This window comes from Ranitomeya variabilis, chromosome 4 (genome assembly GCF_051348905.1).
Source record: "Ranitomeya variabilis isolate aRanVar5 chromosome 4, aRanVar5.hap1, whole genome shotgun sequence".
NCBI lineage: Eukaryota > Metazoa > Chordata > Amphibia > Anura > Dendrobatidae > Ranitomeya > Ranitomeya variabilis.
In genome coordinates, this window is record NC_135235.1 from 524,787,080 (window position 1) to 524,859,168 (window position 72,089).

The 72,089-nt window shown below is 44.6% G+C and overlaps 1 protein-coding gene across 1 annotated transcript; it reads right to left on the bottom strand.

Moving 5' to 3' along the window:
• Positions 1-12,486: 12,486 nt before the first annotated feature.
• Positions 12,487-40,036, bottom strand: GPR179 (G protein-coupled receptor 179). Its single transcript, XM_077252275.1, has 11 exons — positions 38,547-40,036; positions 29,765-29,873; positions 27,874-27,958; positions 27,524-27,717; positions 23,173-23,241; positions 22,976-23,085; positions 22,653-22,891; positions 15,978-16,116; positions 15,595-15,700; positions 15,372-15,515; positions 12,487-15,169 (listed from the first exon to the last, which is right to left on the bottom strand). The coding sequence occupies exons 1-11, from the start codon at positions 39,515-39,517 to the stop codon at positions 12,782-12,784; spliced, it is 4,554 nt and encodes a 1,517-aa protein (XP_077108390.1). The 5' UTR covers positions 39,518-40,036; the 3' UTR covers positions 12,487-12,781.
• Between the last annotated feature and the right edge of the window lie 32,053 nt (positions 40,037-72,089).

Sequence of the window (72,089 nt, forward strand, 5' to 3'; positions counted from 1 at the left end):
CGCAGTGAGACACCTTGACCTACGTACCTCACCCTCTCTGGTGGGCCGAGATCTATCATCCGGTGATCTCGGCAGTACTCATTCCAGGAGTACAATTCTGGCGGCAGTTTCTCCTTAGCCGCTAGGGTCTCGACTCAAGTGAGTGGGAAATTCATCCGGGAGTCTTCCAACATATCTGCCTTCACTGAAGCACTCCAGATGTAGATTGGATGGCGTCCAGCCTGAACGCCAATGTACTCGAGTTCATGGTCCGGCCTCGAGACCCAATAGCCATTGCTGCTCATGCTCTGGTTCTTCTGTGATACCAGCTCTATCACGCCTCTTCCTCTAGTTCCGAGGGTCTTTAGGAAACAGGAAGGCCCCAGTGATCCTGGGACATCTGCGTTGTCCAGGTCAAATCAGATGAGTCTCCGGAGCTGGCCGCTCTGTTCCTTTAGATCTTTTTTCCTTATTACCATCAAGGCAAGGTTGTCCTCAGCCCGTCCCCGTCCCTTGTTTCCAAGGGGGTATCGTACTTCTACTGTTACGAGGGCATCATTCTTCCCTCTTCTCTTTCGGCTCCAGTCCACAAAACGGAATGGGTGCTCCATTCCCTGGACAATGTGAGTGCCCTGAGTTAGTACGTGTCGGGGACGGCGTCCTTCGAGAGGATGGACACCTCATTTGGGCTTCCTGGCGTTTTTCTCTGGAAGGGCTTAGCCGTGTCTTCGGCCATGGTAGTCTGGTGGATTCTTTACACTTCCAGAAGTCCCGTGTTAGACGTCAGCCTATTTTCACTCCACTCGATCAATCGAGGTTCCTTGGGTTCTAGACACCAGGCGTCGGCAAAGCGCGTCTGTCAACTTTGCGGGTTCCTCCAGTCCGCATGCACCCTTGAAGCACCATAATTCCCAGGCTTCCGCAGACGTGAGTCTGGGCAGGCGGACTCCGCAGGCCGCGGTGGCGCACTTGTAAGTACCGTTACATAAGGTCTGATCGGATGTTGTTCCCACCCAGGGACTGCTTTGGGACGTCCCACTGTCTGTGTCCCCCAATGAGGCGAAGGAGAAATAGGGATTTTTGTGTGGAGTGCGGTGTTTTGCCACCTGACTTTTCAGGGTCGTTGGTCGGCGCAGTAGTCTTCTCTGCCGATCAACGTCCTCGAGATTTGGGCCATCTTTGTCTCTTTTCGTCACTGGGAAAGGATTCTCAGGGGTCTACCTATCCGAATCTAGATGGACAATGCCACGGCGGTGGCATATGTCAACCACCAGGGGGGTACTCGGAGCTCCTTGGCCAAGGTATCTAAGATCCTCCTCTGGGCAGAGGCAACGGTTCCAGTGATATCCGCGGTGCATATCCCCGGCATGAACAATTGGGCCGCCGACTTTCTCAGCCGCGAGGGTCTTGCAGCAGGGGAATGGTCCTTGCATCAGGAGGTCTTCCATCAGATTTGTCTTCGATGGGGGACTCCAAACGTGGACCTCACGGCGTCCCGAATGAACAGAAAGGTTCCTTGGTTTGTCTCCAGGTCTTGCGACCCTCTCGCAGTGGGCGTCGACGCTCTTGCCATTCCTTGGTCGCAGTTTGTGCTCCACTATCTGTTTCCATTCTGATTGCCCCTGATTGGCCCAGGAGATCTTGGTTTGCGGAGATCGTCAATCTTCTCGCGGACGCCCCCTGGCGCCTTCCAAACAGACCCGATCTGCTGTCTCAGGGTCCGATCTGCCACCCGAATTCTCGGTTGCTCAGTTTAACGGTGTGGCTGTTGAGACCGCTGTTCTAAGAGCGTCCGGCCTTTCGTACCGGATGATTCACACTATGATACAGGCTAGGAAGCCTTCGTCTTCCAGGATCTAATATCGTACCTGGAAGGCTTACTTCTGTTGGTGCGAGTCCAACCGCGTTTCCCCTATGTCCTTTTCCCTGCCTTCCATTTTGGCCTTCCTTCAGGCAGGACTGGATTCAGGCCTTGCTCTTAGTTCCCTAAAAGGGCCAGGTTTTCAGAAGACATTATCTTCTCGACCACAGGTCAAGACCTTTCTTCAAGGAGTAGCCCACGCTGTCCCTCCGTACAGGTCCCCTGTGGATTCATGGGATTTAAAACTTGTGCTGGACGTTCTGAGGAGTTCCCCCTTTAAGCCTCTCAGGGAGGTTTCCCTGTCGGTTCTATCTTGGAAGGTGGCTTTTCTTGTGGCCATCACTTCGATCCGCCGCGTTTCCGAGTTAGCGGCCCTTTCTTGCCGACCTCTGTTCTTGGTTATCCACCAGGACAAGGTGGTCCTCAGGCTTCCACCTTCCTTTCTTCCTAAGGTGGTTTCCACCTTCCACCTCAACGAGGACATTGTTATACCTTCCTTTTGTCCAGCTCCAATTCATCCTCTGGAGCGATCATTGAACGAGCTGGACCTCGTCAGGGCAGTGAGGATCTACCTGGCTAGAACGGCCGCTTTCCGGAAGACGGATTCTCTTTTCATCATTCCTGATGGCGCGCTTAGAGGCCTGCCGGCTTCCAAGGCGACTATTGGTCGCTGGATCAGATCGGCAATTTTGGAGGCTCACTGGGTCAAGAACAGAGTGCCCCCTCCTGGGATAAAGGCTCACTCTACCCGGGCAGTCGGCGCTTCCTGGGCGGTGTGAAGAAACCAGATTGTATCTTAATTTCCCAGACAACCATGTTTTTGCAAAACCAAAAGAACTGGCCTTTTATCTGTATATTGGCTTGTGAATTCAAGTGTTTATGTCTGGTGGGTCAAGAAGACAGACTTGCCAACTGATATACTATCTAACATACTGTGTAAGTCTGTAATAATGACTATACATAGTGTGTTAAGCTTTGTTTATTGATGTGTGCTTATATGCTAATAGTGCTACTTAATCCCACCACCATTTTTTACCTTATCTTGATGTTGGACTGAAAGACCCTGGGTAATTCTAAAAATAGCTTACATGCCTTGGGTATAAAAAGACTCAGAGATCACATCCTGGGAGACTGATGTCACACAGAGCTACCAGCCAGACATTCTGCAAACCACCCAACAGACAAGAGAAAGGACTGCAGCCAATTCATCATGACACCATCACGAGGGACACTGATCTATGATTCTATAGGAAACAACCTAGGGGTTTTCGGATCCGGTTGGAAGGACACAATCTGATCCAGTGACCATCTCTGAACCATGGATATGTTTGGAGATAGCCAGGTTTGGGACCCACTGGTCGCCTGGTTCCATGGAGATGGTCAGATAAGCCAGGTGACTCTCGTGTCAACTGGCTTTGGACCTTGTATGGACTCTATGGACAGTTCTTGGTCATCTCCCTATGCTTGTCATTACCTCTTCTCTGTGCGTGCATCCACAGATGGAATAGCGACCCTGGGAGCTCTGACATCATGTCATACTGGAAATACGTGGAGACGCAGTGATCTTTTATATGCGCCCATGTGACCCTGGGAGCTCTGACATCATGTCATACTGAAAAACCCTGTTTGGGAAAGAAGAACAGACAAATCGCGGCGCCCTAAGTGTGAGTCCTGGGAAGCGCTGCCATTCATGGACTGGATGTGCTTTTCTTGAATCATGTCATACTGGAAATACATGGAGACGCAGTGATCTTTTATATGTGCCCATGTGACCAAGCAATTCCAGCCATGGGGGGATTGTTCTGTTTGCTATTGTGTGCTGTGGTTCAATAAAGTATTGCCACACTGTTTTACCTTAACCCTGTGTTGTCTGTGTAGTGTATTGCCCACTGGGAGATAGAGCGGGCGTTCAATGATGTGAGCCGTGGTCCATGCAGTCTTGCTAAAGACAGCCAGGACAGCGGACGAGAGCACCCACTGACCCCGTTTCTCCACAGGCGGTACACCATAGGGCTTCCACCCTACAGCTTTGCAAAGCGGCAACCTGGTCTTCCATCCACAGGTTCGCCAAATTTTACAAGGTCCATACCTACGCTTCGGCGGACGCCAGCCTAGGAAGAAGGATCTTGCAGGCGGCAGTGGTGAGTCCTCTGACCTGATGGAAGTCTGTTTTTCCCACCCCAGGGACTGCTTTGGGACGTCCCATGGTTCCTGTGCCCCCCAATGAGAGGCGATAGAGAAAACAGGATTTTTGGTTGCTTACCGTAAAATCTGTTTCTCGGAGCCTTCATTGGGGGACACAGCACCCTCCCATATTATTCAGTTTCTGTTGTTCTGTGTTTTATGACTGTTCTCATGTTTACAATTCTCATGTTTGTGGTTATGTTTCAACCTTATTGTTTTGTCTCCTACTGCTTTCTCACTAACTGAAGTGCATAATGCCAGTCGGTGGGGTGTATACTGCAGAGGAGGAGCTAACTTTTTTTGTGCATAGTGTCAGCCTCCTAGTGGCAGCAGCATACACCCATGGTTCCTGTGTCCCCCAATGAAGGCTCCGAGACACAGATTTTACGGTAAGCAACCAAAAATCCTGTTTTCCGTGTTGGTTCTACCATTACTCCTCAGCAGCACGCCCGCTGTCTTGGGGTCATATTTGACTTAAGTCTTTCCTTCACTCCCTACATCTCATCACTTTTTCGCACATGTCACCTTCACCTCAAGGACATCTTTAGAATTTGAAGGGCATAAAAATTAAAAGTTTGAAATTTCCATTTTTCCCATAAATAAACATCGGTGTCCATTGTGGTGCTAGAGTATTCAGACAGAAGGCCCAATGATAAATGTTAGGAAAATACACACGAGAGGAGAGCCGGGTGATACGAATATTCTCCCGCCGTCACCAATCTGTGAGGTGCTTACACAGTCACATCTATCTTGCTCCCCCCTTACCCTCAGGTCAGTCAGGGCACTGCACCTAGGATAAGAAGTTGCCGGAGAGGCTGCCCTGTCACGTACTGGTTATCGGGGCACTCTGCAGTTAGGGCGGCATATATATCGCCAGTGCCAGGCCGAGAATATATATATATATATATATATATATATATCAACCTACGATCCATCACTGCCAGGATCCCCCAATAACACCAAAACGGTATGCTGCCACCAGTTGCTCGTTAGATATAAGCCCGGTCCTTAAACAAGCTTATATTCGGTCAGAAACCAACCCCAGATAGCATATAAGTACTAGCCGAACTCATTGTAGTGGGAAATCAGGTTTCGAGATAAAAGAGCAGCCCAAACTTAATTGATGTTTTAATTGAAAAACTAGATACTACAAATATATACAGAGTAATATACAGATATTACAGCCAGAAGTGCAGATAAAAGTAGGGTCAGGTTGGGGATAGCAGTTAGCTGTATGTGTCACGTTACCGTTTCTTATCACTTGTTGATGAAGGGAAGTTTTCGTATCCACAGGCACCTTCTTAGTTTCTGGTCTGTCTCCACACGTGACATGATGTGATTTCCATGGTGGAACAAAGACAAAGGCTAAAGTTGTGTAGCTGGCTTTTAACCCCTAGCTCGCCCCTCCCATATTCGCCACCGCCCCTTTGGGTTGGACTAAATTCTCCTCCCGTGATCTCCTAGCTGAAATACTTCCCAATAACTAGGATGGGTCATAACTTCCTAGGAGGAGGTTCAAACGGGACAACTGACGTCTCAACGGGTTCTTTGGGGCTTGACCGATAAGGAGAGTCCAAACTTGGGTCGGCTAAGTGGTTCTGGAGAGCCAGTCTCAATAGCTCGGTATCTGGGACAGCTAGAGAAATATGAGATGCAGGGGTGCATGCCGAGTGCTCCCAGGGTTCTGGTGGTATGTTGGCCCTCATCCTGAGATGCACAGTACTCATAATTCATCTCTAGATGTTGGTGATGCTCTGTCTAGAGCTTTCCCTTGATGTGGGCCGCCTTGTACAAAAGACAGCAGGGGGTCCCAGCTCCGCTCCTCTTTGCCTTCATTAACGTGGCCTCTAATTCTCTGGCCATATGGTAAAGTTCTGTTCTTTTGGGAATTGTGTACTTATCCCAAGGGTGGGGGTCCCCTTCAGGAGTGGAGGAAGATCTCTGGACAATATACTGATCCTGAATTAATAAATCCAAAATGGAGTCTCCCTCGTCCCTCACACCTCCCTGCTTTAGAAGGCGCTAGGAGGTTTCACATTCCTGTGCTTTCCGCGCACCCTTCCGCAACCTCCCCTTGCCGGGACAACCCGTCAGCATTCCCATGGTCACGCCCCCTTTTGTGGAGAATGGTGAAGGGGTACTGCTGAAGTGCAAGGCTCAGTGTAGCAACCTCCTATTCGTCCCGGAGACCGTGTGTAACCAGATGAAGGGGTCGTAGTCCATCTCCATGGTGAAGTTGCTCCGGTATAAGTAGGGCTGCAGGGCCCATACAATTGTCAAGCATTCCTTTTTCATCGTGGAGTAGGCCACCTCCCTTGGCAATAGCTGCCTGCTCAGGTACAAGATGGTATGTTCCTGGCCCTCTGAGTTAACCTGACTGAGCACAGCACTGAGGCCAAAGTCACTGGCGTCAGTCTGTACTACAAACGGCCGTTCAAAGTCAGCAGCTTGTAATACTGGGAAGCTAGAGAGAGCGTTTTTGAGTGCCTGAAAAGCTGTCTCACAGGGGACTGTCCAGTCAACTGCGACGGGTAGCTCTTTTTGGTGAGGTCCATCAGGGGCTTTGCCAGGGTACTATAGTGTGCGACAAATCTTTTGTAGTACCCTGCAGTCCCCAAGAAGGACATCACCTGCTTCTTGGTCCTGGGGGTGGGCGAGGATGTAATGGCATCCACTTTCCCAGGCTCTGGCTTCAGAACCCCTCCCCACCTACCCGGCAACACAGGTAGAGGAATTCGCTCATGCCTAGCTGGCATTTTTTCGGCTTGATGGTCAAACCTGCCCATTGGACCCGCCCAAGCACTTGCGCCAGATGCTCCAGGTGATCATCCAGGCTGCCAGCCGCGTACTCTTCAAGTCCCTTGAGCAGTGTGTTGACCATCTGCTGAAAAGTGGCAGGGGCATTCTTCATGCTGAACGGCATCACAGTGGACTCGTACAGTCCAAAAGGGGTAATAAAGGCAGAGCATTCCCATGCCTCACGGATCAGGGGAATCTGCCAATATCCCCGGCTCAGATCCATGATGGTTAGATACTTAGCCCCGACCAACTGTTCGAGCAGGTCATCGATGCGTGGTATGAGGAATGCATCAGTGACCGTCACAGCGTTGAGCCCCCTGTAGTCCACGCATAACCAGGTTGTTCGATCCTTTTTGGGGATGAGGATAACGGGCAAAGCCCACGCGCTGCTGGACACCTGGGTGACCCCCAGCTACAGCATTTAATCAATCTCTTGGCTCATGTGCTGCTGCACCTCGAGAGAGACCTGATATGCTGAATGCCGGATAGGCGGGTGATTCCCGGTGTTCACATCATGGACAGCTGTCTCAGTCCTTCCGGGCAGGCTACTGAACAGCCCCCAGAAGGGGTGTAGGGTGACGCCCAGGGGGGACCATTGGTCCTCTGAGAGCTGGTTGCCAACCTTCACATCCTCAATGGATCGACTCGCCTTGGCCTGGGTGAGCAGATCCAGGAGCGTTTCTGCCTCTCCTTCCTCGGGAAGGTTGCACACGGGGAGGCCGCAGGCCTCCCATTCATGATGGGCCTTCATCATGTTCCTCCTTCCACAGGCGTGGTCCAGGGTGACCAGGTACATGACAGCATTGAGCTGCTAGTGCATGAGGTATGGGCCCTCCCAGGCTGCCTGAAGCTTGTTCTGTGGTACAGGGACCAGTACACACACTTTGTGACCCACCTGGTAGGTCCTCTCACAAGCATTCTGGTCAGTCTGGGCTTGGGCCATATTGTCATGCACCATCTGCATCAAGGCAATCATCTTGTCCCGGAAGCACACGACATACTCTCTATGACCGACACTCCAGGGGTGGCCAAGCCCCCTTCCCATGCCTCTTTCACCAGAGCCAGGGGCCCCCGCACACGTCGCCCATACAGGAGATCAAAGGGGGAGAACCCCGTTGAGAACTGTGGAACCACCTGGTAGGCAAATAACAGGTGTGGGAGGTATCACTCCCAATTTATCCTGTGGGAGTTGACCAACATCTTAAATAACTGCTTCAAGGTGCCATTGAACCACTCGCACAGGCAATTAGTCTGTGGGTGGTACGGGCTGGCCTCCACATGTTGCACATGTATTTGCTTACAGAGGGACTCCATCAGCTGTGATATGACATGGGTCCCTCGGTCGGTGAGCATTTCCTGGGGTAACCCCACTTGGGCGAAAATCTCCAGTAAGGCGGTAGCCACTTTGTTGGCCCGAATGGATGACAAAGCTTTCAGGTACCGAGTGGCATAATCTTCTACCGTCAGTATGAAGAATTTTCCAGAGCAGCTGGGAATTTACAGCAGTCCAATGAAATCCACAGATACCCTCTTGAAAGACTCTTCAATGATGGGCAGAGTTACCAGTGGGGCTTCGGGATGCGGCCCCGCATTCCCCAGCCTCTGACAGGGGTCACATGAACGGCAATAGGCAGCCAGATCGGCTCCCATTTTAGACCAGTAGAAATGCTGGGCTAGCCTGGCCTTGGTTTTAGCAATCCCTAGGGGCCCTGCACTTCCCGCTGCAGCCCTCCTCCAACTCTGAGCCTCCCCCGCAGCTCCATGCCCCCTGTCTCTCCCACTGGAGGACAATAGACCCAGCACACTGGCTGGTCACAGCTGCCTTCCCTGTGCATATAGTGTCAGTGTATGGGAAAGTTTCAGATTTCGCTTCCCGCTCCACAGTAGGAGGCACATTCAATATATCAACATCAATGGCATTAGCAGTGGACATTTCAAGACAGTCTATGAAAGCCGAACTTGGGCGTTCAGTGGCCACATACTGGGACACTAGCCGCCCAAATCGGTCCCAAGCAAAACGTTGGTGGGAATATTTGCTGATACCCCCACCTCCCACATTCCCTTCCTGGCGCCCCAGTCCAAATACACCTTGGCAATGGGTAGCGCCGGTTCGTTGCCTCCAATTCCAGAGAGAGGTTTTTCCGGGTACCAAATCCCGGGGAGACACCACCTCAGGCCGTATAAGGGTTAACTCAGCGCTGGTGTCCCGCAGTCCCATGACCGCTGCGTGGCCGATGGTGACGGGTTGGTAATTGTCAAGGGACCTATCGCCTCCCCCTCCCACACACAAAACAGTGGACGCTTTCTGGGATGGGGATGGGGCCTTACGGTGCTGGGGACACATGGCCTTGAAGTGTCCTGGTTGGCTGCAGTGACATCGGCAGGGTTCCACCCCTGACCTGGAGAGGGGAGCAGAGGGGTGCTCCCCCTGCATTCTAGGGACTGGGGAAACCGGGGCAGGATTGGACTTACCCCCTCTCCAGGTGCTGCTGGCAGCCCTCTTGGCCTCAGGTGCCCTATTGTTGGCGTAGGGCAACACGGTGGCTCAGTGGTTAGCACTGTTGCTTTGCAGCGCTGGAGTCCTCTGTTCAAATTCCACCAAGGACAATATCTGCAGGGAGTATGTATGTTCTCCCCGTGTTTGTGTGAGTTTTGTCCGGGTACTCAAGTTTCCTCCCACATTCCAGAGACATACTGATAGGGAACTTAGATTGTGAGCCCCATTAGGAACAGCGATGATAGTGTGTGCAATCTGTAAAGCTCTGTGGAATATGTTAGCGCTATATAAAAATAAAGATTATTATTAGTATTTATCTGACAAGGCAGCTGTAGCAGAGGACCCCTTTGGTTTCAGGTCACGGAGGAACTGCTGGAGGTCCTCAGGGCAGTTCCACAGGAATTGTTCTGTGACAAACAGCTCCTGAATCTAATGGCGGGTGGTGAGCTCCAGACCCCTGGTCCAGTGCTCGGCAGCTCTCATAAGGGCCCACACGTGGTTGGCACAGGTTTCCTTTGGGCCCATCAGCAGGCTCCAGAACTTCCTGCGGTAAGACTCCGGGGTGAGGTTGAACTGATGGATCAGGGCCCGTTTGATGCTGTCGTAGTCCTGCTCCTCTCCAGGAGGTAAGTCCGCCAGGATGTCCAGGTACTTACCCCTCACACGGGGGTCAGTTTACCAAATGGTTGCAATGAAACAAAGAGTGAAAAATGTAAAGGGGTCTGAATACTTTCCGTTCCCTACTGTATATCTTTTCACTATCAAATGCAATAGGTGCATATACATGATATCTGCAACATTATTGTGGGCACCATATATCGATATACAAATTGGGCATTTCATTTTGGGAATAATTTTTCTCTCTACTTCCCCTTGTGTACACCACGAGTTTTGAATAACACATATAACACATGGAATTATGTTCATGTATATGTATTATAGGTATGATTAGGTACCATTATTGGTGTCTCTAGATACTATTGCTGTTTATCTTATCAGAGGAATTAATTCCTAACATCTGTTTGTGTGTACTGTTGTGCATATAATAGGCATATTATTACATGGGGTTGTGAACTCCTTTCCCCCCAAGCCTGTTTTCACCTGGCCAAATTTTACAACTCTGAACAGTGTCACTTTATGTGGCAATAACTCTGGAACACTTCAATGAATCCCATGGTTTCTGAGATTGTTTTTTCGTGACGTATTGTACTTCATGATAGTGATAAAATTTCTTCGATATGACCACTTTGTAGTGTCTACAATAACGTCTCTAGATACTGCAACAATTTATTGCGCTAATTATAATGCCCTCTTACTGCCGTAGATGTCAGTGTGGTATCACCAATGACTAGCATGGATGCGCTGGTAAGCAATAATTACGCTGGGAGGCTCTGTCCTCTTTCTGTGCTGCGTACGCGCACTGTTAAGTTTGGGCAAGGCAATTTCGCTTTGCCCTACACTACAGGTACCTTCCGCCTTTGGCGGCCTGCTTCTCCTTGCCTACCATGTAGTGCACATGCAGGCCATCCATTCTTGAAACGTGAATGCTGCTCTAATAAGGGTTACACGTCATGATTCCTTCCGGGCCACCTGGAACCAACCACATAGTTCACCACAGGTATGTACTTTGCTCATTAAAATATCCATATATAGGCTTGATGTGTAATCGATAGACCACATTCCCTTGACGAAGTTGTGCGTGTCTCAGCGATACGCGTGGGATCCTTCCTGCACTCCCCCATGACCTTTTACAGCACTCCTAGGCTTTGTCATAATACATGCCAGTAGGTATACTCTGACACCCTTCCACCTTATGTATTGACATAATCTTTCTATTGCCGTGCTTGGTCACATCTCTCTCTTTCCATCCAGATACTTGGGCCATAGCTCTGTTTTTCAGCCACAATAGTTATTGCCCCTCATCAGTGGAGAACAGTCTGCTTAGCTGAGTGTGATGCCCTTGAGGCAACATGCGGAATGTACTGGTTTTCTTTAAAGAGCCAGCTGGGTATGGAGTCTAAGGGACAAAATGATGCAGTAATCAATCCCTCCCCAACATTGTGTCATGGATATGACACTCAGCCAGACAGGCACTGCTCTGCACTGATGAAGGGAACACACCCTGAAGCAGGCTTTCTGTACAGAAGTTTCTGGCTTAACTTGTATCACTGGCCAGTTGAAAGGATCAATAAAGAGTCAGACATTGACTTATAGGGTAGATAACTCTCCTCGATGGTACTTGGGATATAGTTTCTTTTGTACTGTGAGAGCTAATTTGCATAACAAAGATATAAAAAACTAATAAACATTGATTGAAGATAAAGCTGACTACCATACATCTTATATAGCTGTTAGCTAAACTATCCACCCTGACTCCCCCATAAATGTGAACGTTTTCCTCATCCTTATATTACTATGTTATGAGAGGGAGAAATCTGCTTCCAGACACCCTATTTCACAAAGAAAATAAGGATCGGGATTTTGTATTCTATCTGCCTGATCCTTTCTCTCTGTGACATATATGGATAGAGTTGGGAAGCCCCATAAATATCAGGGGTTTGGCTATTACTCGTGAGTTTCACTTACTTAAATCTAACCTACAGTATATGGGGGGGGGGGTTATGACTGCTTTCTATTATGACCAGATCTATGAGGCATTGCGCAAAGAAAAACTGATATTCTTCCTAATGAAATGTTCTGATAATTGATAATTCAAATAATTGTTAAGAGAAGTGCAAGGGGTTCACTGGGAAAGATGCTTCAAAGACTGGTAAGAAGGGAACTGAAAATTACAGACAAATAGGTAGCGATACTGGAAACCGCAGGTAGGTAGCAAGGTTACTGGAGACAGCAGACAAGTAATTCAGGGACTGGACACCTCAGACAAGCAGGAGACGTCCTGATGACTGTGGACTTGAACTGTACACTGAAAACTAAGAGAGTTACTACAAGTCTTAAAACAACACCGAGACACAGGTGTGTCTCTAAGGAGCCTTTAAATAGGCTTTGGAAATATAACGCATTGATCACGCTGGGCTATTGCAAAGCCCAACGGCCCAAATGGACAGGGGCATATGCGTAGCAGTAATAACTACAATTAACGTGTGAAATTTTTTTACAAATTTTTGTCCTTCAAATACTATACGTACAAACTAGGAGGCCAGAGAAGAAAAGAAATCCTTTTTATTTGTATATTTGGGCACAGACAAAGGATCCAATTACACCATAACTTTGTCAATTTCAAAATTGCTGAATTATTTTTTTAATGTATCTTGAAATGAAAAGTTTATATTAACATTCTCCATTGTTTCGATACTCACACATACACTTCTGAGGAAATCTGACACACTGAATTCTGCTTAATCTCTCTTGTCTGTAAAATCTACCACTCACACAATTTGTTCCTATTGTAGCTTTGTAAGTGTATATCAGAGCAGGAATAGTGCACCCTCTCTTAATTTTTACTGAAAGTCCCATGGACATATATCAGCTTTCCTGTCTGGGATCTCTGTTTCATTTACTTCATTGGGTTCCTCTTGCACCTCCCAGGGACATATGTTTACCAGCTTATTTGACTTTTCAATGTCTCCAGCCTTGGCATTTGGTATATTTGTATCTAGTGTGTTGTTTCCATTGCTCTCATTCTCATCAGAACACCTGATACTTTTTTCCATCAGAGAGTAATGATAGCGCCTATCATGCTTTACACTACTTTCAGAGGCATAGAGATCACCAATACGGCTTTCACTTTTGCTTATGATTTTGGTCAGTGGTCGAGGATCTTCACTGGACAAACTGCTCAAGGAATCCTGTTTACTTTGTGCTTTCACTAGCTGACTTTTAGAAGGTCTGCTAGTCGGGGCTGACTCCCATGTAGATATTTCATCCATTCCCTTTGAAGAGGGTTCCCAACTGTGACTTTGGGATTGACTCATAGTTGCAGGAGTTTCCTCAGAATCTAGGCTTTCCCAAGGACATATCTCACCTCTTCTAGCTTCCAAGTCTAAACTATCTGAGGTTTTTGATGGAACAGGACACCCATCAAATGTCTTGCTCTGTGATTGACTAAGTACACCAGGAGAACCTCCTGATTCTTCACTCTCCCAAGGACAGACTGCATCTCTTTGCTTGCCAAGTACCTCAAGCTTCATAGCCAGTCTGCTACTACTCAACCCTCCCATTTCCAATACATCATCATTTGCTTCCCATGGACATATGTCTTTTCTTTCTTGACATGACTGCTTACCTTCACAAGGACTGGTTCCCATTCTCTTGGTTTTCTCTTCATTTTCCCATATATTTTCATTATGACTCTTTTTTCCTTCTGTTGAAGGGCTGTGGAAAGATAGGTTGCTACCTGACTGACTAAGTGGACCTCCTGCACCTTCACTGTCTGTGCTCTCCCAAGGACATATTTCACTTCTTCTACTTTCCACACTATTGGATTTTTGTGGCGCATCTCTAGGACCCTCCATACTTTCCCATGGGCAAACTGCCTCTCTCAACTGGCTCATTCTTTCTAACCTGCTTGCTGTAAGGGTATGTTTGGAGGCTTTTGTGGTAGAGCATTTCCCATCTTGTTCCATCTTATCATGACTATTTTTATCTGGCTGTGAGGAGGATAATACTGGCTTTTTATTTTCTGCCATGTTGAATACTGGTGGGTTTGGTTTCTTGTCCACTGTATAGCTGGATTCTGTTTCCCAAGGACAAACCTCTTCAAGCACCTGTTTATTTGTTTTTACAGCTCCCTCCACAGGTTGCTTCATCCTTTCCTTGTTTTCTTTTACCACAGCTGTTCCTTTAAATGCTCTGACTGCAAGAACCAAACTTTTTAGAGTACTTTTGTACTGTGGTTTTGTGTTATCAACTAATTCAGGCTTCTTCACCACCGTACCTGTTGTCTCTAACCCCTTCCCTTCATGTTGAACTGTTCCAGGTCTAATGGTTACAGAAGAGCATCCATTCTCATTTTGCTTCCAACATCGATTACTCTCTTCTAGGCTTTTTGATTCTTCATTACTACCCAAACTCTGGTGCTTCCCTCCCACCTCACCCTTATTTACAAGTGAAACATGTTGGTTTCCTGATGAAGGAGTGCTGTCCAAACTGCTGCATTTTCCTGGTGCATAAGTGACATGCTTCTGCGACCGATTTTCAGACTGCATTGGGAGCTCTTGAACTTCCCATGGACATACTTCTGCTTTGTCAAAGCTGCCACCCAATAACGGGTTTCGGCTTCCTTCCATTGCTCTCTCTGAGGGGATATCTGTTAGTGGTCCCTTTCCTCTAGCACTACCCATCATGCTATGGGATTTCTGTAGAGTCCCAGGTTGTACACTCAATGGCTTTTTATCAGCTAGTAGATTGTGGGCACTAAGAGACTTACAAACCAATGGTGCTTGACGAAGAGAATCACCGCGTGAACGTAATGATACATTTCGAGCAAGATTTCGTCTCATGACAGAGTCTCGTAAGGAGGCATCTCTAGATGAGCTCTCAAGTCGTGGAGAAGTAGCTCCTGTATCCTTGGATTCTTGCATGTGGTCGTATGTGCTATGTGACTTTCTTAAGGAAAGAACTCTCTGCCTCAAAGACTCCTCACGCAGTTTAACACTACTACTGTCCTGTTGCCTCCGCCTTTGTCCACCAGTCGAACCTGGAGATCCTTCACGTTCGTCACGTCCACTTTGCTTTGAAACAGAATCTGGCATTTCAGTGATGCGACGAATAATGGACCGACCAAGACCCCTTCGAGAGCTGCGCTTCTTTTGCAGGTGTGGATTGTTTAGAGTCATTTTTTTTGTTTTATGGACTTCCAACTGAGCATAAAGTTTTTTTAGTTCATCCTGCAGACAGGAATATAAAAGGTAACTATTAGCATGGAGCTGTTCTTGAGAAATACATTTGTTTTCTTTTTTTGTGCATTTCAGGTGTGCTTTATGAGATATCATTGCATAATCCCGAGTCCCATATTAGAATATTATGCACATACCTATAGATCCAAATTTGTATTCTAGCTCCTGACATTCACAGATATTCAAGACTCACTCTGATGTCATCAGGGTCCAGGCTGTGCTCACTCCATGCTGATGTGATGCTACTATTCAGGTTGGATCTAGATCGTCTCAAGTCTAATTCATCTTCATACACCTCAGCAATCTCTTCTCTTGGAGGCCCTCCTGCATGTAAGAACTAACACAGCCGCTTACATTGGGATCTGGAGAAAGAATATCTTTTATATAAATGGATGAACACAAATATTATAAATTACCTTGGGTACAAACATCAAGGTGAGTGTCATTGTGACTGTTCCATGTGTGTGAATGAAGAAGAGAAGTAGTGTCCAATCCGGATGAAGTGATGGGACCATAACAAACCTAGAGTAAAGAAGATAGTGTAGCAGACTGTCAAGGGACTGTGAAGTTTGCATTGCATATCATGCAACAAGAAATAATTTGAGTTGGATGGCGCTAATCACTGAGTGCATAATAATATCAGTTTATATTTTGCCAAGAAACAATGCTTCCTGGATCTACACTCAAAACTAACTGAGGCCAAGAGTAATGTTCCAAACCTGATGTGTGAACCAAGAAGTGAAAGTTGGAAAACAACAATATGGTTCATTTCATCATACCTTGGTACTTTTTACCTTACCTGAGAATATGGAATGCAGTTGATATAAGCATCTCATTGTGTATCGCCAATCCCATATAACGTGGTTCATGGAAAGCAGAGGGCACTGTACGAGCTCCGTAACACAAGTAACTGCCCCAAAAGAGGAAGAGCAACTCAGCTGTGGAGGGAGATCAGTGTTATGCGGAGCACTTTATATCACTTCACACTTTTTTTTGTCAATCATACACTATATGGACAAAAGTAACATCCCCCTAATTATTGTATAAAGGTGGTTCAGTTACATCAAATGCAAAGGGGTGCACAAAATCAAGCACAAAGATATGCAATTTCCATGGACGTTGGTATCATTTCAGTCATATAGAGAAACTGAGTGACTTTCAACATGTCACGATTGTGAAACTTCTGATGTGCTACATCTGCCTTAGTAGAAGTAAATGCTGCTATTGTGAAATGGAAGACTCTAGGAGTAAAAACTTCTCAGTCATGGGATGGCATTGAGTAATTCAACCTGCAAGTGATATTGGCACAAGATCTGTGTCTCAAGATCTTCATGGAATGAGTGTCCATTGTGAAGCAGCTGCAAGTAAACCTGAGATCACCTTGGCCATTGGCTCAATCAGTCTTTAAAGCATTAGAAATGTGTTGTCTGTAGTGGTAAATCATGTTAATACGTGGCTCTCTAAAGTATGAATAGGGGTTTGGTGGATGCCAACAGAAGGTTTCCTACCAGAATGCTTACTGCCTACTGTAAAGTTTGGTGGAGATAAAGTATATAGTATGGGGCTATTTTGATAGTTTGGTCTGTGCCTTTCATTTTCATTAAAGGGTTTGATTGTTAGGCGTCTAAATCCAGTAGCATGTAAAAGTTTGGGCACTAGTGATGAACGAATGTGCTTGGATAAGGTGTTATCCAAGCATGCTTGTGTGCTAACCGAGTGACTTCGGCGTGCTCAAAAAATATGTTCGAGTCCCCGCGGCTGCATGTCTCGCAGCTGTTCGATAGCCGCAACACATGCAGGGATTGCCTGTTTGTTAGGCAATATCTGCATGTGTTGTGGTTGTTGAATAGCCACGAAACATGAACGCGCGGGGACTCGAACATATTTTTTTCGAGCATGCCGAAGACACTCGGTTAGCAAACTAGCATCCTTACTCATCACTACTGAACACCCCTGGTCAAAATTATTGTTATTGTGAACAGTTAAGCAAATTGAAGATTAAATGATCTCTAATAGGGCTAAAGTTAAAGATGACACATTTCCTTTGTATTTTAGGCAAAACAAAAAAATATTGTCATCTTTTACACTGTAAAAATTACAAAAAGGAAAATGGTCCCATGCAAAAGTTTGGCTACCTTTAGAGATTTGTGTGCTCAGATAACTTTGACCAAGGTTTAAGACCTTATTTAGCCTGTTAGGGTTATGGCTTGTTCACTATCATCTTTAAGAAAGGCCAGCTTTATTAAAACCCAGCCTCCTCTAACCTTGTGCCAAAAAACAGCAGCCTTGGGTTATTGTAAGCAGCTACCTTATCACTCTGAAAATATAAATGGTGGAGGCCCACAAAGCAGAAGGCTATAAGATAGCAAAACATTTTCAAGTTACTTTTTACTCTGTTCGAAATGCAATTAAGAATTGGCAGTTAACAGGAACAGTTGTGGTCAAGATAAGGTCTGGAAGACCAAGCAAAATTTGTGAGATCTGCTCATAGGATTGCTATAGAGCAGTGTTCCCTAACTCCCGTCCTCAAGAGCCACCAACAGGTCATGTTTTCAGGATTTCCTTAGTATTGCACAGGTGATTGAATGCTTGCCTGTCCAGGTGATGCAATTAACACCTGTGCAATACTAAGGAAATCCTGAAAACATGACCTGTTGGTGGCTCTTGAGGACTGGAGTTGGGGAACACTGCTATAGAGCAAATCGGAACCCCTGCTTGAGTGCAAAATACCTTCAGAATGATTTAGCAGACTCTGAAGTTGAGGTACATTGTTCTACTGTTCCGAAACACCTGCACAAATATGACTTTCAAGGAAGAGTCATCAGAGGAAAACCTCTCCTGTGTCCTCGCCATAAAATTCAGCATCATAAGTATACAAAAATAACATCTAAGCAACCTTGATGCATTTTGGAAACAAGTCATGTGGACTGATGAGGTTAAAATAGAACTATTTGGCCACAATGATCAAAGGTATGTGTGGAGAAAAAAAGGCACAGAATTCCAGGAAAAGAACATCTTGCCAACCAAGTGACTTTTAGCATTGACCCGTAGAATCACAACCCAGTTGCGAAACAGCTGTCGTCCACTCTCCGTTCCCCCCGCACACCTCCCCCATTTACCTGTATGCCGTAAAAAATGTCCTGGAGCATGCATTAAAGAGCTTTCATTTCAAGGATTTGGTGAGTGCTGCCTTTCGTTCTTGTCTACTACTGCACTATTAACTTAAGTCTTGGCATATGCACAACCACAACAAATCCTGCAGAAGTTGCTTAATATTGTTGACAGAGATAAAAATTAAAGCGTGGAAAGACTGGTGCCTAAAAACTTCCAGTTTTCATTTCTGTTTGTCAATCATGCTTTGGTGTTGTGTTGCAGCCAAGGGCACAGGGAACATTTCATGAGTAGAGTAAAGAATGGACTAAATGAAATTTCAACAAACTCTTGATGCAAACATAACACCTCTGGGAAAAAAAGCTGAAGTTGAACAGACGATGGCTTCTACAAATGGATAATGATCCTAGACACAGGTCAAAATCCACAATAAGCTATCTCAAAAGAAGCAAGTTGAAGGTTTTAGGCTATGTGTTCACAAGTTGTGCTTTTGCTACATTGTTTATGCAAATTTTAAGCTGAGTCTTAGGCCATGTGCACACGTTCAGGATTTTTAGCGTTTTTTTTTGCATTTTTTTCGCTATAAAAACGTGATAAAAACGCGAAAAAAACGCTAACATATGCCTCCTATTTACAGGGTATTCCGCATTTTTTGTGCAAATGTTGCGATTTTTTCCGCGAAAAAATCGCATCGCGGAAAAAAAAGCAACATGTTCATTAAAAATGCGGAATTGCGGGGATTCTGCACACCTAGGAGTCCATTGATCTGCTTACTTCCCGCACGGGGCTGTGCACACCATGCGGGAAGTAAGCAGATTATGTGCGGTTGGTACCCAGGGTGGAGGAGAGGAGACTCTCCTCCACGCACTGGGCACCATATAATTGGTAAAAAAAAAAGAATTAAAATAAAAAATAGTCCTATACTCACCCTCGATGTCTTCCCGCCTCACCGCTGCATGCTGCCACTTCGGTTTCTATAGCTGCTGTGCGGTGAAGGACCTGCCGATGACGTCACTGTCTTGTGATTGGTCGTGAGCGGTCATGTGACCGCTCACGTGACCGCTCACATGACCGCGACGTCATGGAAGGTCCTGCGCGCACACACCAGCTATAGGAAGAGGAACGGACGCCGCTGATGAGATGTCTGGGTGAGTATAACCATTTTTTTTATTTTTTTTATTATTTTTAAACATTCTATCTTTTACTATAGATGCTGCATAAGCTGCATCTATAGTAAAAAGTTGGTCACACTTGTCAAACAGTATGTTTGACAAGTGTGACCAACCTGTCAGTCAGTTTTCCAAGTGATGCTACAGATCGCTTGGAAAACTTTAGCATTCTGCAAGCTAATTACGCTTGCAGAATGCTAAAAAAAACGCGAAAAAACCGGAAAAAAAACGCAAAAAAAAAAATGCGGATTTCTTGCAGAAAATTTCCGGTTTTCTTCAGGAAATTTCTGCAAGAAATCCGGACGTGTGCACATACCCTTACAGTATCAGCAAAGTTTGAGATTTCAGACATCTCATGCACACATTGTTTTTCTTCCTGACTAATTTTGAAAACTTCTGCCTTTTTGAAAACTGCAGCATCACTTTAAGGCTTCTTTCACACTAGCGTCGGGCTCGGCCCGTCGCAGTACGTCGGGCTGAGGTCCCCGACGCTAGCGCTGTCTCCGCCGCACAACGGGGGCAGCGGATGCATTTTTCCAGCGCATCCGCTGCCCCATTGTGAGGTGCGGGGAGGTGGGGGCAGTAACGTTTTTTGGTCCCGACGGTCCGCCACAGCACGGTGCAACCATCGCACGACGGTTGCGACGTGTGGCAATGCGTCGCAAATGCGTCGCTAATGTTAGTCAATGCTGAAAAAAACGCATCCTGCAAGCACTTTTGCAGGATGCGTTTTTTCGGCAAAACGACGCATTTGCGACGTATTGCAGTTAATGCTAGTGTGAAAGTAGCCTAAGGCTATGTGCACACGTTGCGGATTCGGCTTAGGAATTTCTGGTGCGGATTCTGTCTCTCCTGGCAGAAAACGCACCTGCGGTTTTTGTGCGGTTCCACAGCGTTTTTTTGTGTGTTTTTGCTGCGGTTTTCTTGCGGATTTGCTGCGGTTTTTACCCCTGCGGTTTTCTATAATGGAGTGGGTACAAAAACACTGCAGATTCTCAAAAAAGAATTGACATGCTATTTTTTTAAAACCGCAGCGTTTCCGCAACGGATTTTCCACAAAGTGTGCACAGCTTTTTTTTTTTTTCCATTGGTTTACATTGTACTGTAAATCAATTGCGGATCTGCAGCGTTTCTGCACCTCAAAAAACGCTGCGGATCTGCAGCAAATCCGCAACGTGTGCACAGACCCTAAGCGTTTTTGCTGTATTTTTCATGCATAGAAAGCAATCACAGGAATCGGGTTTTGCTGCGTTTTTAGTGAAAAAAAGCATGTACAGCAGTATGTGAAACCCACTTATTTTTGTCATTTTCCCAAGTTTAACCTCTTCACGACATGCGCCGTACTAGTATGGTGCATGTCGTGTCTCCCCCTTTGATGTAGGCTCCGGCGGTGAGCCCACATCAAACGCTGACTGCGGCATTTAATTAGCGCTTCCGGCCATTGGGCCGGAAATGCTGACCCCCGTCATGTGATCGGGGGTCAGCGATGTGTCAGCAGGACAACCATAGCAATGCAGGAATTCAGCTACATAGGAGCATGGCAAAAGTAAAAAAAAAATGTTTTAAAAAATATTTAAAAAAAAAAATAAAAGTTTAAATTACCCCCCTTTTACCCCAAAATAAAATAATTTAAAAAAAATCAAACCTACACATATTTGGTATCGCCGTGTTCAGAATCGCCCGATCTATCAATAAAAAAAGGATTAACCTGATCGCTAAACGGTGTAGCAAGAAAAAAATTCAAAACGCCAGAATTACGTTTTTTTGTTCGCTGCGACATTGCAATAAAATGCAATAACGAGCGATCAAAAGAACATATCTGCACAAAAGTGGTATCATTAAAAACGTCAGCTCGGCACGCAAAAAAATAACCCCTCACCCGACCTGAGATCACGAAAAATGGAGACGCTACGGGTATCGGAAAATTGCACAATTTTTTTTTTTTTTTAGCAAAGTTTGGAATTTTTTTTACCACTTAGATAAAAAATAACCTAGACATGTTTGGTGTCTATGAACTCGTAATGACGTAGAATCACAATGGCAGGTTAGTTTTAGCATTTAGTGAACCTAGCAAAAAAGCCAAACAAAAACAAGTGTGGGATTGCACTTTTTTTGCAATTTAACCACACTTGGAATTTGTTTCCCATTTTCTAGTACAAGACATGGTAAAACTAATGGTGTCGTACAAAAGTACAACTCGTCCCGCAAAAAAAAGCCCTCACATGACCATAGTGACGGAAAAATAAAAAAGTTATGGCTCTGGGAAGGAGGGGAGCGAAAAACTAAGACGCAAAAACGAAAAAGGGCTGCGTCTTGAATGGGTTAAACCATAATGTCTTAGTCTCCTCACATTAGCATGGCAGTTGGGATTAGTACAGTTTAATTAAATTAGTGATGTGTGCAATTTAAACATTGGCCGACAAAAGTGTAAAATTGAACAATGCATGTGGCCGACCAAAGTGGGAACTAAACAGTGTTTTATGGTTTCACACATGTCTTGCAATGGTGTCCTGTGTTCATGCTTCTGTGATGGAAGAAAAGCTGACCTCTAGGATCCTGAAAAACACAGCAAAAGCTTTTTGTAAGCAGTTTTGTTACTGCCAAGAGAGCAGGTTTTGACTGCAGAAAGAAATGCAGCAAAAATGCAACGTGTGAACGCCTTACAATGGCCCTCACAGTCGCCTGATAGTCACATCATTGAAAATCTGTGAGTAGACCCCAAAATAGCAGTGCATGTAAAACAACCCAGCAATCTCACAGAACTGAAAGAATTTTCCAAGGAAGAATGGATGAAATCCCTCAATCAAGAATTGTAAGACTCTTGGCTGGCTACAAAAAGCGTTTACAAGCTGTGACACTTTCAAAAGGAGTTCTACTAGGTACTAACCATGTGGGGTGCCCAAACATTTCCATAGGCCCATTTTCCTTTTTGTAAATTTAAAATGTAAAAGATGAAAATATAACTTTTTTTTGCCTACACTACAAAGGAAATGTGTTATCTTTAACTTTAGCCCTTTTAGAGATCATTTCATCTTCAACTTGCTTAACTGTTCACATAAAAGTAATTATGACCAGTGGTGCCCAAACTTTTACATGCCACTGTATCTCTTGGCCACATTGTGTAATCTGTTAAAAGTTGATGTCTCTCTTATTGCAATATAAAATTAAAATCTGACACAACATAGAGGACTTACCCAAAGACATCATGTAGTCCCAGCGATCGTAATCACATGTGTAAAAGATTAGCCCTTCTTGTGTTTGTGTTCGGATGACCACTGGAACTCCTCTTTGTAAATTCTCCAGCGTCCCTACAGTCCATCCCACGAGGAACCAGACACAAACCGCCAAGATGATACATAACATACGTAATAATCGCACACTAGTCATGTACGGCACACGCTGGGCAGTCCTCGATAGGAAAACTTTCATAACCCTAGTGTAAGGTATTATACATTACAAAATATTAGCTCATGAAACCGTACATGTCTAACTAGACCAATAACATCTACAGTCTTACCTGTACAATTTAAGAACAATCGTCCCATAGACAATACAGAAACCAAGCAGACGTACCCAGCGAAGAGCCATGCAACGGAACACACCGGGTTTAAAATACACAATAAATACCTGCAATCCAAAAGTGGTTTTAGTAAAAAGAAAACAAGAGCACTGTCTCGTCTTATTATTTGTGTTGAATACATTTTTGTAACTCACTGGAAAGTAGAGCAGCAGTGACCCAAAAAGTATCGTCTCTAAGAGGAGAAGACCTGAGGCTCGAATTCTCTATATGGGAAGAGACAAGGTGCAGGTGTTATTACTCAGGAAGAAGATGTCTTATGACATACATGAGCAACCTTTTGGCAATCCAGATGTTCCTAACAATATTCTACATATGATGGTCCATACATCAAAATCAAAACATTTTCAGTATTATAATCAAAATGTAGATGTCCACACTGCCTATGGTAAGGGTATGCAATGAAAATCTTTCATCCAGGTTTAATACTTAAACAGCATTGTAATATCTATCAACATGATTAGGACTAAGCATGCTAAGCAACCACTAGAGATCATGGAGGACCAGTCAGCAGTCCTAATGTTTGTATTTAATGTAACACAGGAAAAGTAAAAAAAAAAACAGCAATTTTTACCTTCAAGCGAACATCTCAGCAGGATTTTTCTCAGTAAACTACAGACATTGTCATGTTGCTGCTGTTATACTGATTAAAATGATACCTGTGGTGAAGAAATCTGTCTTGTGGTTCTTGTGTAATCAGTGTTAGAAGTTTTCAGTTAATGATATGCCCGCGCTCTGGTGCAGGACTGTTGGCAAAGTCTTATCTTCCTGCTCTAAGCCAGAAAGACCTGCCCTCAGGCCACCCTGAAGCACAGTCTGTCTCTATGGTGAGGAACCTGCTTGCGCTTTGGTGTGGCCTGTGGGCAGGTCTTTCCTTGGATTCTCTTGCATAGAGCAGGAAGATGAGACATGTTCCTGACTCGCTACTTCTTCTCTTCTATACTTAGGAAGCAAAGACATTGAGCCCGATTCATCAGAGTTGAACCTACATTTTGTGACTTTCTGAGTTTTCACGCCAGTTTTTCCCAGCTTTACCAAAATGTGCAGAGCTGGCACAGGATGCCATAGCTCATCTAATTTATGACAAGCGGTGGTTTTCTGTACACCAGAAATCTCACTCCAGTCCCTGATTCGAGTGGAAGTAATGGAATGGTGCACGGAGGCGCACACCACTTGTCAGACTCTCCAGATTAATGAAGAGGCATGCATTTCTTCATGAATCAGTAGCATCTGACTACAGCACGTCTTGTCATCAAGATTTTTGTGAATAGCATCAGTATTGATGACTTAGGCCCATTGAGCATGTACCAGCTCAAAAGAGAAGATAGAAGAGACTGACATTTTTCATGCTAGTCTTGATAATGGGAAATGGTGGAGCCAGACGCTCCGAATTCATGAAGATGTGCACACCTCTTTAAGAATCTGGAGCATCTGGCAAGTGGCATGCACCAGAAATCTTACTCTAGTCAGGTACTGGAGTGAGATTTATTGTGTAAGGAACACCACAGCTCATCATGAATTAGACAAGCCCCTGTCCTGACCCAGATCGGCCCCTTTTGTCAGAGCTAAGAGAAACTCTGAGTTGCCCCTAAATTTTATGACTTTTCAAAGATTTTTCTCCAGAATTCTGGCATGGCAGGTTTGATAAAACAGGGCCCGATGCGTCAGGAGGAGGCCAATCGCACCCAGGGTATGATTACAATGTGTATAGCCAGACTGAAAAGGTTTCTTTGCTAATTCTGAGGATTGTATTAAAACTTTATTCTTCCGATAGCTATTGACTCAGGTCAGGTATTGGGGACACTATTAGGAAGCTAGATTCACGTTCCGAATTGGATCGGGGCTGGTTTCTGAGGCTTCAGACAAGACCCCTTCAGCCCTTTCTTGCCCTGTGACATAATAGTATATTGCAGTTAGCACAGGCCTCCATACTATGGCAGTGACAGTGGGCAGAGGAATTGCACCTGTACCTTTACTTGTGGGTGCCAGCTGCATTATACAACTTACAGCCTACTCAAATGGTAGGGATCGCAGATAACTCCAACTCTAGCTTTTTAACCCCTTCCATAATGTGCTCAATTCTGACCATGACATCTAAGTTTTCAGACTGCTACATTAAAGGAAAAAAAAGTCATGCCTGTGTCATTAAGTATTAAACTGGGTTGCAAAATTAAAGGGAACCTATCAGGTTCCCTGACCGTTACCAACCACTACTATAGCAGTACTGGGGAAATTCTTTACTCCAATAAGGCGCTGCAATCTTTGAACAATTATCCATTTGACTTTTACTGCTGTTTTACATATGCAAATAAGGCAGAGCCTGAATAATGGTCCAACCATAACACATATTGAATACAGGCTTTAAGTCATGCCCAGGGAAGTGTGATTAGAACTCCATGGCAGGACTAGTCAGTGGGAACAGTGGATGCCCTGCCGCACTAGTCCTGACTCATCTGCATATTCAAAGCTGGAGAATAAAAATTCTGCCAATATTGCAGCGCTAGTATGCACCCTGAAATATCTTATTGGGATAAAGAAATCTCCACCGATCCCACTATAGTAGCAGTAGGGGACCATGAGGGCTCCTGACACATTCCCTTTAAGGCTATGTTCACATCGTGTTTTACCCTCACGTCCGTGGCTCCATTGGACTTATGTCTGGGACCCTGGAAAATGGGATTCTGTTGAATGCGTTGATGGAGCCATTGACTTTATTGATGCAGACAGAATCACTGTGTTCTCTGTCACCTTCATTTCCGTCCATCACTGCCTATTTGAGGCGGCTCCAAGACTCAGTCAACTACGTCTTGGAGCCTGCCTCATATAGGTGGATACGGCCAAAAATGATGTCCAACAGAGCACAAAGTGACTCTGGAGCGCCCCCAAGGCCAGCGGGGTACTCAGTACCGGGTCCTTCGGTTCACAGGGGGATGTCACGGTGGCTGACCCGATCCGTGGCCCTGGGACATCCGTGTAAAAGGGAAAGATCTTTAAAGGGGAAATGTTCGTGACGCCACCTGTGGTATTCGGTCAGGGTGACCGACACTGCTTTAAGGGGTCCGCTGGGGTGATGTTATGGCAGCTAGATAGTATACCTTCCCACAGGTGAAGTGTATCCCCAGGGCTTCACAGTGAGTAGATGGTGGATGGTGAGTGGCGCAGTGAAGAGCGAGGACACAAGGTTGCAGTCTCTTTACCTTTACTGAAGACTTCAGCATCCACAGTCCAGAGCACCAGATCACAGGGCAGACAGAGTCCGGCCGGTTTGGAGGCAAGTCCAGAGTTCCCTTGTCCAGGTAGAAATGAGTAGCCTTCCTCTAGCGCTGTGGTGTTGTAGTCCCTTACTGCTAAGCTTCTCATAAGGTCCTCACAGATGTTGTAGATGTTATGTCTCTCTCTCTCTGTCCCCCAGATGGATAGGACAAACCCATATGACCGGTGGCTTGAGGCGTTTTACAGGGACTCTATTATGCCCCAGCCTCTAAGGGGTGCCACCTTGCCTCCTGGGTGTAGGGCGGGCAGGTAACGTGAAATTAGCTGTCCTGCCGGTCTCTGGAGCAAGGCATAAAGGATCGTTGCTCCCTCAGTGTTCTGGCTACCGGGATCCTGTGCCTCAGAAGGAGGCAGCCTGTGTAGGGCTGATCCCCTCCTGGAATCCACTCCTTTGCTATGACTTCTTTCACCCTCTCTGCAATACAGTTCTCCTTCAGTGTCTCTTTCTAGAAGCTGCAGCTCTCAGGGCATGCACAGCTCCATGTCCTTCTTCCTCGATCTTTGACAGGATCCTACCCCTGCCAGGGACCAACTACCTAAGCGAAGCTCAGCCAGCAACTAACTAAGTTCCTCCCCAGGCAACCAGTTTTACCTAAGTATGAGAAGTGCCCTAATAAATAGGAGCAGAGCTCCCCCTGGTGGCCTGGAGTGCGAAATGTGTTGCATGTTTGTGATACCTGGATTCAGTTGTCCTTCTTTGCCTCCAAACGTAATATCACTCTCCCCTAGAGGAAAGTGACATTACTGCAACGACCAGGACCCTGGGGCGCTGCAAGTCCGTCTGCACCATTACAGACAATAGCTCCATCAGTGCATACAAAACAATGCTGTGTTCCAGGGTGCCAGACGTAAATCCGACGGAGCCACGGACGTGAGTGTAAAACAAAATGTGAACCCAGCCCAAGGTGTTAAATGGATATATAAAACCATTTTTGAATGGTTTATTAAAGGGAACCTGTCAGCTGATTCATAGGCAGTTCGCTGTAGGGTTTCAGAGAAAAGCATAATTGAAAGTGCGGTCACTGGCGATGTGACTAGTCCATAAGGCAGGTCCCTAGACTAGACTGACAGATCTCTCCCTATGTGTGAGGCCACATTTTCAACTCTGAAACAACGCAGCAAGCTAGTCTTTGGTTCATGCTGCCTGTGGTTCGGGTAGGATGAATCAGCTATCAGTTTCCCTTTAAAATAGCAAAACTTAGTGCTTATACTCACTTTGCTCTCTCGGAAATTGTAGGACACCAGCATACTAAAGAAGACCCCCAACATCCCAGCACCTTGCAATGACAACACGGTAACACGCAAAGCCCAATCTTCTTTCACTCTGCAAGGTGTGCTATCTACACAAGTGGCGCAGCCTTTACTACACGGTAGGCAGGATGTGGCCCCGAAGTAAGAGTTGTCTGGACCTGCAGGGTAGATACATGTTTTTTTAAATACATAAATAATTAAATATTATATATATATATCACAAAAAACACAAACACTATATTAGCAGATAGCTATAATTCTATACTGACGACTGCACATCCATGTCATAAATATTTGCACACAGTTTACGTTACCCTCAGGCTGCCTCCTGTAATAGCCAGGCTGACACACGCATCGATACCTGCCCAAGATGGAGCCGTCTCTTTCGTCCGAAACGCACTAAGGGAGGACATACACAGTTCAGAACAAGCAAGCTATATAAGATTGTTCATCCCATACTAGCGATATTAGTAATCAATTAATTAACAGCCATGAAGAAATCATATCTTGCTATGTGGGGCCTATTATACTATATAAAAGGCTATGTGGGGGCCGCTATACTGTTTGGAGCATTATCTGGGGATCCCTATACTGTTTGGTTGGCTATATGGGCGGCTGTTCTACTGTTTGGAGGCCTATGTGGGGGGCCATGATATTGTTTGGAGAGCTATGTGTGAGCCATTATATTTTTTGGAGGGCTATATGGGGGCGATTATACTGCTTGGATGGCTATGTGGGGGCCATTATACTGTTTGGAGTGCTACATGGGTGGCCATTATACTGTTTGGAGGGTTATATGGGGGACCATTGTACTATATGTGAGTAATTGTACATTGTGGAGGTTTGAGTGGTGTCCATCATACTTTGTGGAGAGTTGGGCCATTATGCTGTTTGGAGGGCTTTCTGGGGGCCATTATACTGTGTGGAGTGCTACATAGGGGACATTATACTGTTTGGAGGGTTATGTGGGGGGCATTATACTATATGTGAGCAATTATACAATGTGGAGGTTTGTGTGGTGTCCATCATACTTTGCGGAGAGTTTGGCCATTATGCTGTTTGGAGGGCTTCGTGGGGGCTATTATACTGTGTGGAGTGCCACATAGAGAGACGTTATACTGTTTGGAGGGTTATGTGGGGGAGCAATATAGTATATGCGATCAATTATACATTGTGAAGGTTCGTGTGGTGTCCATCACACTTTGTGGAGAGTTGGGCCATTATGCTGTTTGGAGGGCTTTATGGGGTCTATAATACTGTGTGGAGTGCTACATAGAGAGACATTATACTGTGGAGGGTTATGTGGGGGGCTATTGTACTATATGCGAGCAATTATACAGTGTGAAGGTTCGTGTGGTGTCCATCATACTTTGTGGACAGTTGGGCCATTATGCTGTTTGGAGGGCTGTGTTTGGAGCATTGTGAGGGGGCCATCATATTGTGTGGAGGACTGTGCTAGGGTCACAGTTGGGGCATCATATTGTGTTGGTGTCACCATATTTTGCCAGGGAGGGAGTGAGGGCTACAGTAGGGTCAGTGGAAGGTACTGTGAAGTAAATCACTGTGGGGGTATCATACTGTGTTTGGAGGCCACTTTTTTGGGAATTATACATTATGGGGTCATTGAAAGGGGAATCTAGGGGCTTCAATAGGAGGAAACTTTGTTTATTACTTTGTAAGGGCTGCAAAATTAAGAGATATGCTATGCTCGTCTGCAAACCAGACAAATATCATTATTATGATTTTTTTTTTGGTAGAGGGTCCAAAGTAGAACTTCTACTATGGGGCCTCATGATTTCTATGTACAACTCTGACAGGAGTCACACATTATATAAGAAAGCAGTAATAATGTCTAATCCTGTTCAATCCCGATAACAATGCAATAGCAAAATCGATAGATTTACCAAACTATTTAAAGAAATGTTAACTGAAATACTAAAATATCAAGAAAAGGCCTAGTGAACTCTCTCTACAAATTTTCATATAACACATAAAGTGTAAGGGACAGATTTATTGAAGTCGTTGTACAGAAATACAAACCCAAGGCTGCTTTCTGAAAAAAAAAGGAACCTGAAATGCTACATTCAGCCTGTGGACAAATGTAGGAAAAAAGAGGATTTTTAATCCTGTAAAACTCTATGACTCTATCAACATTTCCACCTGTCTCCAAGTAATTTATATCTCCATGGCGGTAGACATTATTACCTGTGTACTGTTCTCATCACAATTGTGAGTGTTGGCAAACCAGCCTGAGCCTTGGGAGCACTGGTCTATCCCCAGACTCAGCAATCGCACATCTACATGTAATGTTCCCCTGAAAGGAACAAAGGGAGAAATGTTTATGTACATGAATCGTTTTAGTCACAAAGTTACTGATTATATATACCGTAGCTACATTTTAACCTTCCTCTAGTGTTAGCTTTCTGTTACTCTTTCTTATGTTAACTGGTCGGTTTTGACCCGTGTCTTAAATCACTCCTAAGATACCCTAAAAACAGTTATTTATGATCCAATTTGTTTCTTACCTCTTAGTTACCTTGTTAGGGTTTCTCATCCATAGAAGGATTGATTTTAATATTTTTGTTGTGGCCCCCTGGGCCTTTCATTTGAGAGCATACCCTTCATTTTCATTATAAAAATATTGTCAAATGAACCTCAAGAGAATAATATAAACTTAAAAAAATTTGTTATATTACCTGACTATTACTGAAGGGTTTTAGAACACATTTCTTAAATGTAAAAAAAATATACATATATATATTTTATATTATTAACTCTAGTAACATCTATGGTGTTACGGGTCAATTTTGACCCATATCTAACTACTTTATGAAAAAGGCAAAAAACAGTTTTTTTTTATAGAACTTTAATACAAATAAAAGATGAAAATTATATTAACATTAATAGTAATAATAAAAAGTAGCTTTTCTAGGTCAAACAAACAAACAACAATCAATCAAGCAAATCAAATCAACAGAAATCAAGTACTAGTTTTTAGATGCATTAGTATTTAGATGCATGTGTGGCAAAAAGTGACACTTTTTGTGTGTTCTTTGCCGAGGTATTTTTTGCAGGCGAAGCACGATGTGTTTGTCTTTCTGTCCTTATTGCTAGGGCACACCTGACACCTCTTTCTTTTAGAATCAGGTGGTCTCACTGGGGTTGTGGCTGTTGTGGTTGATGTTCAGGCAGGGCTGGTTGAGGAGGATGCTTGTGATGATGCTCTTTGTGTTGCTGTGGGTGTGGACGAAGCACTTGTTGAGCTCTGGAGTTGTTGGATCAAGGCTGCAGTGGCTGGGTCTCGGGGCACTCGTTCCCTTTTGGTTAATGTGCGCCTTGACAAGGGATCTTCCTAGTTCCTCAAGAAACATCCTCCACTTGTTTTTTTTCTTTGAATTCCATCCTTGGTGAATGTGGGTCCACAACACAAATGAATTGCATGCTGACACATCAAGGATGTTTTAAAATACAACCATTGGCCATCTCCTAGTCATTCGCTGGCAAGTGTAGGTGGCAGTCAGCTTGTCCAGGTTGTCCACTCCTCCTTTGTTTTTGTTATAGTCCAGGATGATTCTGGGCTTTTTGTCACTTCCTGATGACACAGCTGCATCTTTGTGAAGTGTGGACATCAGTACCACATTGCGTCGTTTTTTTGGGGCAGTATGAAACAGCAGTAGTGGTGTCTGAAAAACAAACTTTGAGGAAAGTGGAGCCCTGTCCTTCATCTGCAACAATTCAGCGGGCAGCTCAGGTTTGTTTTTTTTCACTGTGCCCACCATGGTGATTTTTCTCCTGAGAAGTTCTTGTCCAAGGTCATAGCTGGTAAAAAAATTGTCACAAGTAATGTTGTGACCCTGCAGTCCAGTAGTCATATCGAGGACTACACGTTTTCCTTGGTTTTTTTCAGGGATGCCGCTTGCAGACTTGCCTGTGTAAATCTGTAGATTCCATGCATAGCTAGTTTTTGCATCACAGGCTACCCAGATTTTTATGCCTTATTTGCCTGGATTACTTGGCATGTATTGCCGGAAGGGGCATTTTCCACGGAAAGGGAGAAAACGTTCATCTACTGTCACCTCTGGCCCTGGGTTGAACATCAGTGGAAGGAGCTGCACCCATTTCTCCCAAACATCCCTGATGGGAGCAAGTTTGTCAGATTTTGTTCTGGTGTCTCTGTTGTCAAATCTGAAGACTCTTGATATAATTTGAAACTTTTGAAGTGACATTGTTGCCCGGAAAATATTCCTGCCTGTCGATGCATCCCAGAGTGGCCTCATTGCAGGATTTGTACACTCCATCAAGGAGAAGAACACCAATGTAGGCATCCAGCACATCATCATGAAGGTCATTCCACATGTTGCCGTGGACTTTTTTTCCTTCAAGGTTTGTCATAGCAATAATGACTTTTTTTTTATTGACAATGGCATAAACAGAACAAAACATGTCTGGATGTCACTTACTCTTGTCACAGCAAACCTTGTGATCCCAGGGGTCATTTATATGACATTTGCAGCATCTGCCCTGCCATGTACATCTGGAGGTACTGAGCTCCAACTGATCTTGCCACTTTTTGATTTGAATCTTTCAGTGGGAGCAGCTTCAGCACCAGTGACCTCCTCATCAGACTGATCAGAACTGTCTGTGTCTTCCGGTTGATACTCCGCATCATCTTCCTCCTCAGAAACCTGTTCATCTGTATGAGTTTGCTGCTGTGTGTCCTCTGATTCATTATCATCTAAGATATAATCCAGAATTTGGCTTACATCAAATCTTCTACTCATTGTTGCATGTGTAAACTGGAGATGAATACTCTGCTAGGGTACCAACTCTAATCTGATTTGGCCATACATGCCTGGACATGTCCCTAACTCAAGTTGTTGGAGGTAGAGCTGGCTGTGGGCTGTTGGTTTATATTGTGTTTATGAGTTCAGTTTTGGGACTTATTATTGTTTTGTTACTCTTATATTAGTCCTGGGTCGAAATTGACCCCAACAACACAAATGTTATAATTTTAATAAGAGCATTTTACAATTTAGTAAAATAGTTTTATTTTATTGTATTTTGTTTTAAAATAAGTCTGAAAAAGTCAAAAAGTCTTGATGCAATAAACAAATGTATGTAGAATTTTTATGCATTTAAAACCTAAAACGGGTCGGTTCACGACCCTAACACTAGAGGAATAAAAAATGGAGTACTTGAGGAAATATTCAGCTGTGCGGGACCTGGAGATATTTATGTCAGCGTTCTACCAGTCACAGGACCACTGTGACTTGTAATGGGCTGCAGCGGTTACTAAACATGAATAGCTCAGGAGAAAAGATCCAATGACTCAAGTAACCTGACCGCTGAACCCTACTACAAGCCACGGTGGTCTCGTGGCTGGTTGAACCACGCAGTCTGGTGTTGGAGCAAATTATGGAGCGGCCTGTAATGGATTCAGGAGGGTGGCAGCAGAGAGTTAGATTTATTTTGTTACTTTTTCAGAATCCATCCCCCAGCTAATGAGCTCCTTTTGCCTGGACAACCCCTTTAAAGCACACCTGTTATTTCAGGCATGTTTTCAGAATTAACTGCAATGTGTGTACGTGAGGGATAGCACTATCTCTGAACATTAGTTCAATTGCATTCTGCAATTTTCATCAATTTTCACCTCTATAGGCGCTATCTCAAATTTCAGTCGTCTCTGAACTAGAGAGTAGACACTAGCTGCTATAATTTCTCCTATACACAGAACACAGAGAGAGAGCCCTTGATTCTCTTTCTGTACATCACACAAACAGAAGCAGCACTAGCCAGGAATATGTTATACAACAGCACTGAGCTTTGTGGCTGTGAATCCAGCACTGGAGTGAAATACATTTGCTGAAAGCTACAGCTTGATCTGTCTTTATCTGCCTGGTCTTTCACTGTGCTGAGTGCTCCGAATCCCCCCACTCACTATATAGACTAAAATGGTCAGTGTTAGTGCTAACATTCAGTCTTGTTTTGATCAAGTGGCTCCTATGTGAGAATGATACAGATTTCAGTAATAAAATATATTTAAAAGTTTCTCTTGTTCTATTGCTTTATGCTAAAGGGAACTTGTCACCTTGGGGTATGCTATTTACCTGCATATAGGGTTAATATGTAGGTATATAGCATTACAAAGATACTTGGTCGCCATAATGAAAATGTGGCTACCATGTGAAAATGATCTTTATTCCTCTGGGAAACTGCCAACTTTCAGTCATATTGGTAGTGCACAGAACGGCTACAGTCACCGCTCACAACACCACTCACTATATTGTAAGTGGCAGCTGTTAGCATGCACTGGCACACTTTTTTGACAGCTCACTCTGCACAGATGCGCTACACATCTTGCTGTCAATCAAAGTGCTGGAACGTGCTTACAACAGCTACTCAAAGTATAGTGAGCAGTGTTGTGAACTGTGACTGTTGTCGCTCCCTTGACCGCCAAGCCATCAGATATAAACGTATATGTTCCAACCCCATGGATAGGGATGAACACCTTGGTCGCCTCAGAAAGACTTTTTTGAATCAGGGCTACCATCCAAGAACAATTCAAAACCAAAATTACAAGAGCCACCAGAATATCAAGGAATCACCTGCTACATTACAAAGCTAAAGAAGAAAATAACCGGGTGCCTCTAGTAGTTACCTACAATCCAAATCTGGAGGTGCTGAGGGGAGCTGCACGGAAATTACAACCTTTACTACAAAAAGATGCCCGCTTACAATCCATTTTTCCAGACCCCCACTACTGCGTTTTAGGCAGCCCCCAAATCTAAGAAGCATCATTGTCAGAAGCTCGCTGTCCTCTCCAACAGCTGCAGGAACCTTTCCTTGCAACCAGAAAAAATGTAAAACCTGTCCATTTATAATGACCACGGACAAGATAACGATCCTCGATTCACATCAGGACTACAAGATACCAGGTACTTTCAGCTGCATCACTTCTAATGTGGTGTACTTAGTTATTTGTACTAAATGTCCAACTGGGGGTCTGTATGTTGGGGAGACAGGGCAGAAACTGAGAACAAGGATAAATTCTCACCGCCACACAGAAAGAGAAAAAAGAATGGATCTACCTGTGGCAATACATTTTTGTATGCCTGATCATAGCACCATGGACCTGAAATTACTTGTATTGAAAGGCAGCTTCAAATCTCAGAGAGACAGGAGAATTTGGGAGTATAAATTCATGATAACCTTTAACACACTTAGTGCAGGAATGAATGTGTCACATGGATTTATGTCTTTTTACATCAATTAAAGAATTTGCACTTCAGACCATGTGGGGTCATCATAACAGAACCAGACCCCAATCAGAGGACAACAAAACATTCACTCCTAATCTAGGAACTGTTCCAATATTTATGGACACAACTGTTTATCACTTATCACTCTCCCATAATGACAGTTCTGTGCTGTGTTGTGTATAAATATGTGATTCTCCAGATTTTGTATTAGTCTATGCCTGATGAAGAGGCCTGAGTAGTCTCGAAAGCTTGCAATTTGTTACCATCTTTTCAGTTAGCCATTAAAAGGTATCAACCACTGTGGGCTCTCAATTCTAAATATTTTTAAATCTAATGGCTAACACGGTACCAAGATATATATCTTTCCTATATCAAATCTTACCACCAATTCTGAATGGTATTTAGGTCTTGACTGGGCCAGTCACACACATGAATATGCTTTGATTTAAACCTTTTTATTGTAGCTCTGGCAGCATGTTTAGGTTTGTTGTCCTGCTGGAAGGTGAACCTACGCCACCCCCCAGTCTCAAGTTTTTGCAGCCTCTAACAAGATTTCCTGCAGGATTGCCCTGTATTTAGCTGCATACATCTTCCCATCAGCTCTGACCAGCTTACCTGTGCCTGCTGGAGAAAAGCATCCCCACAGCATGATACTGCGCCCACCATGTTTGACGGTGGTGATGGTGTTTTCAGGGTGATCTGCAGTGTTAGTTTTCAGCCACACATAGCATTTTGCATTTAGCCTAAAAAGTTTTACTTTGGTCTTATCTGAACAGAGCATCTTCTTCCACATGCTAGCGGTGTCAACTAATTTTTGCAAACTTCAAATGGGATTTCTTATGACTTGCTTTCAAAAAGTCTTTCTTCTTGAAACTATTCAATAAAGGCCAGATTTGTGGAGTATAGGACTAATAGTTGTCCTGTGGACAGATTCCCCCACCTGAAATATGTCCTGGTATCTCTGATGATCCTCAAGAGTTACAATGGACCTCTTGGCTGCTTCTCTAATTAGTGTTTTAAAGAGAACCTGTCACCTCGTTTTTCCTCTATAATCTGTGGCCACTGCCTTTTGGGGCTTATCTACAGCATTCTATAATGCTGTAGATAAGCCCCCGATCTAACCTGAAAGACAAGAAAAACAAGTTTTATTATAGTCACCCGAGGGGCGGTCCGGTCCGGTGGGTGTCGCAGGTCTGGGTCCGGCGCCTCCCATCTTCATGCGATGTCGTGATCCTCCTTGCTTCATGTCGTGCTCCTGCAAAGGCGTACTGATCTGCACTGCTGAGAGCAGAGCAAAGTACTGCAGTGCGCAGACGCCGGGAAAGGTCAGAGAGATCCAGCGCCTGCGCACTGCAGTACTTTGCTCTGCCCTCAACAGGGCAGATCAGTACACCTGCACAGGAGCGCGACACGAAGCAAGAAGGATGACGACATCAAATGAAGATGGGAGGCGCTGAATCCGGACCTGCGACACCCATCGGATCGGAACACCCCCGGGTGAGTATAATATAACATTTTTCTTTACTGGCAGGTCAGACCGGGGGCTTATCTACAGCATTATAGAATGCAGTAGATAAGCCCCGAAAGGCAGTAGCCTCAGCTTATAGCAGCAAATAGAGGTGACAGGTTCCCTTTAATTGCTTGGAATGTCAGTTTAGTTGGACAGCCATGTCTTGGTATGTTTGCAGTTGTGCTATACTGTTTCCATTTTTGTGTGATGATGGATTGAACAGTGCTCTGTGAGACGTTCAGAGCTTATTTTATTTTTTTTATAACCTAACCCTTTTTAATCTTCTCCATAACTTTATCCCTGACCTGAATGGTGTGTTCCTTGGATTTCATGACACTGTTTGATTCCTAATGTTTTGTTAATGACCAAATACTTATTTTCCAACATAGTTTGCAAAATAAATCTTGCCAAATCAGTCAAGGTGATTTTCTGGCTTTGTTTTCTCATTTTGACTCTCATAGTTGTGGTCTACCTATGATGTAAATTACAGGCCTCTCTCGTCTTTTTAAGTGGGAGAACTTACACAATTGGTGGCTGACTACATACTTTTTTCCCCACTGTACATCTGTCAGTATGGACCAATGGTATGTGCATGAGGCCTGTCGTCAGACTATTGGGGCAAGAAAGATCAGTGTGTTGGATTTTAACATATCTAATCCTTTATTCCAGCAGGAGATAAGCCCCAGAGAGGACTGACAGCAGCTTATTCCTCTGTCCCCTATCTCCCCCAACTCCCCTGTAAACATGCACACTAGGCTGTGCTGAACATGCATGTTTATTGGGAAGTCCATACAGGGGAGTCTGTACATATGTCCAGATGACCATGATTTTACCTTTCTAGCCAGTTTAAGTAAATACTATATTTCCAGTGCAAATGTTTGATTTTCTCTTGTTGTACATGCCATCAAAATGTGTGATTTGGAATTTCAGATTCAGTTAATAAAACTTGGAAAGTTCTACAATTCTCCATTAATTCCACTCGATTTTCCTGATCTCTGCTTGCCTCCATAGAATTGGAACTATAAGTCTCATCTTCAGTAGAAGTAAATCTGTCATAGTCACGTGATGTCATACAAGTAGTTAATTAGTTAAAGAAGAGGGTATCAGAACTACATATTCCAAAACCCATGGACCCCAGTTTCCATCACATGGCCAGGGCCAAATTTTATCCACTGGAATTTAATAATGAAGAAATCTCAAAAACACAAGAAATCAATATAAAAAGTATGTTGGAATATTTTATAACTTTTCAATAATTAACTGTTTGGCTGAAACCAGAAAGAAGACCCCTTTAGGGTGGTAGATTGAACTAGACACATTTGGGGCACCACAGTTTAATATATTTTCATCAGTAGAGATGCCACAGCTTGGAGAGACATTTGCAATGCCTCGTTTAATATTAATAACTGGAGTGAAAAATTACATAAGTCATTTAAGTAATATGAAGGTACAGCATCAGCAAAAGCAAAAAAAAATAAAAAAAAATAAAAAAAATAATAAATATGGGAAAGATAGACTGTATCATACATTGTGGTTGTACACGTACCCCTTCCCTTGTCCTTCTCTATCCATCGGTTGAACATGATGAATATTTATCTTTTTTCAGCTGTATTAACTATGCAACTATGTAAAAAAATATCTTTAGCATAGCTGTGAGAGTGGAATATTGGTATTAAGCCCTTAGATCCATCATTCTATGGGTAAAGCATCTATAATATGGCAGTTCTCTATGGATTTTCTAATAAATAAGGGGACACGGAGATGGAGAGGCAGGGGGGTACACAGACAGTTAGGACCTGGAATACTAGCGCCATCTGCTCTCTGAGAGCTGGCGGATGGGAGATTTGCAGCTTAACAGCTGCTCAGTTTGAGGGCGGATGTGAGTGATACAGAAATCAGCGTGTGTGAGAGTCTAATCTGTGGGGGGAGGGAAAATAGAAGGACAGGTGAGAGACAGAATGGACAAATAGCAAGCAAAGTAAAAATGTCATAATGATATTAACTGTGCATAATAACCAGCATATTATAGTATGACCCACTTAGTATCATTTCCATGACAGTATTAATCATACAGTATCATTAACGAAAACATTACCAATACATTTTCAGTCAGACTCTTATCCCCCTCCCATCCTGTTTCTCTCCCTCCTCCATGTTCCAAGCTCTTCAAAGATCCCATCTGTCCTCTGCCCACATAATAATATGGAGGTTCACTTACTTAAATTCTGGACTCAGATCAGGCTTCAGCCCATAAAATGCAGTGGACAATGAGACCATCCATCCTTGTACAAATCGACCTCCCTCGCACTCCAGAAAGGGTTTAGACCACTGAACATGGCTTGGGTCCAAAATGTAACTGTCACCTCTGCTCCATTTGGGAGTTTCTAGACTCTGGAGGTCATTTAGTAGAATTGCTTTGGTAAGAGATGGGTTGGCTTGAAAGGTTGTCCAATTACCAAGGTCTATCTTGTGTCTCACACGATGAAGTGACAAAGATAGGTCCTGAAGCAAAATTTCATGACCCACCTTGGTGGCCTGAAGAAGCAGCTGGGGTTTAGAGGACATGGGATGTGCAGTGAAGGAGAGCATGGCCCTGTGTATATGTGGTTCCCCACCAGCCAGACTTCGAACCAAAGCATGATACCATTCCATATCTTCTCTTATGCTGGATTCTCGCATGTCACTAGCCTGGAATATCATGTTAAGGAAGTTGGTAGCATGCAACAAGTAGTCCAGTGGCCTTCTGACATGATGAAGAAGTGTCTCAGATGGAGACCCCTGCAGGTCCTTTAGCTCAAATCTTCTTGAACAATTGGCTTCTGATAGAGAAAGAAGGTCACCTGAGTGTAAGAACTGTATGGCTGCTTTTCTGCCCTCCTCATCAGGCTGGTCTGGATTAGGTGTGGAGGGCTCAAATGGGGTTGTTTGGGTTGATGTTGTAGGAGAGGGTGAATATGGGAAGGAATATGAAACCTGCATAGTGGGAGAAGAGTCTGGAAAAATAGGAACAGGCACAGGAACTGAGGGAGTTGGTAGAGGAGACAAAGATGTTGGTGATGGAGTGGGGGATGGAGTTGGTGTCCACTCGTCAATGGCATATTTCCAAGAAGGGCTCTGAAAATCCTCGTTGGCATGGAGAAAATGCTGGGCATGATGGCACCATAACAGCGCCCACCATAGCACCGCCATCTCTCCGTGAAGAAAAAATCATGCCAGGGATCTCATCCCTGCCAATCGTTGGATGAGTCTTGGCCAATTCTCTTCTGAACACGGACACCCCATCGCACAGAAGGACCAAATGCCAGTCAGGCCATGAAATGCTGGTAGTCTGATGCCATCTATAGAGGAACCTCTAAGCAACAGATATCTGCTACGGTCTCACGTGCACTGTGGACGTAGCTAGTCTTCTCTATAAGATTCCCATGCTTCCTTCCCACTCCTTCTTGTATCACTCCTCCCTCTGTAGCTCTTTCCAGTTACATCTCCTCATCACTTTCTCTCAGACTCCTTTTTCTCTCTCATTTATCTGTCTTCCTTGTTATATTATCTATTCCCTGTGAATCTCTCTTCTTCTCTCTATTCCTCTATCCCTCTCTCATGGAACCCCCTCCCTCTCTGACTTGCTCCGTTTATATGTACGTCACTTCATTCCCCAATCTCTGCATGGCACTGCCCCCCTACCCTGTGCCCGCTTCCCATGACAGGGCTACCTAATCCCTGTGCTTGCTAATAGATCGAGGTGTGAGAGCAAGGACTTCTGGGCAATGATCAAAAGGCTCAAATGTGAGGGAGGAGTGTCTGCAGGATGCAGATGTTAGGGAAAAGCTGGCAGATTATGATGGCTACTGTGCCTCCTCTAGGCAAGATGCTGAATACGTAGCGCAGGGGGCACCGATACTTATTGAAGAGATACATTTCAGGCAATGCTCCTTGGGAAGGAAGTATACAAATTAGCTATCAGCATTGCTAATTAGTTCATGACATTATATTTAGGAAGCAGACTTGCTGGTAAGGACTGATGTTTAGATCAGAAGTGTACTAGGCAATGCCAACTGCAGTTGCTCAGTGGTGAGTATGAGGTAAGGCGTTACCACTAAAAGGTCAAATAGAGACACGGCATCAGAGATGGCACGACTAGACAACTGAGATGGTAGAAGGGGTAGTGTAAGATGCAGAAAGTTATGTGGTGACAGTCTTGTGGGAAAAGGGGGGTTGTTCAGGATTTTTTTCGCTATGCTAGGAGATGCTAGATGTGTCGTCACACCCTGGCTAAAACTCCATGGCAACTGAGGCTGAGTTCTGCCCCCTCCATTAGACAGTCTGCTGTGAAAAAGGAGCTGGTACAGGAACATGGGGCTTCCTTCTGATAGGAGAGAGATTGAGTAAGAGATGTAATAGAGACAGATGAACAGAAGAGAAGAGCAGATAACATGGAGAGACACATATTTATATGATACATACAAAGTGATGAGATAATGATATTACTGAACAGATTGATGGGGAGATAGATTAATAGGCAGGCAGCTCCATGTAATTCTTTGATGGTAAACAGCTGTCACATGAGTGTGGTTTCAAGTGTCTATCATTTCCATTTCTTTTTCTGCATCTTGTGGTAGCACAATCCCTACATCCATACTACATCCATAAGGATAAATGACATAAGCGATATAGCGAGGGCCGAAAACTCACTTGGGGTGGCAAAGATAGCTGGCACCAGGTGTCATGGGTGACATTGCTCAAGGGTATTTTAACAAGAGCAAAATAAGTCACAGAAATGTGAATCAGGCATTTATGGCATTGAGGGGCAGCATGGTAGCTCAGTGTTAGCACAGCGGCTCAGTGTCAGCACGGTGGCTCAGTGTCAGCACGGCAGCTCAGTGTCAGCACGGCAGCTCAGTGTCAGCACGGCAGCTCAGTGTCAGGACGGCAGCTCAGTGTCAGCACGGCGGCTCAGTGTCAGCACAGCAGCTCAGTGTTAGCACTGTTGCTTTGCAGGGTTGGGGTCCTGGGTTCAAATCCCACCAAGGACGACATCTGCAAGAAGTTTGTATGTTCTCCCCGTGTTTATGTGGGTTTCCTCTGGGTACTTCGCTTTCCGCCCAAAGACATACTGATAGGGAACTTAGATTGTGAACCCCAATGGGGAAAGTGATTATAATGTCTGTAAAGCGCTGTGGAATATGATGGTGTTTTATAAGCAATGCATAATTGTGATAGAGCTATAGTCACAGCAATCCAATAGGCATTAGGCTTGATAATGTCCTGCACAGAATCCTCCAATACTGCCCTAGCCCTTAGTCAATGTTTCCATGATGAGTTTGTGACGTTACAGATTTTATGCAGAATTTCTGCACCAATTAGCTAAATTAGGTTACTTCCGTTTTTTCATTGCATTTTTAATGTGTTTTTTAATGCATTTTTATCGTTGTTTTTTTCAGCTGCAATTTTAGTCTTGTTTTGGTATGTCATGTTTTTAAATAAAACTACCGTATATACTCGAGTATAAGCCGAGACCCCTAATTTTGCCACAAAAAACTGGGAAAACTTATGGACTCGAGTATAAGCCTAGGGTGGAAAATGCAGCAGCTACCTGTAAATGTCAAAATTGAAAATAGGTACCAATAAAAGTAAAATTAATTGAGACATCAGTAGGTTACGTGTTTTTGAATATCCATATTGAATCAGGAGCCCCATATAATGCTCCATACAGTTCATGATGGGCCCCATAAGATGCTCCATATTAAAATATGCCCATATAATGCTGCACAAATGTTGATTATGACCCCATAAGATGCTCCATAGAGATATTTGCCCCATATAATGCTGCACAAATGCTGATTATGGCCCCATAAGATTCTCCATAGAGATATTTGCCCCCATATAATGCTGCACAAATGCTGATTATGGCCCATAAGATTCTCCATAGAGACATTTGCCCCATATAATGCTGCACAAATGCTGATTATGGCCCCATAAGATGCTCCATAGAGATATTTGCCCCATATAATGCTGCACAAATGCTGATTATGGCCCCATAAGATGCTCCATAGAGATATTTGCCCCATATAATGCTGCACAAATGCTGATTATGGCCACATAAGATGCTCCATAGAGATGTTTGGCCCATATGCTGTTGCTGCGATAAAAAAAAAAGTCACATACTCACCTCTCGTCTCTCAGGCTCCCGGCACTTGATATATTCACCTGTCCCACGTTCCACCACAGAGCGTCGCTGTGTCTTCCCGGTCCTCTGCACTGACGCTCAGGCAGAGGGCAGCACACACTAATCGCGTCATCGCGCCCTCTGACCTGAGCGTCTATGCAGAGGACGTGGAAGACGGAGCGGCGCCGATGGTGGAACGAGGAACAGGTGAATATGCCCCTGTTATACTCACCTCCGGGTGGGGTCCCTGCAGGTCCCTGGTTCTCCGGCGCCGGCAGCTTCTTTCTGTATTGAGCGGTCACATGGTACCGCTCATTACAGTAATGAATATGCGGCTCCACCTCTATGGTCCATATTCATTACTGTAATGAGCAGTACCATGTGACCGCTCACTACAGGAAGAAGCTGCCGGCGCCCGGAGCACCAGGGACCTGCAGGGACCGTGCCGGGAGCAGGTGAGTATGATTAGACAGCTCCGCTCCCCTTCCCCTGCCGACCCCTGGGAATGACTCGAGTATAAGCCGAGAGGGGCAATTTCAGCCTAAAAAAATGGGCTGAAATTCTCGGCCTATACTCGAGTATATACGGTACTTAGTTTTGGAAACTTTTGTCACTTAGATTGGGATAAAATTTCATGCTAAAAACATGCATGCATTTTTCACCTGCAGATTTTCCTCAACTCATTCTAGTCTATGGGGAAAATCTGCAAATTCGACACATACTTATCACAAGAGAATTCAACAGGTTGTGAATTCTAAAATCACACTACAAGTCAGCTTTTGTGGCACTAAAAAAATCTCAATGGGAATGAGATTTATATAAATCTCATACACTTTGCTGGAGCTGAATGATGCTGACGTTTATGCACAAGAGTTAAAAGAGTGGAAAAACTCACCAAATAATCATTGTGAGAACGTAGCCCTATAGTGTATAAGGCTATGTGCACACGTAAGAAAAGAGGTGCAGAATTTTCTGCACAAAATCCGCAGCTCCTGGCAGAATCCGCAGCCGCGGATTCGCCGCGGTTTTTATGCGGATTTTGTGCGGTTTTTATGCGGAATTGCTGCGGATTTTGTGCTGATTTCCTGCGGTTTTTGCCACGGCAGAATTTTAACATGGAGGGGTGCAGAAACGCTGCAGATCCACACAAAAGAAGTGACATGCACTTCTTGAAATCCGCAGCAATTCCGCACTGATTTTTCCGCACCATGTGCACAGCTTTTTTTTCCCCATTAACTAACATTGTACTGTACATCACAGTGCGGATCTGCAGCGTTTCTGCGTGGAAAAATCCGCTGCGGATCCACAGCAAATCCGCATCGTGTGCACATACCCTAATAGTGTCCAAATAATTAAATGGAATATACCTGGATCCAGTAGAGCTCAGAATCTGAATTCCACTTCAAACTGTTCTGAGTTGCAGATTCTCCACATTAGATTCACACTGCTGAGCTGATAAATAAATCATGATAAAAAAGTACTCACCTATTGTTGTAACGGTAGCCTGGTCCCCCGCCGGTCTCTCTATCCCGGCCTCCAGTGATGACGTGTTGTCACATGTGGCCACCGCAGCCTGTGATTGGCTGCATCCGACATGTGCCTACATGAGATGTCCATGAATTATAGACTATCAGGAGACTATTCTAACATTGCAAAATGAGTGTTTTTTTTATTTTAATCTGCTTTTTATTTTACAATTGTCTATGGAGTTTGCTTGTTATCAAAATTTGCAACCATTAGGTTTGGTGCATATGTGGTATTCCCCATTGAACTCAATGGGGAAAATCTGATTTACAGATCAATCTTATGCATGGAAAATGTCTTTAGTATTTAGATGAGATTTGTTCAAATTTTATTCTCTTTTCTGTTGTTGTATATCAATTCTGATTTACTGTCTGACTAAAAATAGTCAATTCCGCTGAATGTATCATAAGGTCAACTTTGGGCACAATAGGGATTAATAGACATCTGTGGGTTCTGAATTACAGCTTTAGGCTGCCGTCACACTAGCAGTATTTGGTCAGTATTTTACATCAGTATTTGTAAGCCAAAACCAGGAGTGGAACAAATAGAGGAAAAGTATAATTGAAACACGTCACCACTTCTGCATTTATCACCCACTCCTGGTTTTGGCTTACAAATACTGATGTAAAATACTGACCAAATACTGCTAGCATGACGGCAGCCTTATACAACTCTGAACTTGTGCAGAGCTGGAGTTATAGTCTGCATGAGCGCTTATGGTGATTGGGCAACTGAGTCATGTATTTGATAATTTAATATAAATTCTTGCAAAATAATTTACAAAATTACAATTATTTAGTTTATGTGACAATCGTTTCTATTGCTGATGTCCATCTTCAGATACATGAACTGATCCTCTCTATTGGAAACTTTACTGCTAGGACCCGAGCAGCAGTGTATTTCACACTAAGAATATGCACAAATTGGGTAGGTACTCCAGATTAATTCTGCAGATTTGCACGACAAATCTCACCCTTTGCAATGTTTAGGCTGAAATCTGGGGTAAATCTGCCACAAAATCAACACACCTTGGTACCAATTTTCCAGTTGAAAATCTATTAATTATTAAGATTAATTAAGATTTATTATAAATTTGCAGCATATCAATTTATCCTGTATATGTGAGTACATACTTGCACGGCAAAGGGTAAAATAAGTGACTTACCCGCACTATTTTGGCAAAGATCCACAGAGTTGTATTCACCGCTGCCGATTCTACTGCAGCATTTCCACTGTCAGAGGTCAGCAACATGAGAATGTACCCCAAAAAGTGGCCATATACATTAAAAACAAGTAGGTTTACGGTCAATCCTTGAATCACGTGCTGAACAATTACACCAATGCAGCCATATACTGTACATTTTGCTCCATGTTGACTGTTACAGTTCTTTAATAACATACATGTTTAATGGCTTAGAGCAAATGAGGAACTATTTTCCATTTTTTCCTAAAGTCTACCTGACAAACAATCAATTTGATTGAAATCAGCTTTTTGATCTACTTTAGGCTAATGTGTATGGCCAGATTTACAGTGAGGATAAATAAATTGCATTCTCTAAGAATGCACATGTTGCACCAATGCCTGCCCCTGTAGAGAACACTGACGCAAACAGAGCAAAGAGGTCACACACTATAGTGTTAATGCTAACAATTAACATGGCGCCATCTGCTGCATGCTAAACACAGTCCCTCAAGCATAAGTCTGCAGCTGTTGTATACTCAAAGAGCTACACAGTCATATGTACATATACAGACAATTAGACACAATGTCAACATTAATTTATCTCCAGGGGCATACAATCTCCAAAGTCATCATTCATGGCAGAAAGTATAAGAAGAATAGTGTAGTTACAGAGTGATGGAGCGTGGCACATGACGCTAAGGACAAGAATGAAACGATAGTAACAGCCTACCTCGGTTCTCCTCTGGCATGCAGCATATATAGTGGACAGGGTGACACCTAGTGATAATTGTCTCTCCCCCCACCTCCCACAGGCTCTATGTATAATGGATTCTCAGACTGTGTCGCTTCCAATTAGTGTTGTATGAATGAAGAGAGCAAAAGGACAGATGGCTGTAGTGAGCCGGGGGAGTTGTGGATGTGTCACAGATGTGTGGAGAAAGTGTCAAGTGCACTAACCTTTCCCTGTACTCTGGTTCATCTCATAATATAATGTATAATGAGCAGATTATATACATTGGTTGATGACATCATAACCTTACAAGGATATTTTACGATGATGAATTGTAGTCCAAAATGGTGGGGTTTTCAAAAGTAAGGGTTCATTCAGATGAGCGTATAATATGTATGTCCTTACGCAAAATTGGTAGCATTCAAACAACACACTGATCAATGCAAGTTAATGTGTTCGCTCACATGAACGCAGCATGCACTACTTTGATTAATATTTCGGAACTGCCTCACCCAATAGAAGTAATTTATTATTGGTCTTTCAAGGATCCATTAAAAATTCTTAACATTAGAAACTGTATTTCACCTTCCAACATTTATTAAATTAATGGAAAAAACGGATGTACAAAACGGGCATACGGATTGTAAAAAATCATTTTTTTTTCCGGGTGAGAAATGGACAACTTTGCATATGCATCTCTGAACCCAGCCTTAGTGTTACTATTCCCCTTGTAACGGGCTATGTTGGGGGTTGCAGTAGCTCTGATGGTGTTGAGTTGGCAGCGTGATCTCAGCTGGTTGTAAGCTTTCTTGAAGAGATGGGTTGTCAAGTTGTGTCTGAAAGATCCGAATGTGGTGGATAATCGGACGTGTTGGGGCACAGAATTTCAGAGGATGGGGGATATGCGGAAAAAGTCTTGGGGGTGATTGCATGAGGAACGAATATGTGTGGAGGAAAGAAGGAGATCTTGGGAGGACCGGAGATTACGTGAGGGAAGATTTCGGGAAATTAGTTGGAAACATACAGGGAGACAGGTTATGGATGACTTTGTAGGTCAGTGTTAGTTTGAACTGGATACGCTAGGCAATTGGCAGCCAATGAAGGAATTTGCAGATGGGAGAAGCGGAGGAGTATTGAGGAGAGAGATGAGTTAGTCGGGCATCAATGTTAGGGACGGACTGGAGAGGTGCAAGAGTGTTAGCAGGTAGGCCACAGAGAAGGATGTTGCCGTAGTCAAGGTGGGAGATGATGAGGGTATGCACAAGAATTTTAGTAGATTGTGGGTTGAGGAAAGGACGGATTCTACAAATATTTTTCAGTTGAAGGTGACAGGAGGTGGCAAGAGCTTGGATATGCGGTTTGAAGGATAGGGCAGAGACATGGGTTACTCTGAGGCAGTGGATTTCTGGTAAAAGGGAAAGCAAGTAGTGATGAGCGAATGTACTCATTGCTCGGGTGACCTCTGAGTATTTATGACTGCTCGGAGATTTAGTTTTCATTGTGGCAGCTGAATGATTTACAGCTAGTAGCCAGCCTAAGTACATGTGGGGAATGCCTGGTTGCTAGGGAATCCCCACATGTAATCAAGCAGGCTAATAGCTGTAAATCATTCAGCTGCCAGGATGAAAACTAAATCTCCGAGCAGTCATAAATCCTCAGAGGTCACCCGAGTGGGCTCGGGAAAACCTGAGCGACGAGTACACTCGCTCATCACTAAAAGCAAGGTGTCATTTATAGTGATAGAAAAATCAGGTAGGGAAGATGTGTGAGATGAAAGATAATGAGTTCAGATTTGTCTACCTTGAACTTGAGGAAGCAAGAGCAGAAGAAGTAGGATATGGTTGATAGACACTCTGGGATTCTGGATAGCAGAGAGGTGACGTCTAGGCCGAAGAGCTAGATCTGACTGTGACAGGTGAGGAGACAGAAAGTGAGTAGATGGTGGTCAGACAGGGGTGAGGCAAGGTTAGATAATGAGCAGATACGGGTGAAGATAAGGTCTAATGTATGTCCGTCTGTGGTGGTTGCTAAGGAGGACGACTGAGTAAGTTCAAAAGATGAAGTAATCAAGAGGAGTTTGGAGGCTGCTGACTGGAGGGTGTTAGTAGGGATTTTGAAGTCTCCCATGATGATGATGGGAATGTCAGCGAAGAGAAAGTGATGAAGGCAGGGAGAAAATTGGTCAATAAAGGCAGTGGCTGGTTAATTAAGTTGGTATATGACGGTCACATAGAAATTGGAGTGAGAGCTTCTCTTAACTGACATACATGTGACACCCCAGGGTCCTGGTTGTCACAATGGCATTGCTTTCCTCACGGGGGACTGATGTCATGCTTGGAAGTAAGGGAAGATCTCTTCTATCAGGTAACCACAAAGCTCACAACATGTTCACACTCCAGGCCAGAAGGGGGAGCCCTGATCCAGCTTGTGGGTGGCTCCCCTATATATATATTCTGGCTTTGAGGGAAAGTAGTCAGTCAGTCAGAGGGACAGAGCAGAGAGAGAAGGCCAGACAGCAGACTGGAGCAGTCTGAGGCTGAGAGGAGAGTTGGAGGAAAGCAAGAGAGGAGCTTGTCACGGAACATCAACTGAGGCGGAGCTGGTACGAAAGGAGAATAGCTGAGCAGACGTGGGGGTCTGCAGCTCCTGGCGGAAAGAGGAAGGAAAGAAGAGAGCAGTTTGAAGGACTGAAGGGGCCGTGCAGAGAAACAGAGAAGGAAGAACAGTGTATAGTGAGGGTGCAGGAGAGTGACAACAGGGGAGGACAGCTGCGACTGGGCTACCTCCCTGGCAGAGCGCAGATTCTGGTAGCCAGAAGACCGAGGTTGTGTCGGACTCTAGGAGGCACAGCAGAAACTGGCAGGATAGCTTGACTATTTAAGAGACTGGGAGTGAGCGCGCATGTGACCTAAGCACACAGTCCAATAACCTGCTGGCTGTGTGCCAGGAAGCAGAGGAGGAAGGGGAAGCGGAGGCTGAGTCAGGACAGCGTGGAGCCGGCACAGAGTTGGAGTTCCGACAGGGACCCTGCGAAGGTACAGGAACCAGACCGGTTGTAACACCTTTTACATGGGCACCCAGGGCCACGGACTGGGTCGCCGCCACTGTGACACATCTACTTAAGTACCGGACCCGGTACCGAGTACACACGGCCCAGGCGAGCGACTCATACACTGCAACCCGAAATGTACTTTCTGGAAATTTCAGGTGTGTTACACCACTAAAGAGGTGTAACTTTTCATGACTTTAATAGGCAGATGCACCTGCTCCCCATGCTCCGCCCTTACAATGCCCATATTTGGTTTACTCCACAATTCTAGCATTATCCTTAATGCATTGGGACCCATATATTTCTAATTTAAATATTTGAAGCTGTGGCAAGCAAAGTTTTCAGAATAGGCTATGTAGAGGAAAGCAGAAGTTATTTGGGATAGGGCTGTTCATCTAAGAGAAACTTTGAGGAAAAGGAGAACTCCATGGTGACCAAGAAATGGATATCCATTTGTTCCCCAAAGTTACACTTTATTGAAGGGTTTGCTCACTAATGGCATTTTTTTATTCACAAAACTATGAAAAAGCACTTAAAGCTTTTACGGGTTTACCATGACACAGAGTGGCCAGAAGACCGAAAGGTCTGATTTCACGTACTTGTGCACTGATTAGAAGCATGTCTCCTTAATATTAAATGGTGCAGGTTTCTGTCAGCAGTGCAATCTGGATTGCCAGTGTTAAGTCTTGTACTGCTTTGGTGCGGAGTGGAGGAGTTGGTTGTTGGTAGAGTTGTGGGAGTATTGTTCCTTTATCCCTGTACCTCTTTCACTGTTTGGTTTGTGCATGTTCATACACCATTACTACCTACTTCCCTAGGTGGGGGAGGGGGACAGATATAGGGCTGTTTCAGGAGTTCAGCAAGGTACGTGGTCCCAGCGTCTTCACCATCAGAAGTAATTCAAAGAGCAGGGATAGCTAAAGTGGCCCCAGTGTTAGGGATAGGGAAGGAGCCCGGAGAATCAAACAACAGAGTCGTGACAGAGCACTGCAAACCCCCTATAACTTGCCACATCCACAGAACATCTTTTGGTTGGAAGGCCTCCATAACGTCATGCATGCGTCATGCTGCAACATAATGACATTTCTTTATCCTAGCAATCAGAAGAGGTACCAGGATTGTCGCAGGTAATAGGAGGATTGGAGTGGATACTAGACCATGGTCCTGCATATCTTTTTGATCAACGCTAATACTAGACCCGCTGCTACTTTTTCAATGCAGCTTTGGCCCCTATTGTTCTCTGTGCTTTGTGTTTAGTCTAGAAGGGCATGTCCCCACCACAGTCAAAGACTGGCCACAGTGGTAAAAAGCACTGTCATGTAATTGGGTGTAGCAGTCACAGGTCCATTCAGAACAGGCTGCACAAAGTCTACCTGCATGGTCCATACAGACATTTGACCACTGCAACCAATCACTATTCGGTTGGTCAGCGTGTTGAGGGAGGATCTAAATTGATCCTTCACGGTTGACTCAGTGATTTCCAAATTAATCTACAGGGCGTTGCCGGCAACTGAAAATGACCAGACGGAGATGTGTGCCTCTGTATGGGAGATCGAGCAGATCTCTGGCCCCCGTTTTATTGTATATCACTTTTCATAGTCATAGAAATTATACTTCAACCAATCAGCATAAGAACACGCTCACAGTTCTTAACCTATAAGAATGCAGGAAAAACTTAACCCATGAGGATACAGAAAAACCGGAAACTACATATATGGTCATGTCTTCTTGGCATAGAAAAACACATACTAACAGGTGCCTCAGTCTTGTATAGCGATACACCCCCGAGTCCCTTCCCTGGCTCGAGTCAGAAGACTCAAGGTCTTTATACCAATTATGAACCATAGCCTAGTTGAATAACAGGCTTGTGAACAACAAGATAAAGTTATTTCATGGCAACTATAACCTTTTACCTAATTAAATAACAGAATTTATCTTTAAGCAACAAGAAAATGGAGTCAACAAGCACAAAATGGAGAATCTTTCTTAATTTCTTCCTTCACTTTCCCCCCTAGATAAATTTTGTTAATTAATGTCCAGCATCAGAGGTACTATCCCAAGCTCTAAGCTCGAGGGGTACTGGTCTTCACATGACTGGTGCCATGTTACCAGCCATGGCTGTTGCGGCGCACCCATCCCCCCTGTATACTAGAATTTACGAATAACAATTATTGATAACAGTGGTGGGGATCTTTTGAAGGTAGCCATGCGCTTGGCTTTAACATCTTCATCAGGTAACTTTGTGAAATCGGTGTAGAGAAGAGCAGGGGTGGCAACGCTTTTGGTATCATCATTAGTTATCTTAGTGCAGAATTTCCTAATACATACAGAAATACACCAAAGAACAAGTTTTAGTATTACATATGCAGCATCCCAGAGTCCTGGTCGTTGCAGTACTGACGCTCCGCCACTAAGGGGAGTGATGGTACGTCTGATGGCACTAAAGGAGTTCACCTGACCAGGTATCACAGTCACACATTACAATTCACACTCTGGCCACCAGGGGGAGCAAAGGGTTCTATGTATTAGGCCACTCCTCTGTTGTGAATTCTGTTCTCGGACTCCCTCCTGTGGTCATGAATGGTACTTTGGTTGGTTCTGCTCTTGGACTCCCTCTGGTGGCTTCGAGCGGAACTGCTGGTCACTGAGGTTGACTTTATCAGCTGCTCTCGTTTATTGCTATGCTGCTTCCCTATTTAACTCCATTCAGATCGTTACTTCATGCCAGCTGTCGTTGTTTCAGTATTGGTTTAGATCTCTCTTGGACTCCTCTGAGGGCCTGTCTACTCCAGCAGAAGCTAAGTCTTTGCTAGTTCATTTTGTTGTTACTGCTAATTTCTAGTCCAGCTTGCTATCATGATGTTCCCTTGCTAGCTGGAAGCTCTGGGGTGCAGAGTGGCACCTCCACACCGTGAGTCGGTGTGGGGAGTCCTTTTGCTTACTCTGCGTGTTTTTTGGTAGTCTTTTGTGCTGACCGTGTGAAGGAACAAATTATGAAAGGTTCTCCATTTTGTGCTAGATTCTCCATTTTGTGTTTTTGACTCCATTTTCTTGTTGCTTAAAGATAAATTCTGTTATTTAATTAGGTAAAAGGTTACAGCTGCCATGAAGTAACTTTATCTTGTTGTTCACAAGCCTGGTATGCAACTAGGCTATTGTTCATAATTGGTATAAAGACCTTGAGTCTTCTGTCTCGAGCCAGATAAGAGATTCAGGGGTGTATCACTATACAAGACTGAGGCATCTGTTAGAAAAACATACTGTGCCAAAAAGACATGACCATATCTGTAGTTTCCATTTTTCCTGTATCCTCATGGGTTAAGTTTTTCCTGCATTCTTATAGGTTAAGAACTGTGAGCGTGTTCTTATGCTGATTGGTTGAAGTATAATTTCTGTGACAATGAAAACTGATATACAAAATAAACGGGGGCCAGAGATCAGCTCGATCCCCCATACAGAGACACACGTCTCCGTCTGGTCATTTTCAGTTGCCGGCAACACCTTGTATATTAATTTGGAAATCACTGGGTTAACCGTGAAGGATAAATTTAAATCCTCCCTCTACAGTTGGCGCCCAACGTGGGGCTCCAAGCAGGAACGCCTCTGCCGCCCGGAGGACAACAAGACAAAGGACCCTCGGACCGGACACAGGCACTGGAAAATTGGGACTGATCATCCCCCACAACAACCACGGTAAGTTGGCAGTTATACTGTCCAGACTGACCGTTTGGTGTGGTTTTCCTGTGTTTGTTGCTGCAAAGAGGATCTGAGGTTTGTCCCCGGAGGTGGGATGATTTTTGGGTGGAATCATATAGAGGTGTAGTTCCGTTGGAAGCCCAGTGCTCGAACCGTACCTCATAAGGGACGGACACCCCGGATTGACCAGTGATATAATTCTCTTTATAGTCAAAATATCCTGAATTCCTGATCACTGTTAGAATCAGGCGCGGTGAGGTGATCGAAGATTGGGTAGGATGCGTAACTCAGGAATCATATATTTATGTATTTCCAGGGGTGTCCGGAGGGTTAAGTCTAAGACGCCCTCCTCCTTTCACTGAGTACCGCGTTTTTGGGTTGTCCCAGCGGGGGACAGAGAGAGACCCAGTGGAATAAAACCGTAAGGCCGTCGGTATTATGCACAACTAAGAAGGATATTTAGCTCTAAAGGAGAATCCGTTTTTGTGGAAGGAAAAGAAGTCTTTGAAGTTGTATTATGAATCTGATATTGTTAGCCCAAAAAATGGGGAAAATATTCTCAATTATAGGTTTTTCTAAGGTGTTCTGGTATGTGAATTGTGTGATGAAGGTTTCGTAGAAATTAATTAAGTCTAAGAACTGCTATATTTTGTGTCTGTGTTTGGCTTTGGAATATCCGATGGGAGGGGTCGCGTAGCTGCGCTATTGCTTGTCTCTTTTCTCTGTGTAGAGGAATGCTGTGATCTCTCTTATCTCTGTGTCCTTGGAATGGAGAGAGCACATACTGTAACGGTGTTCTCTGTATTTTCTCTGGTAGATCTGTGTCTTGTTTAAAGCGACAACATTGTTTTTAAGTATAAAGAAATATTATAATCTGGAATTTGAAAGTGAAATATAGTGCCTGGTTTTATAAGGAAATTTGTATCAGTGATTGAAAGATTGGTAAAAGCAAGTTGAGTGGTTGATATATAGCAAATTGAGGATCAACAGAGGAAGTGAATTCTGATGAATAATGTGTCAGAAAGACAAACAATTAAAAATTATGATCTGGAACAGGGGGTCTCCCTGCTTGATGATAAGGTCCCTCCCCAGGAAATCAAGCCTCTTCTCCCGACTGTAAGCTCTGTGCCCCTCAATCCCAAAGCACCAATATATACTGGGGGCAGATTTATTATCACAGTTCCGCTCCAGAATACAATTCCAAGATGATGGTCAGATGGTCCTTACGTTATATAACCCCTATGCAGATGAATATAATGAGATCTGTATCCTACATGCCCTTCCCACAGTTATGATGGTCCTGATAGACCCAGATTCTCCCCCAATAATGCCTGTAGAACCAGTAAAAGTGTTTCTCAAACCTGGTGCCCCTTTTCCCAAAGTCCATCAGTACCCTTTGAAACATGATCAGGAGCAGTGCCTCAAGGGGCAAATACAAACGTTACTCGATAATGGTGTCCTGATACCCTGTGTTTCCCCATGGAACATGCCCTTGTTTCCCATTAAGAAAAAGACTCCACCCGACCAACCCCCTGTGTACCGGCTGGTACAAGGTCTACGGGCAGTTAATGCAGTTACTGTTCCAGAAACTCCGGTGCCTAATCCACATACTCTTTTGTCCCAGATATCTCAGGATGCTGCTTGGTTCACAGTTATTGACCTTGCCAATGTCTTCTTCAGCATTCCATTACACCCAGATTGCCAGTTTCTGTTTGCATTCACTTATCAGGGATGACAATTGACGCAGACAGTTATGCCACAGGGGGCCCAAAAAAAAGAAGTCCCAATCAGTTTGCAAAAAATATGGGAGAGTGTCTTTTACCCTGGCAGTTAGAACACCCCTATGTCACGCTGCTTCAGTATGTGGATGATCTTTTGTTGTGTGAACGGACAGAGCAGGAAACCATTGTTGCCACTGTTAGTTTTCTCAAGTATCTGGCACATCTGAACTGTCGGGTTTCGGCCTCGAAATTTCGGTTCTGCCTTGGTCAAGTGATATTTTTGGGTCACTGTCTCCTTCAGGGTGCCAGACACCTCACAAAAGAAAGAAAAATAGCCGTCAGCTCCCTTCCTTTACCAAAAGATGAGACTGAACTCCAGCGTTTTCTTGGACTATGTACTTATTGTTGTCAGTGGATACCGGACGCATCCCGTATAATGCAACCTTTCTACAATGCCCTGAAAGACGGTTCAAGATATGCTGATGATTTGGCAGATTCCACACCAGATACGCTGTTACTACGGAAGATACTGTAGTGCACGGAGCTGCCCTCCCTCTCTCACTGTCAGCACAAGAAGTAGAACTTCAGGCTCTGCCTACTGCATGTGTTCTGGCCAAAGACAGGCGGGCTAATATATACACGGACTCACAGTATGCATTTGGTATTGCTCATGATTTAGGAGCCCTATGGGCCAATCGAGGGTTTATTACCACCGCCGGGACTCCAGTGAAGAATGCTGAAGCTGTTAAAACCCTCATGGACTCAATCAAATTACCCACTGATGGTCCATACCCCACACGATGTATATAGTATCCCTAACCAAGTATAATCTAGCCACATGTCCATGACCAGACAGCTGCGACTTCGGTGTGCTATTCTCATGCCTACTAATGTGACTTTGAAAAGGTGCACTGTCCTAAACCCCGCTACTCTTCTCCTAGTTCCTATGGATCCAAAGGGGGGAGGAGTAGGTGACATGAAAAAGGACACTCTTTTTCTTTCTAAAATGGATCCAGAGGAACAAGATTAGGTTTCCAAACCATATGATGTCTAGAATTGATGTCTCAGGAAACGGCTAGTCTCTAGTGTGCCCATTCTAATGCTGATTTTGAGCTTTTTGTAGATGGATCCTGTCACCAAGATGACCAAGGACGCTACTGTACCAGATATGCTGTGGTCTCAGAACATGAGGTAATCAAGGCAGAGTCAATGCCAGCTCATATGTCTGCACAAGAAGCAGAGCAAACTAGCAGAAGGTAAGACTGTAAATATCTACACTGATTCCAGGTATGCTTTTGGCATTGCACACGATTATGGGCCTATCTGGAGAGCCAGGGCTTTCCTGACAGCAAATGGCCACCCCATTAAACGTGCTGAGGCAGTCCAGCAACTTATGAATGCACTACAGCTTCCCACCCAAGCAGGCATCATAAAGGTAAAGGCACATACCAAAGGCACTGATGGACGGACAAAAGGGTAACGCACTGGCAGACCAGGCTGCCAAGAAAGCAGCAAGCACTCCTGTAGCCTCTCAAGTACATCACCTAGACACCCCACCATCTCCATTTGTGTTGAAAGACATCTTAGCCCGGTTACAAGAACAGGCAAGTAAGGAGGAGAAAAATAGGTGGCAAAGGATAGGGGCTTGCTCTGATACCGTCACTGGGCTATGGGGGAGGGGTGAAAAGGTCTGCCTACCACAGGTACTGTACCCAATGATGGCACAGGTTCTGCACGGGAATGTGCACCACTCAAAGACGGCCATGTGTGACACCCTACAGAAACAATGGATTGCCCCCGGGTTTTCCACCTGCGCAGAAAGGCAGGTACAGAGCTGCATGATATGTGCCACACATAATCAGGGTAGGACAGTGAAAACCCCATCCAAACACACTCCCCGGCCCTTTAACCAATTCCAGAGACTGCAGAATGATTATATTCAGTTACCCAGGGTAGGGACGTATGAGTATGTGTTGGTCTGCATTGATTTATTTTCAGGTTGGCCAGAAGCCTACCCAGTTGCCAAAGCTACGGCTAAGACAACGGCGAAGAAACTGATGGCTGAGATCATATGCAGGTATGGAATTCCTGAAGTCATTGAAAGCGATCAGGGTTCCCATTTTACTGGAGAGATCATGTCAGAGGTAATGGCAGCACTGGGGGTAAGTCAAGCATTGCATACTCCATCCGCAGAGTAGTGGAAGAGTGGAGAGACTAAATGGAATTTTTAAGCTTAAAATCCAGAAGGCAATGACAGAGACTGGTAAACCACGGACAGAATGCCTTCCTCTAGCTTTGTTTCCAGTAAGATATACCCCAAACAGGAAGACAGGACTGTCACCGTATAAGATTCTGTTTGGCAGGAGCCCCAATCTTGAATGTTTCTTTCCACAACAGTTGCAGCTCAAGTACCAGGACTTGACTAGCTATGTGCAGGTCTTACATGGACACCTTGCCAAAGTGCATTTAACTGTCTTCAGTTCTTTTCCAGACCCAGACAAGGTTCCTGGACACCATCCCTTTGTGCCAGGAGACCTGGTGTATGTGAAAAAGTTTGTGTGCAGAGATTGTCTCCAGCCGAGATTTGAAGGACTTCACACGGTGATCCTGGTTACCCCCACTGCAGTAAAATTTGAAGGAAAGAGCACCTGGATCCACGCCTCACACTGTAAAAGAGACCGAACCAGTGTTTAGTCACAGTAGTGACTGAAGGGAAATGTTGCTGTTGTTTTTGATCCTGGAACTGAGGGCCATCCTTGCCCCTACCTCTTCGGCCCCTATTGTAAATAAGAATGCTGGCCCCACTATTCTCTGGGTAAACCTGACAGCCCCGGTGAATATCTGGCGATTTGATTTCTGTGATGTAGTCAAGTGCCTCGAGACTGAACGGGTGGTAGAGGGGATCATCCAGTTTTATATATGTGTTACCAGAAATGACAACAATAACTGTTATTATTAGACAGATGCTGCCTGGAATACGGGAGATGATTGGGGATATAAATCTAGTGAAGCCATGTTCCCAAGGATGGGACGGGTAGCAGTCTTTGTGAGAGAATGCATCTAACAGCCCTTCTGCAACCACTTAGGGGCTGTAAATGGGGTAGAAGCTGTCACCCCCTCCTCCTAAATCTTGAAAGCCCCCAATCTGCTGACCTGCAGACATTTGTACTGGGAAGGCATTATAATTATGTATTTAGTAGTGGATACCATGGGAATTTAGGCCATATACAGCTCCGGGATATTAGCTTCAGACCAACCATGACCCCTGTTACCAGTACAGCTAAAACAGGCCCAGGTGAGCGTTTGCAAAATGTAGTTAATGAAGTGATACCCATTCCAGGTCTCAGTTGGCAAGAAGTTTTCTCCATAGAAACACAAACAGCCCCAAGGAAAAACCTATGGTTAGAATGGGTGAGATACAATGTAAGAGTCCAGAATATCTCTGTAGGATGTATTGCTTGTGCTGCTGCGAATACACACCTATACACACATGCATTGCTTTTCCCTGATGACAACACCACTGCCTGTGTCATGAATCGTTTGAAAGGTCTGAAGTCCACTGATTGTCCAGATTATGTCCTACTAATTCATGAGAAACCCAAACTAAAGGTTCCAGGAGGAGTAACCGTATTAGCTGACAATTACACCTGCTATAATTCCCACGACACCAAAGGTACACCAGTAGGGATCTTCGAGACAAGTTTCTGCAAAGAGAACAGTTCTCTAGATACTGATTTGCTAATTAAATATACACAATATATGTACACCAAAGATACCTGATGAACCTACCAGAAAAGAGGAGAAGTTTTGATCAGCTCCACATGAGTTATGAAGAAGATCCACTAGTATATATTGATGCCATTGGAGTGCCAAGGGGGGTGCCTGACCAGTTTAAAGCCCAGAACCAGATTTATGCCGGCATTGCTTCTATAATCCCACAGGTGCAGATTAATAAAAATGTTGAATGGATCAAATATATATATATTACAGTGAACAAAGATTTGTCAATTATAGCTGTGATGCCTTCCAGGGTATAGTTGAGGATTTGGGCCCTAACACTTGTATGACCCGTGCTGCAACCCGACCTAAGAGAATTACACTGAATCCTGTCCAGACAAGATCACATGCAGTGATATAAGAAGCTGACACAGGATTGTGGTTGGTGGATAGTGGGGACATTAACTTTTGGGAGTAGGCTGACAGTAATCCTTTTGGGAAGGAGCTGTAGACCAGTATGTCATGTCGCTCCCACCACCAGGGAACCAACCACATCAGGTAGGGTAAGACAGATACAGGAATATTATCCCTGGAGGCCCTCTGACTAGCTAGCTATGCAAAAACAATTGGCTGACCCTGAGAACCAACCTTTCTCATTTTACAAACAAATAATGACAATATGATAGATGTATAAGTACACCTGGGCAGGCCTAGGTAGTTAGTGAAAGCAATCTCGACTGGAACCTTCCTCAATCAAGAAGTAGACCCACCAGAGTACGATGGTACTGATCCAAGGGAGATCCCTAAGTATGTCCCCCTCAAGAGAGTAGACAAAACCCCCCATTCTCAAATGATGCTAAGAGATTTAGTTTAGGGACAGTGGGAGAACTCCATGTGAGGTTAGTGAAGGGTTCAGCTGCCTGGAGGCCTCTCGCTAGGGGAGAGTTTCTGAGGTGTCTGGATGAAGAAATCCACCTCCCCTTTTCCCATCACATGGACAGTCTCGAAGGATCTTTCTTTAAGGGAAAAAAAAACTTAGTGTTTAGGGGGATTGTCAAGGTGAAAATATATTTTCTTATATACTTTTTGTACTGCTATATCTTAGACTGTGAAATAATAAGATTTTTCCCTCGCTTGTAGATATTAATGAAACTGTATTTAAAATGGCTGGTAACATGGCACCAGTCATGTGAAGACCAGTACCCCTCGAGCTTAGAGCTTGGGATAGTATCTCTGATGCTGGATATTGATTAACAAAATTTATCTAGGGGGGAATGTGAAGGAACAAATTATGAAAGGTTCTCCATTTTGTGCTAGATTCTCCATTTTGTGTTTTTGACTCCATATTCTTGTTGCTTAAAGATAAATTCTGTTATTTAATTAGGTAAAAGGTTACAGCTGCCATGAAGTAACTTTATCTTGTTGTTCACAAGCCTGGTATGCAACTAGGCTATTGTTCATAATTGGTATAAAGACCTTGAGTCTTCTGTCTCGAGCCAGATAAGAGATTCGGGGGTGTATCACTATACAAGACTGAGGCATCTGTTAGAAAAACACATACTGTGCCAAAAAGACATGACCATATCTGTAGTTTCCATTTTTCCTGTATCCTCATGGGTTAAGTTTTTCCTGCATTCTTATAGGTTAAGAACTGTGAGCGTGTTCTTATGCTGATTGGTTGAAGTATAATTTCTGTGACAATGAAAACTGATATACAAAATAAACGGGGGCCAGATATCAGCTCGATCCCCCATACAGAGACACACGTCTCCGTCTGGTCATTTTCAGTTGCCGGCAACACCTTGTATATTAATTTGGAAATCACTGGGTTAACCGTGAAGGATAAATTTAAATCCTCCCTCTACAACCGCATAGATCCCTTTTCTATCCTCTGACTATTTAGTGAAATCTGGCCTCCTTTGCTAAAACCTGTTTCATTCCTGTGTTTGTGACTTTCCTCTTAACTCACCGTCAATATATGTGGGGGTCTGCCTTTACCTTTGGGGAATTTCTCTGAGGCAAGGTAAGGCTTCTATTTCTATCTTTAGGTGTAGTTAGCTCTTAGGCTGTGAAGAGGCGTCTAGGGAGAGTTAGGTACGCTCCACGGCTATTTCTAGTTGTGTGTGATAGGAGTAGGGTTGCGGTCAGCAGAGTTCCCACTTACCCAGAACTAGTTCCGATTTTGAATTTTCTCATCAGGTCATTCCGGGTGCTCCTAACCACCAGGCCATCATAATAGTACAGCTGGCCCGAAAGTGTTAATGCATCTCAAAAGAGGGATAAGAGAAGTTCTGAACCCATTTTTTTTTCTTTGCAGTGTGTTTTGTCTCTCTTTTCCCCTTAATCTCTGGGTGGTTCAGGACTCAGGTGTAGATATGGATATTCAAGGTCTGTCCTCTTGTGGGGATCATCTCACTGCAAGGGTACAAAGCATTCAAGATTATGTAGTTCAGAATCCGATGTTAGAACCTAGAATTCCAATTCCTGATTTGTTTTCTTGGGATAGATCTAAGTTTCTGAATTTCAAAAATAATTGTAAACTGTTTCTTGCTTTGAAACCCCGCTCCTCTGGTGACCCCATTCAGCAAGTAAAAATTATTATTTCTTTGTTGCATGGCGACCCTCAAGACTGGGCATTTTCCCTTGCGCCAGGAGATCCTGCATTGCTTAATGTAGATGCGTTTTTTCTGGCGCTTGGATTGCTTTATGACAAACCGAATTCAGTGGATCAGGCAGAGAAAATCTTGCTAGCTTTGTGTCAGGGTCAGGATGAAGCGGAGATATATTGTCAGAAGTTTAGAAAATGGTCTGTGCTTACTCAATGGAATGAGTGTGCCCTGGCAGCAATTTTTAGAAAGGGTCTTTCTGAAGCCCTTAAGGATGTTGTGGTGGGATTCCCCACGCCTGCAGGTCTGAATGAATCAATGTCCTTGGCCATCCAAATTGATCGGCGTTTGCGTGAGCGCAAAATTGTGCACCATTTGGCGGTGTCCTCTGAGCAGAGGCCTGAGCTTATGCAATGTGATAGAACTTTGACCAGAACTGAACGGCAAGAACACAGACGTCAGAATAGGCTGTGTTTTTACTGTGGTGACCCCACTCATGCTATCTCTGATTGTCCTAAGCGCACCAAGCGGTTCGCTAGGTCTGTCACCATTGGTACTGTACAGCCTAAATTTCTTTTGTCTGCTACTCTGATTTGCTCTTTGTCATCCTACTCAGTTATGGCATTTGTGGATTCAGGCGCTGCCCTGAATTTGATGGACTTGGAGTTTGCCAGGCGCTGTGGTTTTTTCTTGGAGCCTTTGCAGTATCCTATTCCATTAAGGGGAATTGATGCCATGCCGTTGGCCAAGAATAAACCTCAGTACTGGACTCAGTTGACCATGTGCATGGCTCCTGCACATCAGGAAGATATTCTCTTTTTGGTGTTGCATAATTTGCATGATGTGGTCGTGTTGGGTTTGCCATGGCTACAGGTTCATAATCCAGTATTGGATTGGAAATCAATGTCTGTGTCTAGTTGGGGTTGTCAAGGGGTACATGGCGATGTTCCGTTGGTGTCAATTTCTGCTTCCACTCCTTCTGAAGTCCCTGAGTTTCTATCGGATTACCAGGATGTATTTGATGAGCCCAAATCCAGTGTCCTACCCCCTCATAGGGATTGTGATTGTGCTATAAATTTGATTTCTGGTAGTAAGTTTCCTAAGGGCCGACTTTTTAATTTATCTGTGCCAGAGCACGCCGCTATGCGGAGTTATATAAAGGAGTCCTTGGAGAAAGGGCATATTCGCCCGTCTTCATCACCGTTGGGAGCAGGGTTCTTTTTTGTGGCAAAGAAGGATGGTTCTCTGAGACACTGTATAGATTACCGCCTTCTCAATAAAATCACGGTCAAATTTCAGTACCCTTTGCCTCTGCTGTCTGATTTGTTTGCTCGGATTAAGGGTGCTAGTTGGTTCACCAAGATAGATCTTCGAGGGGCGTATAACCTTGTGCGTATTAAACAGGGCGATGAATGGAAAACAGCATTTAATATGCCCGAGGGCCATTTTGAGTACCTGGTAATGCCATTCGGGCTTTCAAATGCTCCATCTGTGTTTCAGTCCTTTATGCATGACATCTTCCGAAAGTATCTGGATAGATTCATGATTGTATATTTGGATGATATTTTGGTCTTTTTGGATGATTGGGAGTCTCATGTGAAACAAGTCAGAATGGTATTTCAGGTCCTTCGTGCTAATTCCTTGTTTGTGAAGGGGTCTAAATGTCTCTTCGGAGTTCAGAAGGTTTCCTTTTTGGGCTTCATTTTTTCCCCTTCTACTATCGAGATGGATCCTGTTAAGGTTCAGGCCATTTATGATTGGACTCAACCTACATCTGTGAAGAGTCTCCAGAAATTCCTGGGCTTTGCTAATTTTTACCGTCGCTTCATCGCTAATTTTTCTAGTGTGGTTAAACCTTTGACTGATTTGACCAAAAAAGGTGCTGATGTGGTGAATTGGTCCTCTGCGGCCGTTGAGGCTTTTCAGGAGCTGAAACGTCGTTTTTCTTCGGCCCCTGTGTTGCGTCAGCCAGATGTTTCGCTCCCTTTTCAGGTCGAGGTTGATGCTTCTGAGATTGGAGCAGGGGCTGTTTTGTCTCAAAGAAGTTCTGATGGCTCTGTGATGAAGCCATGTGCCTTCTTTTCTAGAAAGTTTTCGCCTGCTGAGCGTAATTATGATGTTGGCAATCGGGAGCTGCTAGCTATGAAGTGGGCATTCGAGGAGTGGCGACATTGGCTTGAGGGAGCCAAGCACCGCGTGGTGGTCTTGACGGATCACAAAAATCTGACTTATCTCGAGTCTGCCAAGCGGTTGAATCCTAGACAGGCTCGATGGTCGCTGTTTTTCTCCCGGTTCGATTTTGTGGTTTCATACCTTCCAGGTTCTAAGAATGTGAAGGCGGATGCCCTTTCTAGGAGTTTTGTGCCTGATTCTCCGGGAGTCCCTGAGCCAGCTGGTATTCTCAAAGAGGGGGTAATTCTGTCTGCCATCTCCCCTGATTTGCGGCGGGTGCTGCAGGAGTTTCAGGCTGATAGACCTGACCGTTGTCCAGCGGAGAAATTGTTTGTCCCTGATAGATGGACTAGCAGAGTTATTTCTGAGGTTCATTGCTCGGTGTTGGCTGGTCATCCTGGGATTTTTTGTACCAGAGATTTGGTGGCTAGGTCCTTTTGGTGGCCTTCCTTGTCGCGGGATGTGCGTTCTTTTGTGCAGTCCTGTGGGACTTGTGCTCGGGCTAAGCTCTGCTGTTCTCGTGCCAGTGGATTGCTTTTGCCCTTGCCAGTCCCGAAGAGGCCTTGGACGCATGTTTCCATGGATTTTATTTCAGATCTTCCTGTCTCTCAAAGGATGTCTGTCATCTGGGTGGTTTGTGATCGCTTTTCTAAAATGGTCCATTTGGTGCCCTTGCCTAAATTGCCTTCTTCCTCTGATTTGGTGCCATTATTTTTTCAACATGTGGTTCGTTTGCATGGCATTCCGGAGAACATTGTGTCGGACAGAGGTTCCCAGTTTGTCTCTAGGTTTTGGCGGTCCTTTTGTGCTAAGATGGGCATTGATTTGGCTTTTTCTTCGGCTTTCCATTCTCAGACAAATGGCCAAACCGAACGAACCAACCAGACTTTGGAAACCTATCTGAGATGCTTTGTTTCTGCTGATCAGGATGATTGGGTGACCTTCTTGCCATTGGCTGAGTTCGCCCTTAATAATCGGGCTAGATCGGCTACTTTGGATTCGCCTTTTTTTTGCAATTCTGGTTTTCATCCTCGTTTTTCTTCGGGGCAGGTTGAGCCTTCTGACTGTCCTGGTGTGGATTCTGTGGTGGACAGGTTGCAGCAGATTTGGACTCACGTAGTGGACAATCTGACGTTGTCCCAGGAGAAGGCTCAACGTTTCGCTAACCGCCGTCATTGTGTTGGTCCCCGACTTCGTGTTGGGGATTTGGTTTGGTTGTCTTCTCGTTATGTTCCTATGAAGGTTTCTTCTCCTAAGTTTAAGCCTCGTTTCATTGGTCCTTATAAGATTTCTGAAATTCTCAACCCTGTGTCATTTCGTTTGGTCCTTCCAGCTTCTTTTGCCATCCATAATGTGTTCCATAGGTCGTTGTTGCGGAGGTACGTGGCGCCTATGGTTCCCTCCGTTGATCCTCCTGCTCCGGTGTTGGTTGAGGAGGAGTTGGAGTATGTGGTGGAAAAAATTTTGGATTCTCGTATTTCGAGACGGAAGCTTCAGTACCTGGTTAAGTGGAAGGGCTATGGTCAGGAGGATAATTCCTGGGTTGTTGCCTCCGATGTCCATGCTGCCGATTTAGTTCGTGCCTTTCATTTGGCTCGTCCTGATCAGCCTGGGGACCCTGGTGAGGGTTCGGTGACCCCTCCTCAAGGGGGGGGTACTGTTGTGAATTCTGTTCTCGGACTCCCTCCTGTGGTCATGAATGGTACTTTGGTTGGTTCTGCTCTTGGACTCCCTCTGGTGGCTTCGAGCGGAACTGCTGGTCACTGAGGTTGACTTTATCAGCTGCTCTTGTTTATTGCTATGCTGCTTCCCTATTTAACTCCATTCAGATCGTTACTTCATGCCAGCTGTCGTTGTTTCAGTATTGGTTTAGATCTCTCTTGGACTTCTCTGAGGACCTGTCTACTCCAGCAGAAGCTAAGTCTTTGCTAGTTCATTTTGTTGTTACTGCTAATTTCTAGTCCAGATTGCTATCATGATGTTCCCTTGCTAGCTGGAAGCTCTGGGGTGCAGAGTGGCACCTCCACACCGTGAGTCGGTGTGGGGAGTCCTTTTGCTTACTCTGCGTGGTTTTTTGTAGTCTTTTGTGCTGACCGTATAGATCCCTTTTCTATCCTCTGACTATTTAGTGAAATCTGGCCTCCTTTGCTAAAACCTGTTTCATTCCTGTGTTTGTGACTTTCCTCTTAACTCACCGTCAATATATGTGGGGGTCTGCCTTTACCTTTGGGGAATTTCTCTGAGGCAAGGTAAGGCTTCTATTTCTATCTTTAGGTGTAGTTAGCTCTTAGGCTGTGAAGAGGCGTCTAGGGAGAGTTAGGTACGCTCCACGGCTATTTCTAGTTGTGTGTGATAGGAGTAGGGTTGCGGTCAGCAGAGTTCCCACTTACCCAGAGCTAGTTCCGATTTTGAATTTACTCATCAGGTCATTCCGGGTGCTCCTAACCACCAGGCCATCATAACAATCCTCACAATCTGGTAAAACTGGGGGCTGGATAGGAAGTTAGGGAGAAGCTGACTGGGTTTTGCCCAGGTAACACCTTGTGAGAGAAGAGGTTGCTTGGGAAGATTCAGGGGGGCCCCTGTCAGGGGTGGAATCCTGGCAGAGGCCTAGCGAAAAGGACAGGTCGTTACGGAGCCGTGCCTGCACTTCATTGCGGCGGCATCTTAAGAAAGGACACAAAGCGAGGTATATTGTGGAGAAGTGAGAAACAAGATCACAGCACAAAGGCGATAGAACCAGTAGGAGTCGTGCCCCGAGATCGGCAACATTCTACTGGGTCCCTATAAAATAACTCCAGGCCTACCCCGTCATACGGGTGCGTCCTATCCATATCATCTGGGGGATGGAGAGAAAGAACAGAAACATACACGACAGTTGTGAGGACTATCCCGTGGTGCTCAGCAGGGAAGTACTACAACACCCAGGCGCTAGTAGGTAGGCACTGATTTCCACCTGTAAAGGGAACTCTGGATGTACCTTCGGACCGGCCGGTCTCAGCCAGCCCAGTTACCAGTGCTCTGGATTGCGGATGCCGAAGCCTTCAGTAAAGAGGTAAAGAGACTTCAACCCTGTGTCCTTGTTATTTACTGCGACCTACACCACCACCTACACCTTTTATTGGGCGCCCCTTAGCAGGACCACGGACCGGGTCGGGCCACCGTGACATCCTCAGAACCGATAGACCCGGTACCGAGTACCCCGCCGTCCTGCGTCTGGGGGCCACTCCACATACATGACAAGGATAAAGGCAGCGATGTGTAACAAACTTTGCAAGATTCCGGCTATCCAGCCCCCAAGTCCCTTAAACCGATTGGCTGGATTAAAAAAAGGAGAAGGTGTCTGCCCACCAACTGTCCTTATTACGGTCATTGTCTTTATTATATTAATCTCTGAGTCTTTTAATGTCCTATAACTTTAACTTTAACTTCATAGTACTATTGGGATCTATATAATGACAGCATGTGGGTCCAATAACCTGACACATACCACCCTGTGCTGCTGTTAAGTAATCCAGTACTACAGTATGTTGATTAGTGACTATAATAAGTTGGTTTTGGACAACAACAGTAGTATTAAGTATATCCAATATATCCCAAATTTGATTATCTAGATAGTCTGTGGCCCTAACCAATTTATCCCACATTTGTGTAATCATGGGGTAAATGAAAATAGAACTGACAATTTTATTGGCTATACCCATTTGTACTACTAATCTTTCATGATATTGTACAAACTTATTATTTAAGGAAGTTGGGGAATTTAGGCTGTCCCATGCGGTTACCAATATTATTATATGGAAATACGAAAACCCAAAACATTATGTCCCCTTATTTGCTACTAGTCTGTTTGACCAGCTTGCAGTGCGATGCGTGGATCCACGTCGGCCTTCCTTCCAGTTTTACTGACACAGGAGAAATGAGGAGGACTTAGTAGGGACCGTCATACATACGGTCATAGTCCGTGTTTTCTGACATGCCTTTTAACGACAACAAAACCACCAGACTTTAAATTGTGACAAGTGTCGGTTTCTGCTGAATCTGGAAGGGAAGAAGAAACTAAAACATAGGTGTTAGCAAGATTTTTACTAAGCTGAATAACATATTGAACAGCACGGTCAGTTTCTTCTGACAACTACTGAGACTGGAAATTTGCAACTGAGGGACTAGCACCAAACAATATCTCATATGGGGACAGGCCATGTTTTGCCTTAGGGGTAGTGCAAATGTGGTACAGTGCAATGGGTAGGAGCTCTGGCCATGGAGCCGTAATCTCCTGCATCATTTTGGTCAATTGTCCCTTCAGTGTGCCGTTCAGCCTCTCAACTTTCCCACTGGATTGTGGATGGTACGGAGTATGGAGGGCTACAGTGGATCCTGTTGTGAATTAGATTTTTTGGCTCCCTCCATGTGATTCCTGACTTTGCTGGAAGCTCTAGGGGGCTGGTGTTCTCCCCCCGGGCCGTTAGACGGTTCGGGGGTTCTTGAATATCCAGCGTGGATATTTTGATAGGGTTTTTGCTGACCATATAAGTCATCTTACTATATTCTGCTATTAGCTAGTGGGCCTCTCTTTGCTAAATACCTAGCTCATTCTTACGTTTGTCTTTTCCTCTTACCTCACCGTTATTATTTGTTGGGGGCTTGTATCCAACTTTTGGGGGGTCTTTCCTCTGGAGGCAAGAAAGGTCTTTCTTTTCCCTTCTAGGGTTAGTTAGTTCTCCGGCTGGCGCGAGACGTCTAGAACCAACGTAGGCACGTTCCCCGGCTGCTGCTATTTGTGGTGCTAGGATTAGATATATGGTCAGCTCAGTTACCACTGCCCTATGAGCTGGTTTTTTGTGTTTGCAGACTTAGTAATTATTTCTGAGACCCTCTGCCATTGGGGTCATAACAGGATCCAAACCTTGTCAAAACCTCCTGATACACATGAGAAGAAAAGACCGGGCCTTGGTCACTTTCGACGACTTCTGGAACACTATATCTGCATATGACTTCCATCACCAGTTTCTTTGCTGTGGTCTTTGCAGTCATGTTGGTAACCGGGAATGCTTCTGGCCACCTGGAGAACATGTCGACAACCACCAGACAATATTCATACCTTCCAGACTTAGGCAACATGATGAGGTCCACCTGGAGCCTTTTTCGAAAGGATAGTCGGGCTTAGCAAGGTGCTTTGGAGGTACACGTTGAAGTTGACCGGGATTGCAGGTCTGACAGATGTTACATGAAGGGTTGAGTGCTGTCAGGACTGTAGAAATACCTGGAGCTCAGTAGAATTTTTGTACCAGGGCAAGGACCTGTTTTTTTTTCCTCGATGTGTGGGCCCATGTGCCCACATGGCAATAGCAGGGTACATCCGCTTAGGGAGACACACAAGTTGGTCCTTTTTCCAGAGACCATGTCCATACGTGCTCCATCAGCCTTCCACCGCTTCACTTCTTCCTTTGGGGACATTCTCTGCATCGTCATTAAGCGGTCTCGCGGGGTCCGGCAGAAAACCTCAGTCTGGCGTGGATCATCAGGTTCCTGTAGAGTCAGTGTTTCTTGTAACTGTTTACGCTGAGAGCGTGTGGTCACCATAGTTGGTATGGTCAGTTCAACGGGTAGGAGAGCACGGCTTTTGCTTGCATATCCGCAAAGGCGTTACCAACAGTCTGTGGACTGTTCCTAGAACCGCGCGCCTTAACTTTGATAATGGCCACCTGGGTAGGTAAATTAATTGAGTCCATGAGGGTTTTAACAGCTTCAGTATTCTTCACTGGAGTCCCGGCGGTAGTAATAAACCCTCGATTGGCCCATAGGGCTCCGAAATCATGAGCAATACCCAATGCATACTGTGAGTCCGTGTATATATTAGCCCGCCTGTCTTATGTCAGAACACATGCAGTAGACAGAGCCTGAAGTTCTGCTTCTTGTGCTGACTGTGAGGGAGGAAGTGCAGCTCCGTGAACTACAGTATCTTCCGTAATAACAGCGTATCCGGTGTGGAATCTGCCAAAATCATCAGCATATCTTGAACCGTCTTTCAGGGCATTGTAGAGAGGTTGCATTATGTGGGATGCGGCCGGTATCCACTGATGACAATAGATACATAGTCCAAGAAAAGGTTGGAGTTCAGTCTCATCTTTTGGAAAAGGAAGGGAACTGACGGCAATTTTTCTTTCTTTTGTGAGGTGTCTGACACCCTGAAGGAGACAGTGACCCAAAAATATCACTTGCCAAGGCAGAACCGAAGTTTTGAGGCCGAAACCCGACAGTTCAGATCTGCCAGATACTTGAGGAGGCTAACAGTGGAAACAATGGCTTCCTGCTCTGTCCGTGCACACAACAAAAGATCAGCCACATACTGAAGTAGCGTGACATAAGGATGTTCTATGTTGTGAATTCTGCTCTTGGGTTCCCTCCGGTGGTTGTTGGTAGTAATGCAGTTGTCCCTGGGTTGCAATCCTGGGCAGGTGTCCCTGCTGATTGCAGCTCTGACTGGGATATTTAGGTGTGCTGGATTCATTAGCCCTTGCCAGTTGTCCATTGTTCTTGGAGGTTTTGCATCTCTGTCTGGTTCCTCCTGCCCTGCTACCAAATCAGCAAAGATAAGTGTCTGGTTTTGTTTCTACAGCACACATGCTGTGTGCTTTACAATTCAGTACTATTCAATGTTTTTTATTGTCCAGCTTAGACTGTGTTTGTATATTTCAGTCAAGTTGGATTCTCAGGAGATGCAGATATACATTCCATGTCTTTAGTTAGATGGTGGAATTTTTGTATTATCTGCTGTGGATATTTTTAGGGTTTTAATACTGACCGCTTAGTATTCTGTCCTATCCTTTCCTATTTAGCTAGTGTGGCCTCTTTTGCTAAATCCTGATTTCTGCCTGCGTGTCTCTTTCCTCTAATTCTCACAGTCAATATTTGTGGGGGGCTGCCTATCCTTTGGGGTTCTGCTCTGAGGCAAGATAGAATTCCCATTTCCATCTATAGGGGTATTTAGTCCTCCGGCTGTGTCAAGGTGTCTAGGATGTGTTAGGTACACCCCACGGCTACTTCTAGTTGCGGTGACAGTTTAGGGTTTGAGGTCAGTACTGGTTCCACCTACTCCTGAGAAAGTCTCATGCGGCTCCAAGGTCACCGGATCATAACAGTACAACTGGCCAACAATGAGTTAAATGCATCTCAGAAGAAGGGAAGAAAGAGACATTTTTTTTCTGTAGCCTGCTTTGTCTTTTCTTCCCTCTTTTTCTCTGGGTGGCTGAGGAGTCTTGTGCTAGCATGGATGTTCAGGGATTAGCTTCTCATATAGACCAGCTTGCTGCTACGGTACAGGGTATTTCTGATTATATTGTTCAGACTCTAGTTTTAGAGCCTAAGATTCCTACTCCTGATTTGTTTTTTGGGGACAGGTCCAAATTTTTGAGTTTTAAAAACAACTGTAAACTGTTTTTTGCTCTGAGACCTCGATCCTCTGGTGATTCCATTCAGCAGGTTAAAATTGTCATCTCCCTGCTGCGTGGTGATCCTCAGGATTGGGCATTTTCCCTGGAATCTGGGAATCCGGCCTTGCTTAATGTAGATGCCTTTTTTCAGGCTTTAGGATTATTATATGATGAACCAAATTCTGTGGATCAAGCGGAGAAGGCCTTGTTGGTCCTGTCTCAGGGTCAAGAAGCGGCAGAATTGTATTGTCAGAAATTTAGAAAATGGTCTGTGTTGACTAAATGGAATCATGATGCTTTGGCGGCAATTTTCAGAAAGGGTCTTTCTGAATCCGTTAAAGATGTTATGGTGGGGTTTCCCACGCCTTTCGGTCTGAGTTATTCTATGTCTCTGGCCATTCAGATTGATCGGCGTTTGTGGGAGCGCAGAACTGTGCGCGCTGTGGCGTTGTCCTCAGAGCAGATGCCTGAGTCAATGCAGTGTGATAGGATTCTGTCTAGAACGGAACAACAGGGATTCAGACATCAGAATAGGTTGTGTTTTTATTGTGGCGATGCTTCTCATGTCATTTCAGTCTGTCCTAGGCGTACAAAGAGGATCACTAGTTCAATTACCATCAGTACTGTACAACCTAAATTTTTATTATCTGTGTCCTTGATCTGCTCATTATCATCATTTTCTGTCATGGCGTTTGTGGATTCAGGTGCCGCCTTGAACTTAATGGACTTTGAGTTTGCCAGGCGTTGTGGTTTTCCCTTGCAGTCTTTGCAGAACCCTATTCCTTTAAGGGGCATTGATGCTACACCTTTGGCTAAAAATAAGCCCCAGTTCTGGACACAGGTGACCATGTGCATGGCGCCAGCCCATCAGGAAGATTGTCGATTTCTGGTGTTGCATAATTTACATGATGCTATCGTGCTGGGTTTTCCGTGGTTGCAGGCACATAATCCTGTGTTGGATTGGAAGTCTATGTCTGTGACTAGTTGGGGATGTCAGGGGGTTCATAATGATGTTCCTTTGATGTCAATCTCCTCTTCTTCCACTTCTGAAATTCCAGAGTTTTTGTCTGATTTTCAGGATGTATTCGATGAGCCCAAGTCCAGTTCCCTTCCACCGCATAGGGACTGTGATTGTGCGATTGACTTGATTCCAGGCTGTAAGTTTCCTAAGGGCCGACTTTTTAACCTGTCTGTGCCTGAACATACCGCCATGCGGAGTTATGTTAAGGAGTCTTTGGAGAAAGCACATATTCGTCCATCTTCTTCACCATTGGGAGCAGGTTTTTTTTTTGTTGCTAAGAAGGATGGCTCCTTGAGACCCTGTACTGATTATCGCCTCTTGAATAAGATCACGGTCAAGTTTCAATACCCTTTACCTCTGCTTTCCAATTTGTTTGCTAGGATTAAGGGGGCTAGTTGGTTTACTAAGATTGACCTTCGGGGGGCATATAATCTTGTTCGTATTAAGCAGGGTGATGAATGGAAAACTGCGTTTAATACGCCCGAAGGCCATTTTGAATACCTTGTGATGCCATTCGGGCTCTCTAATGCTCCATCTGTTTTTCAGTCCTTCATGCACGATATCTTACGGACTTATCTTGATAAATTCATGATTGTATATTTGGATGACATTTTAATTTTTTCCGATGATTGGGAGTCTCATGTGAAACAGGTCAGGATGGTATTTCAGATCCTTCGTGATAATGCTTTGTTTGTGAAGGGGTCTAAGTGTCTCTTTGGAGTGCAGAAGGTTTCTTTTTTGGGCTT

Excerpts from the sequence above, each read along its gene's own strand:
- GPR179 (XM_077252275.1), bottom strand. The coding sequence starts at position 39,517 with ATGGCGGTGCTATGGTGGGCGCTGTTATGGTGCCATCATGCCCAGCAT. Across the intron at positions 23,242-27,523 it reads ACAATTTCCGAGAGAGCAAA|AGAATTCGAGCCTCAGGTCT; the intron begins GTGAGTATAAGC and ends CTTCCCATATAG. Across the intron at positions 15,701-15,977 it reads ACTGCATTCCATATTCTCAG|GTTTGTTATGGTCCCATCAC; the intron begins GTAAGGTAAAAA and ends TCTTTACTCTAG.